This window comes from Gossypium arboreum, chromosome 8, assembly GCF_025698485.1.
Source record: "Gossypium arboreum isolate Shixiya-1 chromosome 8, ASM2569848v2, whole genome shotgun sequence".
In the NCBI taxonomy this organism is placed as follows: Eukaryota; Viridiplantae; Streptophyta; class Magnoliopsida; order Malvales; family Malvaceae; genus Gossypium; species Gossypium arboreum.
Window position 1 is genome coordinate 7,108,336 of NC_069077.1, and position 67,816 is coordinate 7,176,151.

Here is a 67,816-nt window from a genome sequence, read left to right on the forward strand (position 1 = left end):
AGATTTAGCTTTTAATGATCTGAGTAAGAGTATTAGTGATGTTTGTGAATGAGAATATTAATTAAAATGTTTAATTTTTAAGTATTGTAGTTTTTTTTTTATAATTTACATATATTTTATGTTAATTTTTTTATTTTTATGAATTTATTTTAAATTTTTTTAAATTATTTGTTGACGTGACATATAAGACAAATGATGTGTATGTTAACATGATGCATATCAACTCTCGTTCAAGTTGTCATGCCAACAACATTAAAAATTAATGTTTAACTCAAAAGATAAGAGTCAATTTAACAGAAAATATAAATAGAAAGATTAAATTTATTATTATATTGATTTTATTTTGTAGTTATTTGGACATTTGTAATTATATTATAATTGTATTTGTAATAGTAATAACTTGGAAGAAAACTAAAAGTAAAAAGTAAAAATATAGTTTTGGTTCCATCTTATTTTTAGTAAAATTGTGATTCAAAGATAAGCTGTTTTTAGGAGGAGTAAATATTTAATCAATAGATAGCAACTTGGGTTCATAGTTTTGATGAGTAAAAGTAGAGTTTTAATCTTTATATTGTATTTTAATTTGATATAATTTTAATTTTAATTTTATAATATTATTAATTAATTTAAATAATTAATACGTAATTTTTTCTTGTAAGTATAATTTTTATCCTAAAGAGTATTTAAAAAATCATTTCAACAGTTTAATCCAATTAATTAAAGACAATAATTAATGGAGAAAATAGCTTTTAAATTATGCCAAATTTAAAATTTTAGCCTAAAAGAGACTAATACCATAATTTAGCCAAATAAAACATATAATAATTGTTGAACATGAATTACGTGTGACAAATGGTAATGTCGTAATTTATGTGCAAATCCAGTGTCAGTTGTAAACAAACCACTGGCTTATATCCTCGTCAGTTCACCACACGGTTCCCGGTCCGATAAAGTCCAAATAACAAATGGGTAAATTCCACTACAAGTGACTACACTATTAGTAAATTTACGTTTTAGTTACTTAACTTTAAAAAGTTATACAATGGTCACTAAACTATTCAAAACTTATCATTTAAATAACTGAGCTATTAAAATCGTTATTTTTTTGCTTTTATTCTTATCATTTCCACTAATTAAAAGCTATTTTTCCCTTCTCTTTTATAGTTTAATTTTTTTATAAAATAGCTTTGAACATTATGAATTTATGAATCAAAATCTAAACAGTTTTCTTCTCTAATCTCCATCATTGATCGTTAGATCAACTTAAATCTAAGATATATTCTTCTACTTGTCAATAGGTATTGATCCACCATACTTATCGTTTGGAGCTCACTAGCCGAACTTTTTCTAAAAACAACTTAACAGTCCAATAACTTAAATAAAAATTTCAAATAATTTTGTGATCATTTTGTAATTTTTTGAAATTAAGTGATCAAAATATAAACATACTAATAGTTTAGTGACCTTGAGTGAAATTTACCCTAAATAAAATAAAATAAAATAAATCTGAAGCTAAAAGGTCTCTACCGTGTTGCCAAAAAAGCAAAACCGAGAGAGACGGAGAGATGTTGAAGTTTTCTTATTGCAATGCGACGGACCTTAATCAAGCCTTGGTTCAATGTAGATTCGCGGGGTCATTTGGTCCACTCTCTTCTCGCCGGCGTAGCCCACGCGCCGTCGTCTCCTGCTCTCGCTCCAACCTGACGCCCATTCAAGCTGTTCTGTCGTGTCAGCAACAGGTCGGGTCAGATCCGGTGGAATCTGAGTTGGGGAGTTTGGCTGACCGGCTCCGGTTAGGTGGGTTGACTGAAGATGGGTTGTCTTATAAAGAGAAGTTTATTATTAGGTGTTATGAGGTGGGGATTAACAAAACTGCCACTATTGAAACCATTGCTAATCTCTTGCAGGTAATCCTTTCTTTTATTTACAAAGTCTGGTTTTTGGATTATTTTTATATATTTGCATGCAATTAGAGATTCATTTGTAAGTTTCAATTTTGGGGATTAGCGATTTGGGATTTTGAGGCTTTTGGGTATGCTATGTTACCTTTATTTATTTACATGCCATTGCCAATATTTGAACTTTTTATACTTAGGAATGCTTATTGCTTCGAGTCGAGTGGTAAAGAGTTTAATAACGGTTCCAGTTCGAGTCATAGAGAATAGCACCGGAAGAGCTTTATCCCGTTTAGGGGTCTGATTTGATTTTGATTTTAATCGAAGTTCAATATGGCTATCCGATAGACTTCGTTCTTGGAAAATGTTTTTACAATTCATAAAGCAAAAGAAATCCGAATCCAAATTTTTGAATACTTGTTTCTGGCCTTTAATGGTGGGGGTTTCCATATATATAGTGTGTTACCTGCACATTGTCTGTTTAATCTATTTATACCTTGGTGAAAAGTGCAGCTGTGTGTAATGAATGAAACCTTACCAGATTTTCATATATATATATATGCATGCATGCAGGAGGTTGGAGGTAACCATGCTCAAAATGTTGGATTTTCAAGAGATGGGTTTGCTACCAGTCCCACTATGCGAAAATTGCATCTCATATGGGTGACCGCACGCATGCATATTGAAGTATACAAGTACCCTGCTTGGTGGGCATTTTTTACCTTAACTTACACAACATTTATTCAGGTTTTCCATTGGCAGTTAGGTGTTGGTTTTGTGGTGTAGGAGTGACGTGATCGAAATAGAAACGTGGTGCCAAAACGAGGGAAGAATCGGAACCAGAAGGGATTGGATCCTAAAGGATGTCGCTACTGGTGAAGTTATAGGAAGAGCTACAAGGTTCATCTTTAGCCCCTTTTTTGCCTTTTCTCTGCATATTAGAAGATTTATAACATGAAAAGACTAATGCTTTTGCCCATCTATGTAAGTACGGTTCTTGTCTGGCATATTACGTACATCCAATTTAAGGTCTATATCACGAATGCCATTTTGAATTTTGTTCTCATCTGTCTTATATCTGTGCTGATCAGGAATCGATGTGTGCTTCTATATTTCTTAGGATTAGATGTATTTTGAAACTTAATCTCATACGGTATGATTTCAGCAAGTGGGTGATGATGAACGAGGACACGAGACGGTTGCAGAAAGTTAGCGATGATGTCAAAGAAGAATATCTTGTCTTCTGTCCACGAGAACCTCGGTATGTGTTTTCCCTGTCCCATAGGACTAAATTTTGTCACTTTTTATTGTGTATCTTTAGTTTCATAAGAACCTTGGTAAGTGTTTTCCCTGGGCTGGAGCTTGTATGAGTTTCATTAGTGTGACATTACATTTTCCCTGTTCTCATTTATGCTATTTGTTTTGAGCAATATATCGATTCTCCTGTGGTGTTTACAGATTAGCCTTTCCGGAGGAGAACAATAAGAGTTTGAAAAAAATTTCTAAATTAGAAGATCCTGTTCAGTATTCCAGGCTAGGACTTATGGTAAGTTTTCCTGATTTATCTAATAAATGTGTATTCGTTGAAAGTCTAATGTTCATTTAAAATTTCGCAGCCAAGACGAGCGGATCTTGATATGAACCAGCATGTCAATAACGTAACCTACATTGGATGGGTTCTCGAGGTCAGTGAAAACGACATTCTAAAATTCTTCCTTTCCCTAGACTTTCAATGGTTCAAAACTGCGTCGACTTTTATAAGCTAACAATTATGCGTGTCTGTACGGCAGAGCATGCCAGAAGAGATCATTGACACGCATGAATTGCAAACTATAACTTTGGATTACCGACGGGAATGCCAACGAGATGATGTTGTTGATTCGCTTACTGGTCCAGAACTAGCGGAGGGTTCCGAAATTCACGGAACAAATGGATCTGCAACTGCAATTACAAGAGAAGACGATCTCGACTGCCATCAGTTTTTGCATCTCTTGAGATTGTCTAGTGATGGGCAGGAAATAAACCGAGGCCGTACCGAATGGAGAAAAAAACGTACTTGATGAGGCTGCTGAGTCTCCGAGTTCAGTCGATAAATCGCATGGGGCTCATACCATTAATTATAAATTCTGGACTGTGAATTAAATATATTTTTTTAAAAAAAAACAGAATTGTGGTCTGCTATTTTGCCCTATTTGAAAAATCTTTGAACTTTAGATTTTTGGATCGAGTTTGAAAGACAATTAAATTAGGTCAGGTTTTGAATAATATCTTTCACAAATTGAGCTGGGTCGGTTTGAAATTATTGTTTTAATGGTAAAACTAATTTTTTTTATCTAAATTGAATTACAAAAGTATTGTTATAATTGTTTTAAGTAGGGGTTAGCATTCGATCGAATCAAATTAAAAATTTTTGAGTTAATTGAGTTTTCGAATTTTATTTTATCATCCTAACTTTATTTGAAATTTTCTCGAATCGAGTCGAATGAGATGGAATTCGAATCAAATCGAATCGAATATAATTGTTTGAGTTAAGTTTTAAAAAAATGACTAGCGTTATTTATTTTATGTAATTTTAAAAAAATAATTTTCTTTAAAGTTTTTAAATATGATCATACAACAAAAATTAAAGTAAATAAGTAAATAAATACAAGCAACACAATATTAACTCAAATAAACAACATTAGTCTAAAAAATAACAAAAAAATACAACAATATTATTATAAAAAACATAAGTAAAAGTTAAAATAAACAGCATGAGTCAAGTAAACAACAAAATTATAATAAATAAAAAACATAAGCAAAAGTCTAAAATACAATAGAAAACTACACCACTCCAAAAAAAAAAAAAAAAAAAATACAACAAAACTTTAATGGAAATGGGGGTTTGAATAGAGAGTTTAATTTTAGGGTTTCATAAAAAAAACAGAATATGGAGAGAATAAGAAAAATAATTAGAATTGGCTGGCATGGGGGTTTGAATTGATTTAGCGGAGGAATAGGCCAATTGGGTTTTGGGAAAACAATTTCTAGGTAAACGGGCTTGGGGTTGGGGTGGAAAAATGAGGTAAAATAAAATATTTGGGCTTAGGGTAATTGGGTTTGGGTTTATTAATTAGTAAAAGTTTAAAATTTAAAAAAAAATTAAAAATATAGTTTATATTCGGTTTATTCGAATTATTCGAGTTATTCGAATTTGAGAATTTAACTCGATTCGAACTTGAAATTTGAAAAAAAATTCGAGTTGATTCGATTAATTCGATTAACTCGATTAACTCGATTCGAATAATTTGAAATTCCAATTTTTTTTCGATTTTTTCGAATCAAACTGAATTTTGCTCACCCCTAGTTTTAAGTAATGAATATGGGTCATTGGGTCAGCTTTTATTTATTTATTTATTTATGTTTGTTTATTATTTTTGGAGCAAAATTCAATTTGATTCAAAAAAATAAAAAAAAATATTAAATTTTGAGTTAATCGAATCAAGTTATTTAATTTTGAACCAATTTGAATAAGTAATTCGACTTTCGAGCTTGAGTTGAATTTTACAATTTGAATAACTCGATTAATTCAAATAATGATTAGTGTAGATATTTCTTTAGTCCTCGTTAATTTTAAAAATAAGCAAATTAGTTCCTCTTGACAAAAATTATATAAAAAAGGTCAAAATAATTTTTAAAATTTAAAATATTTATAAAAATTTTAAAAATATATTTTTAAAATAATTTTAAAGAATATATAAAGAAACTTTTAAATTTTATATATTTAATTTTTTAATTAACTCAAACAATTTCACTTAATTTGACTCGAATTAAATTTTATTTCACTCTGCTCAATTTGAAAAATTTTCAAATTGAGTTAAGATGACAAAATAGGGCTTGTCAACTTGATTGGCTTGAAATTTTTTCACCCAATTCTGTATGGCACTCACTCCTAATTTATTTCATTTTAGTATAGGTAAAATACAACCAATGTCACTTATGTTTTTGGTTATTTAATTTTAAAAAGTTACAAACGATCATTAGATTTGAGTATTTTTTATTTAAATTATTGAATTGTTAAGGTTTTCTTTAAAGTCCAATTAATGAGTTCTGAGTGATGATTCAACAATCGATACAATGAATTAATATTCATCAATGAAAAAATATATATATATTAAATTCAAGTCGATAGGATAATTAATGTTAAATATTAGAAAAAAATTGTTTAAATTTTAGTTCAAAAGTTCGTGACAATGCCAATAAAAGAAACCATACAATGGTTTTAGCAGATTGGGGATTTAAATGAAAATTTTTGAATTACTATTTTATAATTTTAAAGTTGAATGATTAAAACGTAAATTCACTAATAATATATTATTTAATATATTAAAATGGAGAAATAAATTGGTATTTAATATAATATTAATTTTAAAATTACAAAAATACAAAATCAATCACGTGTAACTTCAGACCACTTTATTCTAACAAACAAAGCACGAAAAAAAACGAATCACGACAAAACTATGACTACGTGAATCAAATCTTATATTTTATTCCTTCACAATATTATTACATAATGATTTGATAATCTTATTTATAGTGTTAGTAGTTAGATTAAATAATTAATTTTTTAATTTTTAATTATATATTAACGTTGATTTAAAAAAATCATTATTCATCTTAAAATATTAATGCCAGTATAATGAGTTAGAATGGGGCATTTTAGTTTGGCTGCTTTTGATCGTTTTAATTAATTATATTATAAAAGTTAATATACTAATTATGATTTTATTTTTTAAAATTTATTATTCAATTCGATCTTAAAAAATTGGACTTGTCCCTAATTAAATACTGAATTTAAATTATATAATATGTTTGATATATTAATTAAAATTAAGTATAAAATATAATTAAATTATTTGATAAATATAAATTTTATTATTTTAAAAAGTGTATTTTAAAATTAATTGAATATATTCTTTATTAATTGATAAGCAACTCACTATTTACTTATATATTTTTATATTTTTCATAAAAAATTCTATCATGTGATTTCTTATTTTAGATTATTTAATAATTATTAAAATTAAATCGTTAAAATATTAATTTTAATTAATTTAATTTTGTCAATAACCCATCAAATATGGCTTAAATTTTAAATTTTAGCATATGGGAGAGACTAACATCATAATTTTGCCAAAACTAATAATAATTGTTTCATGAACATGGATTATGTGTGACAAATGGTAATGCCGTAATTTATATGCAATCCCAATGTCAATTATAAACCACTGACTAGATCCCCTAGTCCCATAAGTATCAAATAAATAAGGTTAAAATATGCCATAGGTTTTGTACTCTTCATAAATTAATAATTTAATCTTTATACTTTTATTTTTCTGAATTTAGTCCATCTAGTATCAAAAAAAACTCGATAGCAATATAACTAAGAAAATGTTGTAATAAACATGAATTTAACAAATTAATTTTATCTCTTTTGTTAATAATTGAACCTAACTTTTGAAATTTGAAAAATAAATTAACTAAATTTCTAAAAATAAAAGTATATAGACTAAATTTTAAATTTATAAAGAGTACAAGAGCTTGCTAATAATATAAAATGAAACTAAAAGGTCTCTACTTTGTTGGGAAAAAGCAAAGCGAGAGAGATGTTGAAGTTTCCTTATTGTAATGTGACGGACCTAAATCAGGCCTTGGCTCAATGTAGGTTTGTGGGTTTACTTGGCCCACTTGCTTCTCGTCGGCAGAGCCCACGCGCAGTAGTCTCCTGCTCTCCCTCCTCCTCGGAATTCAGCCTGACGCCGGTTCAAGCCGTTATGTCGTGCCAGCAACAGGTCGGGTCGAGTTTGGTTAACCGGCTCCGGTTGGGTGGATTGACGGAAGATGGGCTCTCTTATAAAGAAAAGTTTATTATTAGAGGTTTTGAGGTTGGGATTAACAAAATTGCCACTATTGAAACCATTGCTAATTTATTGCAGGTATCCATTTATTTTCCTTTTTCCTTTTACAAAGTCCGGTTTCGATAAGGTTTTTAGAATTAAATCAGTAGTTGAACCAATTAGATCATTAATTAAATAAATTTTTAGTCCAATTTAATCGATTTGTACTGGTTTACGGGTCAATCGGCCCAACATGTTGTTCCCAATCAATACCAAGTTGAGAAGAAAAAAAAAACTCATATACCAAATTAAATAGTAAAATAAAATACAGGTATCATATGATATGATATGTTAACCCTAAATGAAACCCTACCACATTTTCATATATATATATTTTCCTTTTGGTTAATATTGGCCATAATTACCTACACTCTTCAAACAATTTGAAAGTTAATCATTGTACTTTTATTTTTAAGAATCTAGTCTCTCTACTTTTCAGGTTTTAAAATTTAGGTCTAATTATTAATATTGTTAAAATTATTTTATTAAATTCAAGTTTATTGCAACATTATTTTTTTAGTTACATGGTTATCAAGTGAAATATTGAAATATTAACAATTGAACTTGAATTTTGAAATCTTAAAAGTAAAGGGTCTAAATTCGTGAAAATAAAAGTATAAAGACTAAATTCTGAATTTGTGAAGAGTACTAGAACCTATGACATTTTATTTTATTTTTTCTTTTTATGAATTGCAGGAGGTTGGAAGTAACCATGCTCAAAGTGTTGGATTTTCAACAGATGGGTTCGGTACCACTCCTACCATGAGAAAATTGCATCTCATATGGGTGACTGCTCGCATGCACATTGAAGTATACAAGTACCCTGCTTGGTACCCATCTTTATATAAACTTAACCGTCATTTCTTCATGTTCTCGGTTCACGGTTTGACGTCGGTTTTGTGCTGTAGGAGGGATGTGATCGAAATTGAAACATGGTCTCAAAATGAGGGAAGAATCGGAACCCGAAGGGATTGGATCCTAAACGAAGTCGCTACTGGTGAAGTTATCGGCAGAGCTACGAGGTTCATCTCCAGCCCCTCTTTTCCCTTTTCTTTGCACATTAGAAGATTTATAACATGAAATCAATCTCACATGGCAGCAAATGGGTGATGATGAACCAGGACACGAGACGGATGCAAAAAGTTAGTGATGATGTCAAGGAAGAATATCTTGTCTTCTGTCCACGAGAACCTCGGTACGCGTTTTCCTTTGACTTGGAAATTGTATCGTATCATTTGTGTGACGCTCATGTTTACAGATTAGCGTTTTCGGAGAAGAACAATAAGAGTTTGAAAAGGATTGCTAAATTAGAAGATCCTGTTCGGTATTCCAAGCTAGGACTTAAGGTAAGATCTCAACATGACGAGCCGAACAATAATAACTGTGTATTCGTTGTCGGAAGTCTTAATGTTCCTTTAAAATTTCGCAGCCGAGACGAGCTGATCTTGACATGAACCAGCATGTCAATAATGTAACCTATATCGGATGGGTTCTCGAGGTCAGTGAAGACAAAATTTTCAATGTCCAAAACTGATTTGGTTTTTGTAAGCTAACGATGATGCATGTCTGTACGGCCAGAGCATACCGAAAGAGATTATCGACACGCATGAACTGCAAGCTATCACATTGTTTTACCGACGGGAATGCCAACAGTACGATGTGGTTGATTCACTTACCGGTCTGGAACTAACAGAGGGTTCCAAAACGGTATCAGTGGGAACAAATGGGTCTGCAACTGCGACTGCAACTACAAGAGCAGATGATCACGATTGTCATCGGTTTTTGCATCTCTTGAGATTGTCCAGTGATGGGCGGGAAATAAGCCGAGGTCGTACCGAATGGAGAAAGAAACCCACTAGATGAGGTTGCCGAGCCTTTGAGTTGCTGAAATGGAGAATACTTTTTATCCTAATCTACATGTAATAAATAAAAACTCAGGCTAGCAGATCGATTGAACCGAAAAACAGTTAAAATCAGTTCCAACTAATAAAAAACTGAATTAAACTAGCAAAACACAAGTTACATACACATTTCTTCAAAATATTTGTTAATTATTTAACTACATTCAATGCTTATTTTACATTAAATTGAACATGGAGAACCACCAGACACTAAACTTAGATTTTAAGACCTAAACACTAGTTGCACTCTATGTTTACCCAAGTGCCGGATAATAACATAACGAACGAAAAAAGGAAGTTTGATACCGATAATATAACCGAGAAAGAAAAAGGTTCACCAAATAGAATACAGTGTTTATCATCAAAGAGAAAAGGCACACAAGTAGATATAATAAACCTCGCTTTGACAGAGATTACTCTGTTTCGAAGGAGCCTTCGATGTATTTACAGTATTCGACTGGACTCATTTTCGGCACCATGGAAGGCAGCAACTCTGTAGGAAAAAAGTGTATGCAAGAAATGAATATATAATAAGATTCGTAGAAACGCGGTATTTGGACAGGTTCCTGAACAATGTACCTTAGCGTTGCTGTTAGCTTGTTTCCGGTTCCGAGTGGTACGGTATGGAGATTGCTCACCTGGCATGCCTGGTGTCTTGCCCCCATTGTTCCTCTCTTCTCGCACCTTATTGAAAATGTGAGTATAACCATCGGCTGATGCCGGGTTATTCTCGTCCCAATCGCCGAATTTCGGAACAGCAGCACTTTCATCAGGCTAATGTATTGGAAATCAGTCCATTAGCAACAAGTTTTAAGACAACAACAAGGTTTAAATGAAATGACATGGAGAAGAGAAATTACACTTTCATCGCCTCGAGTATTCGGCCTCATCTTGGATCTCCCGGGAGTGCCGTGGCTATTATCATACGAAGTCTTTGCTTCATATGCAGGTGATGCCATGGTACCTCTCCCTGTGACCCGAGCCTGGTGATGGAGTGGTGATTTCTCTATGCTGTTTTCAGATCCAACCTTTGGTCTCGTACCTTGTCTAGGAGCCTCACGACCATAACGTGTAGGTGTACTGTCCCCCAAAGCTCTACGGTTGACATTGTCATGGCGTACCGGAGAGTCGGAGTACTGTTTGAAGTCAACTTCATCCCTGCTCCTTCCACGCTCATGTCCCCTTCTAACAGGTCCATCTCCTACCAGTTCATTTGCTTCCGGATTCGTTCTCGAAGCCGGAGGAGCTTTATTTGGAGCCACATAATCACGATGCAAGTCCGGATTCTCTTGGGGATCATTCGGATTCACAATCTTCCCTCCGGTTCGACCCTTACGAGCCTTGTCAAAATAAGCTGTGTAAGGAACATCTTCTTCACCCTCCCAATTGCCAAACTTGGGTACATGAGATCGTTGCTAAAACCGAAACCGAAATCAAAACCGAAATGACAACTCAATGATTGTTCATAAATTAGGTGAAAAAAGAGGATTAAATAAAGAGAAAAGAGATAACATATAATGTGTTACAAATACCCAAAACCCTATATTCAAATTAGTTTTGGATGAACACTCTTAAGAAGATGGAACTTAAATAACTCACTGTCTCCAACTTTTTTTCTTTCAATCAATTTATTCCACATTATTTTATGGTTTGAGTTTTATTTGCATTATTAAACTAAAAAAACCCATAAAATTGTGTAAGGCAATTTGATCCATAAGAGAAGAATACAATATATACCCAGATCAGAATATTCACATACAAGTGATGCGCAAGTTCATTCAACCAATTAAAAAGCAAGACGATAAAAGACAAGAAACTCAAACAATCTTAAGTTCGTATCTCCAAATCAATAGATCATATAATAAAGAACTAAAACAAGAGTTTTTGATAAAATGAATTCCATAATTCTCAGCTTATTTAAAATTTTCTCGGGAAACAAACAGAAAAGTACTGTAAACTAAACCAAAACACAATAAAGATTAAAAATAAAAAAATAACTTACTGCCATTTCTTTCTCTCTCAGCAAACTTGAGAAAGACTATCCAGAATTCCCAATAAAAAGAAGCTACTTTTTTATCAAATAATTTTTTTAAGAACCCTTCAAATGAAATTCAAAGATAGCTAAAGAAAGAGAGAGAATTTAGAGATTTAAAAAAAAAAGGAGAGAAAGAGGGTTATCAACCGTTGACCCACGCCATTGATAAAGTTTGACCTTTCATTCTCTTCTCTTTTTTCTTTTTTCTTTTTTCTTTTTTCTTTTTTCTTTTTTTTTTTTTATCTCTCTGTAATAAAAATCTCTGTTCCTTCTCAGTTTCAGATGTCTCTCAAAAACCCAAACCGTAGGCAAAGTTTTCTATCCTTCCACACCAATGCATTAACGTCTTCATCTAAATTTATGCTGTCGTTGGGGAGTGGAAGGAGTCATTTTTGGTGCTGGAAGTAGCAAGAGTTTAAAAAGGCTCGGCTTTGCTGGCTAAACTGTTAAAAAGGAGTCCAAAATTTAACGCCGTTTAATTCTATTGGCGGCTGACTTGTCAACTTGTCTTAAAAACTTGACAGTTTGTCTGTCTTTCTCCATGTTTATTAATATCAATTATGTTGCCAACTAGGTTGTTCTTTGGATTTTAAGCAATCTTTTATGATCTTTATACATTAGTTGATTAATTAAAAATTAATAAATTATTTAAAAAATAAAAAACCAGCTTAATTGGTTTAATCTTTTTTTTTTTTTTGGTTTTTATCGAATCCAAGTTGGTTGTTTAAAGGTTTGTTCGATTCCTTTATCCGGATTTACGAACTATCTAATTTTCCATTCAATTGATTGGTTTAATTTTAATAACATTACTTTAAAAGTTTATAATATTATACTTTTAGTAAATTTAAAATTTAGTTTTATATTTTTAATTTTAAGAATTTAATTTTCTACTTTTTAGATGTTAAAATTCAAGTTTAACTTTTAATAATGTTAAAATTATTTTCTTAAATTCATATTCATTACAACGTCATTTTTGTGGTTACATTGCTACTAAATAAGTATTATTTTTTTATTTCATAATGTTATACCAATAAATTTAACAAATTTTTTAATATTTTAATAATTAAATTTGAATTTATAAATCTAAAATGTTGAGAGATTAAATTCTTCAAAATAAAAGTATAAAAACTAAATTTTAAATTTTTGAAGTGTATAAGGATCTATGACATATTTCAAACCTCAAAGTAATTTATATTTAAGTTAAATCATGTGTGTCCTTTCCAATTTGATATGCTTTTCATTAAATTGATTTTAACTATAATTGATGGAACATGTATTATTTATAATTTGTAATTATAATGTACAAATTCTTTTGTAAAATTGAATGCCGATGATAATAATATAAAACGATCACGTAGAAACTATTTTGGGAAAAAAAAGCACAGGTAAAAGAGAAAAAAATTCACTAATATTGAAATTCTAATCATACAATAGGAGTTCCGGCTACTTGTGCAATCAATGCTAAATAGAAGAAGAGTAGTTTTATACGGATTTTACTTCTACGGCCCTAGACCTTCCCCCCCACAGATTCCCTATTTTGCCACTCTATTTTATTTCTTTAACAGGAATTTGGGTCACACACCTCTTACATATTTAAAAACAATCTATATTATTATTTAAGCTCTTGACTAAGAGAATGTCACCCTCAATCGGATTACCAACTCAGTTAGAAAGTTATAGGAATGTTATTCCGTAATTAAAATAAGTAATACTATCCGATGGTGTTTTAATATTTTCACTTAAAAAAACTAATAAAAATATGCATATAGTAGGATTTGAATTCAGTCAATTGCATTAATAAAACCTTTTAACTTACCAATTAGTTAACACCTTTTTAATATATTTATACATTTTAATTTTATTATGCATATTTTATTACCTTTATCAGTTCGAGTTGGTGTAATAAGTTAATTCGACATTAACTCAAAATTGATGACAACATTATATAAACAATTTTTTATTATTTTAATAATGTATATATTTAGAGAATTATTATTAATTAATTTTAAATGACATATTTTATTATTTATTGGATGTGATTTTTAGCGTATATTTATAATTTAAATTTCTTATTTTCACTAGAATAGGGTGTAATAAAATTTTTAATATTAATAAATATTTTAATATAATATTATAATTTTTATCTGTTTGTCGGCTGCTGTTCTTTAGACAGCCCTTCAATTATTGACTCTTTTCAAAATATCTATTTTAATAAAAAATTAATTAATCCGTTAATAAAAATCACATTAATTTAATGGTGAAATTGTTTTGGAAATTCCACATTCGAGTTTCAACCTATATAATTTATAATTTTATTTTGGTATAATTTTGAACATATTTCAATTATCAATAAGATTGTATTTTGTGGTAGTTAATTTTAGTGATTATAGTTATAATTTTAAAAATTTCAAGATTTTTAATTATTTTTTATTTTAACGTATTTTTTCTGTTGATAAAAATAATATATATATTTTAAATATTAGTTTACTTAAAAAAAGGAGATATTCTAAAGGGAAAAAAGCACATGTTCTCCACTTCTAGATTATTTTATGGATAATGTTCTTTCTTCTGGAAATAAATATGATTGTTTGATTTACAGAGTATATTTGTATACCATAATTTTGTGGCTTTTTCAAGAGATTCCAAATTATCATTATTATTTTGAATGCTTTGCTGATTAAATTATTATCAACTTTAAACGCAAATAAATAAATGCCACTATACATTTTCTAATCATAGAATATCAAATCTATTGGTGGATAAATAATAAAATTTTGAGTTTGGGGCTGCGGTGTGGTACGGCGCGTTTAGTTTACTTTTTGTCTCACGCTACAGTATTGTTACAGTATCTAATCTCACCGTCACCGTTGTTTTTACATTAACCATAAGTGAACGCACCGCCCATCCAAACTCACCCTACATCTATTAATTTTTTTTTAGTATTTACCTTTAAAATTAATTTGAAAATTAATTTGGGTTTCTGGTTGAAAGATGCAATCAGTTGGCCCCTCAATCCAAAAATAATAATCAATTAAATATTTTAAATTGTCATTTCTATTAAAGCTCCTGATGTGTACCGTTAAGTGTTAACATGGCAAGTGACGTGGTGGGTGACATGATAAGTGAAGTAACAATTGAGATGAAAATTTTGATAATGTGGCAGCTGACGTGTAAAAATATTAACATAGATGACTTAATTATTTTTTAACTTTTACGGAGTTTAATTGATTTGTAGGGATTATAAAAAATTCTCAAAATTTATAAAAAATATTGAAATCTGTTAGAAATTCTAGTAAATTATATAAAATAATTAAAATGAAAATTTTAAATTTATTATAAAAATTATCTAAAATTTTATTAAAATATTATAAAAATTGGAAATTTATAGAAAATCTATAAAAAGAATTAAATATCATAAAGTTTTAAAAATATATATATAAACTATCAAATGTTATAAAAATTATTAACATGTTATGAAAAAAAGAAAATATTAAATAAATATTATAAAATTTATAAATTATAGAAAATTATATAAAATAATTTAAATGATAAAAATCTACAAAATTAATAAAAAAGTTATAAAACTTACTAAAAGTATATCAAGTTATAAAATTTTAAAAATTATATATAAGAAAATTATAAAAATTTGTGTTGTTTTGAAAGTTTGGATTAGATTTTAAGTGGGTCTAATTTTTAGTCCAAATTCATTTCTAATTATTTAAGAAATTATATATTTTTTAAATTTATTGATCTACGTTTTTTTTTTAGAGGGAAAAGCTTTCAGCCACGTTAATTGAAAACACGTTTTCACTAAAAATTGATAACTTAGCTATTTTAGATAGGTTGTTAAGTGTTAATGCTTTTATCATCGAGTATCAAATTTGATTTCTTTTCTAATCATATTTGTAATTTTGTTTTCAAGTTGCTTTATGCTTTTTTTAAATATTTTTAATTAATATTTTTGAAACATTAGCTTTTCTGGTTAGATAGCTAGATAATTATGATTTCATAATTGAGTCTTAAGTTTAATTCATTTTATAAGCATTTTAACATGTATTTTTATTTCATGTTGTTTCTTATATATGTAATATTTATTTTTCAATCCATATCATGAGTAGTAAATTTACATATTATATATTTTTGTATGTGTATTTGAAACAATTATTTGAAATATTTTACATGTAAAAATATTTGAAATACCATACCCACAATGTATATAAAAAATAATGATATTTGAAATAATTATTTGATTTTATAATATTAAAAATAACCATTCCCTGTAATATAGGTAAAAAATAAATATTTGACATATAAAGAAAAATATATCTAAAAGATTAGTTGACATTTTAAAAAATAATTACATATTTATTATTTAATTTTATAAATAAAAGACTTATTAATTAAAAATAAAAAATTTGAAAACAATATATTCATTAATTATAAATATTAATTAATTTTTTAAAACAATCTGATATACAAAAAACATATTAAAATATTTATAAAAGGAATTGAACTTAAAGTTTAAGGACGAAGTCATAATTATGTAGTCATCTAACAAAAGAGTTAATGTATTAAAATATTAATTAAAAAGAGAGCTTAAAACAACATGAAATAAAATAAAAAGTACAAATTTGAGTAGAAGAGAAATCAAACTTGACAAATACTAACATTTAACCACTTGAATAAAAAAATTAAACTGTCTTTAGTGAAAATATGTATTGTAAGATGCGATTTCAACTGACGTAACTAAAAACATATATTATAAAACTCATTTTTCTTTCTCTCTTCAAAAACGAGATAAATCGATAAATTTTTAAAAAATCAATCTATTTTCTAAAAAACATTTCCGACATATTTCTAAACGTTAACAGAATAATTAGACCCAATATATGATAATTATCTAGACTTTTAGGCTTCCAATGTCCTGTCTCTCATTAAAAGAAAAAGTGCCAACACTGCCTTACCATAATTTATGCTTAAACCAAAGAAAAAATTGGCTCCTTTTCATGTTTCTTTTTTGCCCTTTTTCACCTTAAAAATAGCAAAGTCCATTATATTAATTAATAATTCAGCTTGTCAAAACAATCAAGTCCTCTTTTTTTTCGTGGAGATGATTCAGTTATTGTTTTTGGTTCTTTTTGCTGAAGGTGTAATGGCATTCCTTTTATTGGTAAAGATTGGTCCTTTAAGAGAGCTTGTTATAAAGAGCTTAGATCAGTTAAAAATGGGGAAAGGTCCTGCAACTGTGAAAACCATTGCTGGCACCATGTCTGCAATCCTTTTATCAAGTTTTATGAGCATTTTAAAGATCCAAAACAAAGGTGCTAAGCTTGGTACTATGTCACCTATGGATCAAGTTCTTTGGAGAACTCACTTGCTTGAAGCTTCACTCATTGGTATGCCTTTTTTGCTCCCCTTTATATTAGTATTTCAGCTGAATTCTAGGTTTTTCTTTTCGCGCCGGGGGGGGGGGACATTACCCATATTCAATTTACTTGTGTGTTGTATGAATTTCTTGGAATTTAGATTGGTTTAGCAAAAGATTATTTAGTGTTTTTCATTTTCCCGCTAAAATGTAGTTTGTTAGTTACAAATAGGCAAAAACACTCCAAGAATAGGATTCAGATTGCATTTTGCCCCATTTACTTAAAAAATAGGTAAATTAGTACTTGTAAGCTTTGATTAAAGAGCAAATTAGTCATTTCTAGTAAAAAATTCATCAAGTTCTACCATTAAAAACTGGTTTTGCTGATAGAATAACCAAACAATTATACATGACATGCTATGTATTCCTCATTTTGATGTATAGGGACCAATTTTTAATAGTAGAAATGGATGGAATTTTTAACAAAAGGACCAATTTGCTCTTTGATCTATGTATGGGGACTAATTTGCCCATTTTTGGAGAGGAGGCGGCAAAATGCAATCTGACTTCTAGTACAAGTGTCTTGATGGTACTTTTATCCAGTCCATTGATATTCATAATGAAAGGAAAAGTAGCTTGGTCAAAAGGGCTAGAAATGATTGCATATCAGTCGATTAAAGGTAGTAAATGATGGTTACTGGTGGTGCATTACTGCATTCTTTTAACAAGTGTTAAATTCGGGTGTGAGTGTCAAATAGGGCTGTATGTCTAGCTAGGGTATGTTTAATTTTAAAGGCTTTTTATGTTTAATTTTAAAAGCTTTTTCCTATATTTGGAGGATATGGATATGTGTCAAACATAGATACTAAAGGATAAATGAAGAATTGGAACAACAATATATGTTCCTTCCGTTTTTCCTGTGTGACTCGCATCGACATACATGTATTTCCATACCAAGAATATCTTGGTGGATCTTTTCATTCATTCGCTGTTTCTGGTGGACGGTTAGATGTCATAGATCTAACACAATCATCTATTAGCACATTCTAGAATAACACAAGAGACACGTCTAACATTGCTGCTTTTGTGTTTTTGTTCTCCGTGTAGTGTTCGGAAATAGTCAACTTAAATAAGCTTATGTATATGTAACCAAACTGACTGGACTATTCTCGCTATGAACTGTAACATCGTCTTGTGACTTACTCTTATATGTCTTGTAATGAACTCCTTTGGTTAAAATTAAACAGTACAAAGCTATATTACCATGCAATGCATTTGGTTCAAGGTGTTTGCTGTCAAGGATTTGAAAACATTTCTTTCAAATTTAACGCTTTTTTGCTTGAATGGATGCAACTTTTCGCTGAAAAAGTGCGTATAATGTGAATTATACGAGGAATATTGTATTGATTAGCGAGTGGTCAACTGTTAGCATATCAAGGTGTTATGCGCCTTGGCGTAGGATCTAGTCACAGGTCTAGACGAGAAAGAATTCTTGCTTCGACCTATGGTTACTCAAAAGGCAGATTCGTCCTTGACTGAACCCCCTCTCAAAATAACGTTTCTTTTGATAGAATAATTGCTTACCTCTTTATTTCATATTGACAGCCTTTTATAGACTGTTAATGACAAAGGAAAGAGTCCTAATTGACATAAAATAGAATTCCTAACTTAGAGTTTATGAAGGAAATAAAAACCTAATATAATAGATAAGTAAAACTAAAACTCTTAGTAAAACCTGATATATAATAAATAAATAAAACTAAAAACTCCTATTGCAATTAAAGTGTCCATATCACAAGGTTTTGTGGTACATATGGTAAACCAAACCTACTCATCTTTATATTTCACAAGATGGGTGCTTTGTTTGCTTGAATAGGAAGTAATAAAGATCGAACGATGCTTGTTTTCAGTTCATTTCTTTGCAATAGTCATATGCTACGTATGGTAAACAAACAAGTTCATGTGTATCTTTCGCTTGTGTATAGAACTGATAAGTTTTTCAGGGTGCAGCTAGTGATAAGATGATTAGTATTTTTTATTAAATTGTGAGTTTGTGGTCAAATTTCCTTCCCAGTTGTCACTCTTTTACTTTGGAAGCGATATCCTCTTTAATTTATATCAGGGGGAAATGTGATCAACTGCTGAAGGTGTCTGGTTGTTCCGATTATTTTCATTGTTTTAAGGTCTTTGATGATGCCTTGGTTTCTCGTTTCTTTTACCATTCTTTAGCTCCAGTCTGAGCAGTCAAATGATGCCGGTGCATCACCTTTCATGACTTCGTGGTATTACTTATCAATTTACGGCATTGCTATATATTTCTCTGTTATTGCTTGACCTGAAAGTAACGAGAATTACTTAGCCATTGGTATTAGCTTCATATGTAATATTGAGTAGATCCTCCGTATTTGACTGTTTGAACTTGTTCTTGTAGGTTTCACCCTATTCCTTGGGTTCATAATTGATCGTATTCACCATTACATTAAAAAACTTATCAGGTTGAGGAGTAGAGTCGGATCTTCAACAGAGGAAGTCCAACGTCTTCATGAAGAGAGAAAGCAGCTTAAAGAGAAGGATGATAAAGCGTCCTTGGAGATTAAGAAACTGAAAGAAGAAATTTCAACTCTATCAAAAAATTTGAAAAACCTAAAGTCTGAATCCGAAGAGAAAGACAGAAAGATCGAAACTGCCGAAGCACATGTTGCCTCCCTCCAAAAACAATCGGCTGATTTACTACTCGAGTACGACCGGTTATTAGAAGATAACCAAAATCTTCAGAATCAAGGAAACAAGAGTTGAGGGAAATTCCGAAGTGACTCGAAAAGAACCATGTACTGACCTTGTCTGAACACATGTCAACAGAGATTAGAGTGTTGCAATTATCAAAAAGCAAAATTCTGTAAAATACGATGACTAATCTGTTTTTCGAGAAAAGTAAATGGATTATAGATGTTGAGATTCAAATCCAGGCACATTACAAATGTGATTTAATTTGATTTGGTGTTGTTTAAATGATCAATCGGGTTTTACCTATCGCATGCACAAAGTGACACCATTATACCTGATGGATTGATCGGGTTTGAAGACTCCCTTGTTTCGGCTAATGGAAGATTCAGGTTAGATTTTGTATGTTTTGTTGATTCCGATAACAATGATATTAAGGTACAACCAAGCTGGCACGGTGTGGGTGGCTAACTGAGCCAGTCCAGTTTATGGTCGCAGTGGGAATTTCACAATGGATGGAGATGGTTTGTTGATGATTATGCACGACTGTGGAATCCAATCGTCGTGAATCCCGGTTGAGCTTTGAGAAGCTCATCGGCTACCTTAGAAGATGATGGGAATGTTGTTGTGACGGAGTTGAATCCTGACTGTTCCAGCAGGGAATCCTTTAGGAAAGCTTTGGTTTCCCTACGGACTCATTGCTGCGTGGAATGAAGCTAGAGGAGAACTTCCAAAATGGTTGAAAATGGACACTTCTTCCCTAAGTAGCCTAACACGTAACTTAGTCGCTGCTCTTGCAGCTTTTTCTCTTGCATGGGGTAAAAATGGCAGTGGCATTGATCAACTAATCGCAAGACGCTGCAGAGAGGTGTTTTGGACTAGCGGCGCCTTGAACATGAATGATCAATGCTTCAAAAACATTGTATGGTTGACGTCTCCTTTCACAGCTTCTCAAAAGCTACGTTTCGAATGAGAATGAGAGCTATTTCAGCTATTCGGTTTTAAATGGGGCTATGTCAAGTTGGCATTTGAAACCGGAAGGGAGATTGTCCGATACCAATAAACCAGCCTTTTTGCCTGGTGCTACATGCAACATGGTTCCCGGTTGTCGACTTACAAAAACGGTTTTATTAGGGGAAATTGCCCGATGACGAAGAAATAGCAGTGAACAGGCTGTTGAGGAGTTCAGGACAAGGACTTGTCGAGTTCAAGAACAAGCTCGTTCTTATTGCTAAACTTCAGCATATGAATCTTGTTAGACTTTTGGGTTGTTGCGTTAAAGCTGGTGAAGAGATGCTGATCTACAAATACATGCCGAACAAAAGCTTGGACTTCTTTCTATTCAGTTCGTTAGTACTTTCTTAGATTTATAGTTGATGCACGGACACTGTATTACTGTAATACATTTCCAAAAAATTAAGATTTAAGTGTAACGTGCATCTGTCATAGATCCAACTAAGAGAGAGCAATTGAATTGGAAGTCACGGTTTAACATCATTGAAAGGATTGTTCGAGGACTTCTTTATTTTTATTGACACTCGAGATTACGTGTCATTCATATAAATTTAAAAGTCATGGCGAGAATTTTTGGGTGAAATTAATCCGAAGCTAATACGAATAGAGTTGTTGGAACATAATAAGTAAATACTAATTACATATGTCACTTTTGATTTGTATTTTTTAAAAAGAAAAAAGTGCTAAAAACAGTTTTTAATTCCATCAATTATAATGGTTATATGTCACCAGAGTATGTCACCAAAAGATCAATTGGGTTATTTTTCAACCTGATTGTCTCATAAATTTAGTTGGGATGTGTTAGTTTTGTTTTATCTCCAAAATTTAAAATTAAATCATATAATTTGTAGGGTTACTTTCATTTAAATTGATATTAAAATTTTAAAACATTTTAATTGAGTGTTTAAACTATTAATATTGTATCGCTTATATCATTTCGTCAACCTAATTGTTAGTTTATATGCTAAATGCTATTTCGAGTTTCATATAGAATATATTTAATATACATAGATCAAATTATAAATACGTGTATACTTATTATATGAACAACTTGATTTGGATTAGACATATATAAAAGTGTCAATAAATTTTTTCTTTAAAAGGCTATTTTTTAACCCTAGGTCACATCTAAACTGTCCATACAATAATTACATGTCTCTACAATTTGATCCATTTATTTAAATATGCTTCATGTTAAATTTAAATTACTATTTAATGCCCAAATTAATGGTTAAGCTAACCTAAATAATTCGATACTAATATTTTAAAGATTAAATTAGAATGTTATTGAAGTTCAAGGACTAGTTTAAAACTTGAGCATAGTTTTAGGACTTTTGAGATGATTAACCCTTTTCACAAAGTTTTATGATTTTCAAGCTTAAGTCCCATTACTTTTGATTTGCAGGCTTGGGAGTTTTGGAAAAGTGGAAGAAGCTTCGAGCTACTTGATGACTCTGCCGTAGGCGACGGAGATTCGAGACCTCAAGCATTGAAATGCATCCATGTGGGTCTTTTATGGGTGCAAGCGTCCGTAACAGAGAGACCAACCATGTCGGATGTGGTTACTATGATTGGAAACGAAATCATGTCACTCCCGACTTCGAAACAAAGTTCATATTCATGTCATCACAATTCAAAGATCATTTGTTTAAAGATGAACAAGGAAGTAGTTCAATCCGTACATGAATAACAATTTCAGACATGCAACCTCGGTGAATATAAAAGCTTGTTCTTGTTACCCATAGAGATTTCAAGTTATGCCCTTTTTTAGGGATAAATATTAAAACTATACATGAATTTTGATTTAATGTACAACGTCATACATGAACTTTAATTTTGTGCTATTTTATACATAAAATTTTGATTTGATTCAATTTTACAAAATAACCGACAACATAATTAAATTAGCACCATTATATATTGATATATTGCATATGTAAATAATTATATTAACCGAATATGAAAATAAATGTATGTATTCATTTTTTTCAAATGTGCACAATAGAATCAAAATCAAAGTTTAATATATACATATGAACCACAATTCAAATTTCATGTCTATAATTACACCAACATTAAAGCTCATATCTCAAATTACATATTAAACTAAAATTCATATATATAAATTTAATATTTATCTCGTTCTTTTAGAATATAATTGTCGATGCTACTAGTTATTAATTTTAAAATTATATATATAAAAATATAAAATAATAAAATAATAAAGGAACAAAAAAAAAGAAGAAGAAGAGAAAAGTTCACTTAGAGATGCAGTGCAAGAAAGAACTTCTACCTCCACACATTTTTTATGTGTTCTAACAATTTTTATATATCGATTGAGTTTTAATTCGATTGGTATGGGTATTATTGTTAATGCAAGAGAAAATGAGTTCGAGTACACTGAAGCACATTTTTCTCTTATTTATAGGTTGGGGAGGGTGTGATATCCCGAATTAGGGCCTAATCGGAATAGTGGTTTCAGGACCAAAAATCTGAGATAAAAATAATTATTTTATGATTATTTTGAGGTCTATGATATGAGTTCATGATTGTGTGAAAATTTCGTGAATAAATTCTATGCATAAAGTGCTTAATTTGAAGTTAGGGACTAAATTGAATAAGTTACAAAACTTGCATTCTAGAAGTTTCTAGTATGAAATTGCTTTGAAATATTAATTAGGAGGTTTTAAATAGAAATTTGACCAATTTCTAAGTTTATGGACAAAAATTGGACATGGATGAAATTTTTGAAAGTTTAATAAGGAAGGGCATTTTGGTCATTTTGATATTAAATGAAATAAAATGGGAAAAATAACACAAAAATGATCATCTTCTCCATAAGTTGCTGCCAAATTTTTCTCTCCACATAGCTAGGGTTTCAACACTTTTAAGCCTTGATTGTAAGTGATTTCTATGCCCGGTTTTAATGTTCTTTACATTTTTTAAATCCTCGTAGCTCAGTTTACCTGTTTCTACCAATATTTTGAGCTAGGGTTTATATTTAAAAATTTATCCATGAATGATATGCATGAATTTTGATGTTTTATGGTAGAATATGAAGCTTGAGATTGTGTTAAACAACTTTTGCTAAGTGATTTTACGTAAAAACGACTAAAATGACATAATCGGTAAAAATACCTAATGTTCATAAGTACATGTTAGAGTGAGAATTGGATGTTTCTGTAGAAGGGAAAAATGATCAGCATATCATAAAACATAAGAAAATAGGATGAAGTTTAATTTACGAGATTTGGGGCAAAAGTGTAAATATGTGAAAGTTTAGGGGCAAAATTGTAATTTTTCCAAAATATGATTTTGGGTTGATTTGAATAATATGAGTCCTAATTAGGCTATATTTGAAATGATAGAGCAAGGAAAATTGAAATTCGGGCAAAAATGGCAAAATACCAAGTTGTGGACAAAATGGTAAAAATGACCATTTTCGCATACGAGGTAAGTTCATATGTAAATATTGTAATATAACCGTTATTTTAAATCATTTAATGCTATTTATACGACATTATGGTTGTTATCATGCACTTCTATGCTTTGTGGTCATTGTTGGACAACATGCAAAAATTTTATGAATTATGTGAAAAATGTGAAAGACTACCGAAGTATCGTCATTGGTATTCCAAGGAGAATGGTAAAGGAGTATGAACGAGGAAAGTTCCGTTGAACCTTAGGAATAGATTAGGATATTTGGGCATCCGAACTCGTTGAGTTGAGTCCGAGTTCACTTATGGATGTGAACGTCCGAACTCGTTGAGTTGAGTCCGAGTTCGCTTATGGGCGGGTTACATGGTATAGCTTGGCTACATATGTGGCACTTATGTGCAAACTTTCCATGTATCCGAGTTATATTCCGATGTGTTCAACGGGTAAACTTCTAGTGAAATGGAAGAATACTCAAGATGCAAGTGACGTATTGGTAAGTGTTGTGGAATGGGCACTTTGGACAGGTATGTACTTAACCCTCGGGTTGAGACTTGATACGACAACAATAATGTAGTAAGACGATGAATGATGAATAGAAATGTGATATATGTTTTGGTGATATTATGTTAATGTTGGTTAGTATAATTGCTTTGCTAAGTTATTTGTTATTTGCATGTGAACTTACTAAGCATTTATGCTTACTTCTTCCCTTCCATTCCTTGTAGTTTTGACAAGCCGGTTTGGAGATCAGAACGGTCGGAGGCACGCTCACACTAGCAACGGACCATCTCAGTATGGTGGCTTGCATATTTTGGGAATATGGCATGTATAGCATTATAATCCTTTTGTGTATATAATCTTATGATATAGCTCATGGATGGCATGGAAATGTTTGAGAATGATTAGCTATTGGAGTGGCTAATCGAGATTATATTTGATAACACGTATGCTTTCTGTGCTAACCAATCTATGGAAATCCATAAAATGGTGAAATTGGCTATAAAACAGAATCACACAGCAGCAGTGATGTGAGTTTGAAAAATCACTAAAAATAGTAGAGATAGAATTAGATGATTAATAAAATATATAATTGAAGCTTAATGAATCTATTTTCATTTGGAAGAAACAAAATAGGTAAAAGAGTTGTATTTTATGAGATATTTACGTTTTGGTGAAACAGGGTCAGAGCAAGTTTTGGATTCCCTGTTCTGACTTTAGAAATTCACCATAATTTGTGTAAAAATATTTAGGACTCACAATTTATATGTATGGATTCGTTATTGAGTTTATTTTTAAGTGAAACAAACGGAATAGTCATTGGATTTCTGTACAGAAATAAATTTGATTCGTAGTGCACAGGAGTCAGAGTAGCCGAACCCTGAAACAGGGGAGACTTTAACTAATAAACTGTACTAATTGGCCAGACCAAAAATTCTAGAAAAAAAATTAGTAGATAGATATATGAGTCTAGTTTCAGGAAAAATTTACAGATCTTAATTTCTAGTTTCGGAACTCGAGATATGAATTTTTAAGCGACTGTGACGTAGTTAGCCAGCTTGTCTGGAAATTTTAAAAATAAATTGTTTGAGCTATTTAATTAATGAATTAAGTACGTTAACACCTCGTGCTCAACTCCGGCAATGGTCTCGGGTACGGGGTCGTTATAGAGGGATTATGGATAATTTTAAGTATTGTATCAAAAAGAACATATATAATCAGAATTTAGAATGAAATTATTTAAAAAAAATTAGAAGTATCCTGAATTTATTTATTTAAATTAAATGTTAAATTTATTCAGATATTAACTTAAATTCGGGCCTACTCTTAATGTACCAAAGTAACCAAACCTAAAAATTATACAATAAATAGTATAACAATTTAATGAATACACATTTTTCTCTTACTAACAATTTACTGTGTTTTCATTATTGCCCTCAATTCTCATCCCATCACATCTATTTTCACTTATTCAACAACTATTTAAGTTCACCCCATCAAGCTCCGGCCATAAACCGATCATCTCTAACCTCAAACCTCATCGTAATCTAGCTATTAATAAGGCATTCCGGAGGAGACACTGGATATCGATTCCTGTCTGAACAATAATCATAATTCATATATTTTTTTCTTACATTTTTTAAGTCTGTCTTTTGTTTCGAGTCTAACGCCCAATATTTCTCCGAATTCCACCAATGTTCGGGTAAAAAACAGTCTTCGTTATTATTATTGTTGTTGTTGGGGTCAGTTTTCGGGCAACCGCTGATATCGAAACCTTGGAAATGAGCTTTGAAAGGAGCCATGCTCCAATTAATCTTGGTTTGGCCACCATCGGTTGCCCAGCTATCTCCATCCCATAAGCTAGCTTCTATTTTCATTGCTTGTGATGGGTACCCAACGCCAATGTTTGTGTTGTTTTTGAATACCCTAATTGGGATGTCATCCACATAGAATCTGTACATTTAGGTACAATTTTTATTATTGCCAGACCATGATACATACACATATATATATATATATATGTGTGTGTGTTAGAAAGGGTCAATTTGTGGTTTTGGTCCTTCTAATATGCTCAACTTTAGGATTTAGTTTATATACTTTAATTTAACATAATTTAATTTCTCAACTATTATAATATCATTAGTTAGTCTAACTTGTTAATAATGTTAATTAAATTAGTTAAAATGTTTATGTGAGTTTTTCTTAAAAAACTAATTCCCACTTATCACTACTAACATTGACATTTTGTGTAGGAGACTTTGTTTAATATTTTAATCAGAATATTTAATTGTGTTAACTATTTAGATTAATAAATGATATTATAACAATAAAAGATCAAATTACGTCAAATTGAAGTATAAGAAATAAATCACAAATTTAAACATAGTTGAGGACTTAAAACAAAAATTTGACCACTATATAGATACAACTCAGTTCTCAGATGATGTTAATAATTGAATTGGTGTCACAAATTAACACAGATAGAAAATGACTAAAACTCCCTCTTTCATAAAATAATATGAGTTGATATGATATTATAAGTTAACTGGATACCAACTCAATTAAAAATGATTAAAAACATCACCTTTCACAAATTAATATATATTATTTTAAAATATTTTTAATATATTTTATATAAAATATAAAAAACAATTGTAAATCAACACATATAAAATGAGTATATTACAAGCACTTTTATGAGAATTCACCTTTATCCATGTAACATATATGGCTCTAATAACTATTTTTAAATTATAAATTAATTTATTAATTTAAAATATTTTAATTAAATTCTCAAAGAATAAATACTGTATTAATATATATAAAAATTGGATTAAATATGTTAAAAGGTAAACAATATCTATTTTTTTAACACCTCAGTTTCAATTAGGGGTATATTAGGAGTTCGCAGGAGGTCGGTCCTTTTAAAATAGAAAACTTTTCATTTAAGCTTTCTAAAATTTTTAAAATTTAAATTAGTAAATATTTTAACCCCTTTTAAAATGATAAAATTTTAATTTAAATTTTTAAAATTATAAAAATATAGAATATTAAAATGATGATTAAGTAACGTAAAGTAAAAAATTAAAGAGAGAAGGGGAAGAGATGATGAATTCATACACAATTTGGTGTTGATTCCAAAGGATTCGATAATTGTGAAAATCAGCACTAGGATCAAACCAGAGAATAACCCTTTGTTCCCTATTCCCCACACCACCTGCAAACACATTGGTTTGCAAGCTAATAGGCTTCCCTTCTCTATTCCCTAAGAACTCAAAATCCAGCTCGCCATGCTTCTTTCCTTTCGAAGTTAACTGTGCCACCATTACCATCAACCCATTAGTAAAATAATTAAGAGGAAAAAAAAAGAAGGAAAACTAAACAATCATATATATATGGTTTTTACGTAATAAGCAGTGACAACTCCAGCTGAATCTTTATCAGGTAGCTTCATCCTCATATTAAAAAACCCAGTACCATAACTCAGCTTCGAACCAAACCCAGCTCCTGTAATTTTCAACACGTTAAAAAGCATGCAAAATGGGTATATTGGAAAATAAAAAAAATGATAATATTATTTAGTGAGAGAAGAAGGTAAATAACCCGAAGACTTATCCATTGAGAGTTGAATTTCAGTGTCTTGATTTAAAGACAAAACATGATCATTTCCCCATGTAATTACATAGTTTTCATCGAATTTAACAGTGTTGTCGTCTGCAAATCCTACCCTAATGAAGAAGAAAAATATTGAGAGCAAAGCTAATATGGAAAAATGGTACTGCATTTTGCCTGTGTTTGTTGTGTTCATTGATGATTGGTGAGTGTTTATATAGAGATCTTTTTTTTGGTGACATTTTATTTTGATTATTTCGCCAGCTTTTCTATATCCTAACTAATGGCAAAATGAAAATAAATTAAAAAAAGAAGGGAAAAAAGGATAATTAGCTTTTTGGTCTAACTTTCCTACACGTAATTGACTTGTTCTTGGTTATATATTAATATTAATATTATTATTTGTCTGCCATAACAAATCCTGTTATTGTGATATAGCTATTGCTTAGCTGCTTGGTGTAGCCTACCATTGCTGTATGAGAACTTGGAAGCAAGTTCAGACGATGTAACTTTTTATGATTGGTGACGCAGTACATACATACACGGCCATTTAGAAAATAATAGACATGGAATTCGCGGTGTTGGCAAAGGGTAAGGTGTTAAAATTTTAAGCGTTTAAGATAGAGTTTCATTATTTGTATTTATCCATACGTGAGCTTTGATTAAATTCAAGTCCCATCACCTGTAGTTAAAGGTGATTATGAGTCGGGTCAAGGTTAAGTATGATATTAATATATTTTATGTTTTTTTAAATTTAGCTCGGTCCAAAATATAGATTTAAAATTTTACTTAAATTTGTCCATATTTGTAAAAGATTAACTTAAGCCCATTTTAGGGCTGTCTATATTATTTTTAATTTTTTAAAACATATTTATTTTATTTTGTATTAATATTTAATAATTTTATTCATTTTTATTTATTGAATTTTTTATATAGTTATCTTAATGTTTTTTAATGTTCACATTATAGTAGTATTATATATTTAGTATAAGTTTATTTTTTCATGTGTTCTAAATTATATAATATAAAATATTATAAACTTAAAATGGTAGGGTCAAGCTCGGGCTTGAGCTCATATTTTAAATGGACTTACTTTTTTTGTCCAAATATTCTCAAATTTCGGACGAACTTTCAAGACTAAGCAGATAACTTGACCCATGAACAGGTTTACATGTATTCTTATCACATTTATATCGGTTCAGATTAGGATATATTTCGATAGTTGAGTTGATATGTTTGTGCCTTGTAACAGTTGATTATGGTCATGGGCAAGCAAATGCATGGGGCAGGCTCCCAAATGATAAAATTGCTTTTAAGGTCCCATCAAAATTATAATATTATAAATTAGTATAATAATAAATTTAATTTTTAGCCTCGAGAATTTATAATTTAATTTCGGCCCCTAAAATGTTTTCCAGCATCCACCTCTGATTATATAGATATATTAATTGTAATTGTACTTTCATTTATACATCATATGCAATAGTTCCGACTGTTGTTTCACGAATGTATTATTTGTAATAGCTAATTACAATTATATTTTTTTTGCAAAATAAGCCATGAAAAACTAATAAACACCTTTGAATTTCACGTAACCCGCGGTTTTGTTTTCCAGTAATATTAATTAAATTGTAAGAAAAGATAAATTTATGGTCAAATTTTTGTTGTTATAGCTGAAGTTTGATTTAAAAGTTTGGCTCAATAATTTGGATCGAAGTAAACAAAGAATAATATGCCTAAATATGAAACAAAAAGGAAAATGTATGCCTAAATCAAATAAATGATTTACATGCCCCATGCCTAATCCAATGCCATTGCATTTTAGCTAATCTAATCCTATTTATGGTGAGCATACTTTTTAATTAATAATAATTCCAGTCGAATTAATATTTTTAAATTACAAAAATATTTTATTTAAATCAATAATCATATAAAATAATCTTTAGGTTTTACTAGTAATTATCAAATTTGTCCTAATCAGTGAATAAACATATATTTTAAGTAAAATAAGACAAAATTAATAATTTATAAAAATTAAAAAGCAATACAAAAGTTAGAATATAATTTAGGAGATAATTTACTAATAAAACCTAATCTTGATTAGAGTGAGATTGTTTGGCATATGTAGGATGTGGTGCCATAACAGCTAAGGCAGGCATAAAATAATAACCAACATGATCCGTATGTCTGAAGCAATACAAAAAGGGGAGACGATATTGGATATGCCAAATGATTATAACGACATACCAAAAATATTAATATAAAAAATCAACATAATAGACAAATATTTCAAATTTTATATTAATACAAATTATTAATTTTAAAATTATATATATAGCAATATAAAATAATAAAGGAACAAAATTTAAAAATAAAAATAAAAAGTTCACTTAGGGATGCAGTGCAAGAAAGAACATCTATCTCCACACATTTTTTATGTGCACTTTTAATTTTAGTGGCCTAACAATTATTATATATCGGTTAAATCTCAATTGGTATAAATATTATTGTCATTGTAGAAGTATATTCTCTTCTAATAAAAATTTATTATATATTTTTTACGAAAAATTTAAAAATAATAATTAATATATATATATTTAAGAATTTTCTTAACGAAACTAACTTCATTAGACCCTGCAATTTTTGCATGGGGAAGATGTTCCCTGCATTGCATTGGTGTGTCAACACACTTGTTAAATGATATGTTATTAATTTCATTATATATATATATATATATATTTAATTTTTTTATTAATCAATTTTAAGTTAGATATTTAATCCATAGTATGTGAGTTTAGGTTTGTTTCATTTTTCGTACCTTACCATTGTTTTTTAATTTATTACGCTATAGGCCATGACTTCATTGTTCATTCGTGAAAGGAATATAGTTTCAAAAAGAAAGAAAGATTTTAAATTTATTTATAAATATGATTTTACATAATTCTTTATATCACCGTTTAACGGAAAACATCATAAACTCACGGTTAAAAATGATTAACATATCTCGAGATTAAATCCATGCACAATGGACTTGTAAACAATTTTTTACCACTATACCAATAATAATTATTGAGTAAACTTAATTTTAAAAAATAATTTTTAACGTAAATAATTTTCTGTCACTAAATTTGTGTATATATACTTACTATTTATAAAACCCTTTTATTGAGTTTGTGTTACCCATCAATTGTATATATTATTGAGATAGTGTCACAAATTAACTCGACACCAACTTAAGATGTATGATTGTACTCATTTAGTAATCTTAATATGATGTATTCATGTATTTAAATTTCGTTTTATTTACAATTTAATATCGTATATATTTCATATGTTATTATTTAGGGTTTAGGGTTTGTTATTTTAAACACAAATCTATGTTCTAAATACATGCTTTCCACACACATATGCATGTGATAGAGTTCCTAGTATTAATAATACTGTTAATTAAATTGGTGTTACAATTTAACTCGATACTAACTCACAATTGATAACAAAATCATAATAAATAATTGTAGTGCATTTAGTATTATTTAGATGTTGTATTTATGTGTTTAAATTTTATTTTACTCATAATTTTATTTTTTATTTTAATATCGTATATAATTCATGTGCTATTATGATTAATTAGTTTCAAACCATACGTTGCATTGTTTATTGTATGTTACTTTTAAACGCATATTTTTGCTCTAAATTCGTGATTTCCATGCCCATACATGTGTAATAGAATTTCTAGTATTATATGAAATTTGATGCATTTATACTTTTTGTGATTTTGGCCTTAATTTTTTTAAATATTTTGATTTTAAGCTTTTAAATTTTAGTTGAATTATTATTTTAGTGGTAAAAAATTGATTGAACTGTTAAAATTTAAATGATGTTAATGTGACAGATCGCATGGCAACCCACATATATTTTATAAAAGAATAAGAAATACATAAATGTTATTAAAAGTTATAGAGGTTTTAAAAAATATCTACTTCAATAATGAAATGCATATGAACTACCACATAGCACATAGGTTGCTACATCGACGTTGTTAAAATCCTCCGATCAATTTTTTCATTTAAAAAAATTTAAAATCAAAATGACGAAAAAGTAAATTTTAGGAGTTAAATTTATTATGATACCATTTAAAAAAAAAAAGAAATGCATATATTAGATTATGGAACACTTATATTATAGATTTAAAAATTAAATTTATATTAAAATATTAAAATATACTCTAAATTCATGTATTTTTCAGAATTTAGAATCTAATCTTTTACTTTTCTTATCTAGAAAATACAAGTCAATTAACTTGTGACAAGAGAGTAGATAAGAATAGGCAGTAATCTTGACCTAAAAAAATAATTTTGTCTCGTAATCATTTCAAATTTTTAAAAAATTATAAAATAATATATAGGTAAAATTATATTTTAATATCAAAATTCACGATTCATCTCTCCTCTTAAATGAATTTTCTAACTGCCTCCTTGCAACTATCTCAATCAATTATGTATATATATTTGTTTGAAAGGATTGAAATTTATATTTTAATTTGTAAATTGTGACACGTAAGATATAATTAGAGGAAAAGTCAAAGATAACCTCATAGCCAACCTATGTGCCCTTATTGAACCGCATTGTGGGTCCAGAATATGGGCTTGACGTATTTAGAGGGCAAGGGGTTGACTTTCAAAATGAAAGAAAACCTTAATTTATTTATTTGTATGCTTTTATTTTCTTTTTAAAAAAAAGTAAAATTGAGTTCGACTTAATTAAAAATAATAATATTTCTATTAATATTTTTAAAATTATTTGATAAAAATTTTAATTTACACATTGATAAGTGTAAGAGCATAGTAAAATATTTTAAAATATATTTTTAAAAATAGACAAGTTAATTTTTAAAATTATTCGTGAAATAAAAATGACATTTTCACACCTTTAATATATATAATTAACAATTATATTATAAAATTCAATAATCAAATATGATAAGTCAATTTAAAAAATTCAAATATAAACAGGAAGTGTATTTGACTTTGACATTGGTCGTTCTAAAAATAGGTACTACAAGATCGGGTGACTTCAATAATAGACGTTGGATGGAGTTCCAACTTTTCTTCTCCTTTCAGAACCTATCCAAAAGAGAATCGAATACTTCTCGATTGTAAAAAATTGAATAGGGTGAACTGCCATGTGAATATCTTTACTTCAGAATAAAACAATTAGAATTAGGCTCGACCAACTTTAATCTGTATTATCCATATGTTATCCTTATAGGGGATAGTCTAGTTGACAAGATCCATTGATATCCTATAGGGATCTTCCATTTGAAAGGGTCCATTAACCTTAGACAAAGAGAAAGGTCTAGATATTTTTCTTTTTAATTGTTCAATTTTGATACAACTCACACATCATTGTAAAACTTGATTACCGTCCTATACATCACTAGTAAATAATTCTTACGATCCGATATCACAATGTGCGCATAAAAATAAACACCTTTAACCAATGAGCTAAATATCGAGGGTTGTAAATGGTATACCTAAAGAAGATTATTCAGGTATAATAGAAACAAGTTTTTCTTTTTTTATATTGGAGGGCTAAGACGAAATTGATATAAATTGAATAAATAATTTTTAAATGGGCCAAAACTGTATTTTTTTTATTTAATCAAAGCTATAAAAGATTAAATTTAATTTTAATTTTTAAAAGAGACTAAAAATAATTTTATAGTTAAATTTAAATATAAAATATTTGTATGATCTTTTAAATAGATAAATGGGCCATTTGGGTGAGGTAAGTCCAAACTTGAGTTTAGAAATTATTTTAGAACTAGATTTAGGTTTGATTCGACGCGTAAACATTTTTAATTGTAATTATGAAACTGTAAACTACAAATTCTTGAGATTAAACCCCGAATTATTAATAAAAAGAGATGATACTTTTATTTTATTTTATCTAGAATTATTCTAATTTAAATTATCTACTGTTAGTCCAAATCAAAGAACAAATGCACCTAATTTACAAGGAACCAAAAAAGTATAAGATTTAAGGTATTTATTTTAATAATATAGTTTTAAGGTTTAAATTTATCTTTATGTAATTTATCACTATATCAAATACCTGTTAGTAAATTGTTGATGAGATTTTAATTTATTGGGATGGGATAAATATCAAATTTATATATGAATTTTAGTCTAATGTGTAATTTGATACATGAGATTTAATTTAATGCAATTACGTAAATGAAACTTAAATTGTGGTGCATATGTATATGTAAAACTTTTATTTTAATTCAATTATACACATTTTAAGAAATAAATACATACATTTATCTTCATATTGGATTAATATATAGTTATTTGTCTATGCAATGTATCAACGCATAAGGGTGGTAATTCAATAATGTTGTTAATGATTTGTAAAAATTGAATCAAGTTAAAATTATATATATATAATCACACAAAATCAAAATTCATGTATGACATTTCACATTAGATCAAAATTCATGTATAATTTGTATATTTATCTCTAATGGAAATGAGTAAATTCATGAGATCTCGTGATAATTTTTTATTTTTTTAAAGAATGTGATTATTTTTTTGTTAATCTTCTGTATTTGTTGGGGATTGACCCATTTAAACAACGAGTAAGAAAAGTAGAGAAAATCGAACGCACAAATTTTACTATGGAAAACTCCCTCAAAGAGGATAAAAACCACGGGTAAAGAAAGCTTCACTAAAAATTGTCAAAAGTCGAAAAGGAGTACAAGATGGAGAAAATAATCCAAAGATCAAAACTCAAAACCCGAATAAAAAGTTATCTAAAAAACTCTCTCCAAAACTCTTCATAAAATCTCACCTAAGAGTTATTTTGTTTAACTCTCTAAACAGGGTTACAACCTTTAAATAGGTTAATATTAAAGTCTTAATATGACTAAAATATTCCTAGACTAATCAAAGTTTAACTAGAAAAAGACAGTAGAGTTTAACTAGGAGAAGAAATCCGGTTTAAGTTGAGTACATGTAGCCACGTCCTGACGTCATCTGTCGCATTGTTGGGACGTCGTGCTCCTCATCATCGTGATGTTGATTCTGTTTCTTCTCTGATTTGTCCTAAAATTATTTGTCCGAAAACGCAAGATACATCCCATAGTATTAATGAAAAGAATTATAAATTAAATAAAAAAATTTAAAATTATAATTCTAGAAAAAAAAAACTCATAGGACGAGATTGAAAATTGATAACTTCTTTAAACTCACACATATTGAAAGTTTGAAATTTCAAATAATTAATACAAAATCAATTCAATTAGTAAAAATAAATTGGTTGGTGAGATAAATTGAATAAAAGAAATGGGTGATTTTTCAATTCGCAGATATTAAAAATTAAAAATTCAGCTTTAATTTAATGATAAATTATGTATAAGCCCTGCTGAAATTTATTTTGTCTTTCAAGTCTGAATAAATTATTATTATTACTTTGATTGTGTGATTCATTCTTATTATAAAATTATTATTATAGCTTTAAATTTTAAATTTTTAAATCATATTAAATTATGATATATTCACAAATCATGATTTGAGTGAAAAATAAACTAATGCATGAGTTTAAATTTGATCATGTATGTATATATTTTTATTTTTATATAAAAGATATAAAATAATAAAAATATCCTTAAAATAATATAATTTTATTTTAAAATAAAAATATTTTCATTTTTTTCCTACTAAATTACCACTCAATCAAATATAATAAATATAAATTTTATGAGTCACAAATTATAAAACAAATACATGTTTTCATTAACTACTTACCATATTGAATAGTGATACTTATTTAATAAAAATACATATTGAAAATCTCGATTCCAAATCCAACTAATGATAAATGAAAAATTACACTGATTTTATCTGTTATTCATCGATCAAAACACCCAAATTTAGTATAGAATTCGTCCACATGCATGCATAAAAGAAAGGGTGAATTACACCCAAAATTACTAAACTGTTAGTAAATTTATATTTTAATCATTTAATTTTAAAAATTATAAAATTATCACTAAATTATTCAAATTTTTTATTTTAAGTTATTGAATAATTCAAAAAATTATTTCAGTGACTAAACTATTATTACTTTTTGGGGTTAAAAACTTAAATTTGGTCTAACCTTTTAAGGGTTGTTGATATAATGACTTAATATTTACAAAAGTTCTCAAATAAGGGTCAAATATCCAACAACCGTTCAATTGACTTGGGTCTAAATTATATTATTCTATTTGTCAATAGATACTGATCATTGAATAGTCGCTTGGAGCTCGTCAGTTGGACTTTTTAAAAGGAATTAACAGCTCAATGACTTAAACGAAAACTTCTAAATAGTTTGGTGACCATTTTTTAACATTTTAAAGTTAAATGACTAAAACATAAATTTATTAATAATTTAGTGACCTTGGTGTAAATTTACCCTAAAATAAATATTTATACTATATACATATAAAAAACTCAATAAATTTCATTGATTTTAATGGCAGGATAAAGGGTCCCATTTTATCTTTACCCGATGATAGTCACCTCATTCTCCCCGCAACTAAAAGCACGATCCCATCTTTTCCTTACAGAGCAGCACCCCTTGTTTCTCTCTCACGTTGTTCTTAGTGTTTGTGTGTTTGTGCGTCTGTGTGTATATATACCATTGCTGCTTTTGTCGATTCCCGAACACCACGCGCCTGATTCAACCGCAGCCCAATATCCCGTGTATCACGCCCCCCTCGTCAAAAGCAAAAAAGGAAAAAAGAAATTCGTGTTGTTGGGTTCGTTCCCTTTGCCTTTGATAAATAGTGAAAGTCTGAGAGAAAAAAGGAAAATGTCGATCTCTGTGTAACGGCTACTTTTGGCGGTGTTGTTGAAGAAGTAAAGACCGAGAAAAAAAGGGGGAAATAAAAGGGTTGGTTTGGTTCAGTTTTGAAAGGGAAGCTGAAGAAATGGATTACAACAATGATCAGTAAATTTCTTTTTTCTATTTCGTGTTCTTATGGTTTTAAAATGCATGTGTTTCTGATGTTTGTTTTTGAGTTTTGTATTTTCTTTTTTAGCATTTCATTTGGGGATGAACTTGTGTTTTTCTTTGATTTTAAGTATTTTTTTTATGGATTAAATGCTTCGTTTAGAAATGGGTTTGCTTTGATTTTTACTGTAACTGAAATGGGTAATTGAGAGAGTGAAATGAAGGTGTGGGCTCTGATGAAAATGGTGGGGGTCACTGTGTTTTTTTTTTGTTTTTTTTTTCCCTTTTTGTGGTTTTTTATTAGCTTAAACATCACTGCTGAATAACATTGTATCCTTTCTGTGATTCTACATGGGATGCTTGTTTGAGTCACTGTTATTGGATCCAATGCTTCAATTTTTACTTTTGAGGTGGAAATGTTAACTGTTTGCTGTTGTTTCATAATTGACTTGTAATATGATGGATGGATTATCTTGGTGAATTGGTGACTTAGTTACGAACTTATATTGTTGTAAACACTATGTAAGATTTTGCTTAATGCTTGTGAGATTTAAACATGGATTCCACTTTTAGGTACTGCATTGGATGATTCGTTGTGAAGTCCATTTGCATTGCCTCTCTGCTTTGGCCTGAATATTATTCAGCTATGTGTGTGGGTGTGCGTGCATGCATGTGCGTATGTGTGTGTGTGTGTGTGTATATTTATGTTTATTATTTGATTGGTAGCAGTACCAGAAGTCCTTGGGATTGGCATGGGGAGAATTATGGTGTGCAAAAGAACTCTGATTCTGGTAAATTATTGCCTCTGTTGATGATGATTTCAAGCTAATAGTTTTGAAGTAGCCAAAATGATGTATGGATAATATCTATACAGATGCATCCCAAGGTGTATGGACTCCGGTGACCTTGAATGAGGAAGACCTTTCCTACATGTTCAATGAAACGACCCCTGTTAAGGAATGTGGTGATCTCTCATACCATTATACTTGTAATGGTAGTTTTCTTCCTTCGTTTTATTTGAAACTTTTGTTTTTATAACATCTGTTCTTCTCTTTCTTTTAAAGTAATAGTAAGATTGTGAACTTCAGATGATACTAGCAAGGAAACAGAGGTTACGAGGGAGACCTCTTCTCGACTTAAAAGACGTAGAGTGCTTCAATTTGACACTTCCGAAGTAGATTCTTCCCTTTTCTGTGATGAAATGCCATCGACGTTTCTAAAATCAAGAGTGAGTTCTGTTGGATTGGTATCAAGTTACTTTCCTGTTGTGTTATTTACATGCTTTTGTTTATTTGTTTCTTCTTTCAATGTTTAGGAGAGGGATGAGTTGCTGGCAGAGGTTTTACCTGATGCATCTCAGCAGGTTGCCGGATTTTCAGGTTTTCCGTTTTCGTACAAATAATAATCAACTTGAATCGAATGCATACTCGGGTTTTTAATTGTAACAACATTTTACAGAGGATGCATCGGCTTTCAGTTATGAGGGCTTAGATCAGTTGTGTGAAGGGTGGCTTGCTGAGTATTTCAACGATGCGGAGATGCTTCATAGATCTAATGATATGTATGCTTCTATGGATTTTCAACATTTTCGTTTCATCGTCATATTAATATATTCTGATTACCTTATAATATACGATTCAGGAGCCTTAACACCTCATCTGACATTCAAATCGATATTTCGGGTAAATGATTCCTGTTCCGTGCCTTCATGATTGTCGTCTTTCTCTACGAGTTGTTATATTCACTTTTTAACAACATTGTTTCTATGTTCATAGAGTATTTCAATGCCCAACCTGAGTCTGGCCCCGATGCTGTTCAAAAACAGGCAACTCAAACCCCTCAAAATGTTGTTTTCAAAGGTAACCTTTGTGTTCGTTATGCTTTTGAGACGTCTTATTTGTGGAATCAACACGTAAGAACATTGTGTTTTTGCTTATTTAGGTAGGAAGTCATTCATATGTCCTCCCACTAAACTGCCATCTTCAATTGCCTACCCATTTGCTTTCATTAAACCCTGCGGTTTCCACGGAGACGTGACCCTCAAGGATATAAACCAGCGAATCCAAACACCCCCACCGTCAAAACCGAAACAAAGCAACGAAGATCTGCCGACTTCAGCCTTTTCCGGGAAGCTTGTTGTTGGCAAAACTAAAATACGTACCGAAGGTGGTAAAGGCAGCATCACGATTATGAGAACCAAAGGATAAGTGTTCGCGGCCCTTTCGAGCCCCCTCTCGATTATGGTGGTTGATCATCTCTCTCGTTATTGCTGACTCTGACTAGCATAGAATCTGATACAGGGTACATGTTGATGATTTATATATAGTTTACTTGTAGTGGAAGCATAAGGTTTTACATTAGTATACGAATGAATGTGTAAATGTTAGCATTACAGTTTATGCTGTCTTACCTCTTTTGTCGGTCCTATATTTCAACATTGCTCATTCCATTTTTTATAATTTTTCTCATGTAGCTAAAAGGATTTTTCAAAATCTTACTTCTCATTTATAATTTTTTATAACATTTATGGGTTTAGATTCATAATATTATTTTGAATCGAACTTATTCAAAGGCTAATTTTTTAGTTGAATGGTCAGCTGGAATTTCTGTAGTTTAGAATTGGAAAGTATCAATTAGATAATGATGTTCAAAGAGGAAATCAAATTCCATTGCAAATCACTTTAAAACAAATCCACACCAAGCGTTTGTTAAAATGAAAAACAAAAGACACGATTTTCCCAATCCAATTAATATAATCACACTCTCTTTTATCCTGCAATCTATAATCACTTCCCACTGTTATTTCTTGTTTTTAATCCCACTTTGCCGCTCGGATCCAACCGTCGCTTGAGCCGCTTTCTTGGCCAACTTATCTTGCAATGCCTTTGCATCTCTGTCCATCGACTCAAAGCCACAAGTAAAAAAACGAAGACGCAAAATTCACACAATTAAAAATATTCAAGGAAAGGTAAAAATGAAAGAGGGAACCTTTCACGCCGTTGCTCAGGGGTTAACCCATCGTCTTTGGAACCTTTGGCTTTGTGGGCTGCTCTGGCTTGTGCCCTTTCTCGATCTCGTTCTCTCTGGTTACCCCGTTAGCTTGAGTTAAGGAATTAACAACAAAAATAAAAAACAGAAACCAAGAAATACCAAAGCTTAAAAGCTATAAATTATGTATTAATCAGACAAATTAGAAAGGAAAAAAGAGAGGATATGAGACATGGTTGAATCTCGGAAAACAAGCAACCAACTATGTTAGATTGAAGCTATATGAAAAATTCAAGAGATAAATTAGTTAAACAAGAAAAATCAAAGGGACAATGTAAAAAAAAATTATTTGAGAGAACGAGGAAGAAAATGGCCCTTAATTATTGAGGAAGACGAGAAGGAAAAAGCTTAGACTTTTGGGAAGAAAGGAGAAGGACTTTATAAAACTGAAAAAGGAAAAGTTTTTGGTTGGTATCAACAATTGAGCTCTGTGGAAGAATCGAGAAGCGCACTATACGAGGGTTCTTACCATTTTCATTATTTTTTTTTTGTAGAATTTTAATTAATCATTAATTAAGGTGTGAATCCATTTCCCAACCCTCCAATTTTCAACAATTTTTGCGTTCATAGAAAATTCTCCTTTCCTTTCTTCCTTTACAATTCAATTTTCTTTTATGAAATAACTTTAAGTACTAAAATTTACAAATTAAAATATGAATAATTTTCTTTCTTAATTTTTAATATTGATAATTAAATTGATGGAATCTAATGTATATATTTTTAATTGTCGATAGATATTAATTTATTGTAACGCCATTGAATTGTCACTTTAAGTTTCATGGCTGAACGTTAAAAATAATTTAAATTAAAATTTTGAATAATTTAATAATTATTTTATAACTTTTAAAATTACGTAAAAAATTTATGACAATTTGATTAAATCTAAAGTATATTCTTCTAGAAAAATAGCAACTAAATCCGAATAAATCTCCTAACTCAATTACAATCCTTAGAAACTCATTGTAATTAGCATGTTAAGAATTATAGTGAGTTGCTTTATATTTAATCACGAACATGTTAGCAAACCTACACACTTATATATATTTCTAGATTTGTATAGGTTATGTAAGAGAGCATATTGATAGCTCTCTATTTGTTCATGGCGGAACTGATTGTATGGGTGCAATTGAACAGTAAACCTTTACAGCATGTTTGGTTCGACGGAATGGCCATTCCATTTCGCCCCTATTCCACGCGCTACAGTGACCCGTTTGTTTGGTTGAAATTTGACCGCTGAATAGCTATTCCGTGCGGGCTCTATTACGCGTAAACGCTGCATAACCATTCAGAGGGTCGGGCGCTGAATGCCTATTCAATGGCTCTCGTAATAGCTTTTTTTTTTTTTTATTTCGGACGAAAATCTCCTCCCACTTCCACTCATCATTTAGACGAAAATCTTATTGGGTTTTCATAAAATACATAGAATACTCTCTGTTTTTGGATTTTGGGTGTGGCTGATTTACGTGTGCTAGAAAATATGGAGAAATCGATGTTGAAGGCGGAGCTTTCCAAAGAAATGCGCACGTCTCCCACAGTGGAGCCCAGCGATTGTGGGAACGGTGAGGCTCCGATCAATTATCAACGATTGTTGTTAGTCTTCTTCCCTTCGCTGTCTATTTTCTTATTCTTTCCCCTCTTTGAAATTCTCTATCAAAATTGTCATCTGTATTTTACCCGTTCCAATGAACATGCAAATATCATGTGGAGAAAGGATTAGGTTATGCTTTTTCTGATGTATATGGGTTTGGAGTTTGATTTCCATCTTTTTCTATTTTCTTCTTCCCAGACAATCTTGGAGAAGACAGCCCTGTGTTTGAAAACTTGTTTGAATTTTGTCAAATTTATACTGGTGGGACAATAGGTAAATTTTGATATGGTGGGCTGTTTCTCTTAATTTGATTTGTGCATTTTCAGTTGTAATTGATTGTCATGGCTGGCAGATGCTGCAAGAAGATTAAACAATCAGTTATGTGATATTGCTATAAATTGGGCTGGTGGTTTACATCATGCCAATAAGTGTGAGGCATCTAGCTTTTGTTACATCAATGACTTGGTTTTGGGAATCTTGAAGCTTCTGAAGTATCATGCATGTGTATTATTTATTGATATAGATGTACATCATGCCCGTGTATTCTAGTTATAGACGAACTTAGATTCATGCTTACATTGCTAATGAAAATTGATTTTAGAGTTTTAGTAACCCACATCTAATTTTTTCGACAATCTGATAAACTGGCTAAAAGTGTATCCAAAATCATCGATTCTCAATTTGTAGACCAGGTGGATATGTCTGAAGTGCAGGTATTGCTTACTTCATAACAAATTCATTTTGCAACATTGCTTCTATTGATTCTACAAGGTCTTGCTATTTTACAAGATGAGTTTTCAGCGGTTATAACCAAATCTTTAGTAACCTTTGTGCATGGCCAGGAAACTAAATTTGATGCCGAAATGGCTGCAATGACCTGTGTTCCATGGGGTACCCTTGAAAGCGTTGGAGACCAATCAGGGTAAGATGCATTCATTTTTAAGATTTTAATTTCACCCAGGCTAGGGTCAACTTTTAAAAGCCATCTTATTGTCTTTGTGGCAGATATGTCAATGGCATAAATATGATCCTTAGTAGTAGCATTCCTGTACTTGAGAGCATTCTTTCACCTATTTACTTCCAGTTCTTCTTGGACAAGGTAAATACCAGTAAATAGGGGTGTTGCACTATGTCTCTTAACATGGTTTACTCTTACTATTTCTTTTTCTTCTCTCTTTCCTTTTGTAGATAGATATTTTGTGCACTTGCTTATTGCTAATTCTTGCAGCTTGCATCATCGGTTGGCCCCCAATTCTACATGAATATTTTCAAATGCAAGCAGTATCAAAAACTGGAGCCCTACATGTACTTTTCACATATTGTTTCTTTCAGTTTCCTTCTTACTTTATTAATCATTCTAACCACTAATTAGTTTGATTAATGTTGTAGTCTCTGACTCTGTGTACATTGTGAATTTTGCCCTTCGGTCAACTTTTTGAATTTTACCCCATTTAAAGGCTTTTATTAATAATTCTAACCACTAATTAGTTGGCTGTTTGATTGGTGCAATATTTCCTAGCTAAATTGTTACCGCTAATTAAATGTAGCTTATAATATTTTTTTAGTACATACTAACTATTTAAACATATCAGGTGAGGTCAAAACTTTCGACATTTGGATTTGGTGGGCCAACTGAAGTTACCTACGGTGGTAATGCCTTGAAGTTTTATGCTTCAGTGCGTCTAAATATAAGGAGAACATGGCTTGTCAAGAAAGGAGAAGAGGTATCAAACTCGCACCCTTTCTTTCCTATTCAGTTTGTTGGTTGGATTTATGTATAGTGGGTAAACGCATATAAATGGTTTGTTTATTTAATCTTAGCTTGGTTGAAACTCTCTTGATCAACCTGGTAAAATGTCCTTTGAACTGTCTCTTACACTCCCAAGCAAGTTAAACATGTAGCTTTATCTGCAATCTAGCAAATCTCACTCTTGTATATGTTCTATGTCTCATTGTGTTTTTGAAATGTCCAATCTGTAGACTATTGGAAGTCAAGTTCTTGTGAAGATTGTGAAGAACAAGCTTGCCCCTCCATTTAAGAATGTTGAATTTGAGCTTGAGTTTGGCAAGGGAATATCCCGGGAAAGGGATATCATAGATTTGGCAACGAAACACAAACTTGTTACAAAGTCTGGCGCATTCTACAGTTTCAACGACAGGAAACTCCATGGCAAGGAAGCCTTCAGAAGGTTTTTAGCTGAAAATAGAAGTGCTCTTGAAGAACTTGTGATGAAACTTAGAGAAAAGCTACTTGATGCTGAGAGCAAGAAGGAACGACAAACAGATATCTCGGATGATTGTGGGGGTAATTGTGGCGTTGAAAAGTTTTGTGTATTCAATGGATGAGATAATACAGGATCTTGTTTCAAATTTTCAAGGGCATCCGACTGTCTTTCTCTCACATTGTCCTATTTCCAGCCATATTTACCATGTTAACAAGGGAGCAATTTATATTTGAAAAATTACATTGTATAACTTAGATTCTTATTTAAATTCTGAGAAAATTTTCTGCTATCTAGCGAATCTGTTCTCTGCAATTATGAAATCATAAAATCACATATTAGTAGTAGTCCATTGAGGATTTGAGCATCACCATCATTATCATTTTGTTGCACATAAAATTCCCAAAGAAAACTTTTTACCATCTTTCCTTTTGTATGAATTTGTAAGTGTGATTTTTATATTAAAAATCGAATATACCGATAATCACCTAAAAGACCTGACAATTAATTGACTATATAAGTCAAAATTTAAAATAACCAAACTGAAATTTTGGATTTCATCGGTTTCGTTGGTTTTGAATTTTTCCCTCAACCTGAAAATCTTTTGTCAATTCATAGTTATTTTTTTCCTAAGTTAACTTTGATAATTAATGTATTAAAAAGAGGGATTTTTTTAATGGAAATGTTGGTTAAAATATTAATTTGATATCCCGTATGATAATTTATATATACTTTATTTTGACATAATTTATTTGTCTTATACACATCAAAAATAATTTAAAATTCATAAAATATTCAAATAAAATCAAATTTATAAAAAGCTCATAAATTTAAAAAAATGCATGAAGTACTTGTGAATTGTTATTTGTCATAAAAGTTGTCATGCTTAAAATTTTAATGTTTTAGTCAATATAAATAATTCAACTCTTTTAGAAGATTGATGGTCAAATTCAATTGTTTTGAAAAGGTTCAAGGTCAAATTTAGTTAAAAAAGAATAAATGTTAAATTAACAAAATAGGTAAACATTAAGAGTTAAATTTATCATTATACATATATTAAAAAATGATATTTTGCACATTAAATATGTATTGCAGTTTAAAAATAATAAAGTAGATTATATATTATTTTTATAGTATTATATATTATGATTTTTAATTCATATAATAATAATTATATTAAGAATTTTATTAAATTATATATTATTTTATTAAATTATATTTAATAATAATTATGTTAAAATATGGTTAAATTATTTATTATTTTATTAAATTATTTTAATAATAATCTTATTAAAATTTAATAACAATAACAATAATCATCTACCTAACAAAAACTCGCTAAGGGTATTCGGTCATTTTAGTTTTTTTCTTTATGCTATTACAACATCATTCCATTCAACCAAACATAAGAATACTATTACAGTTCTATTCCATTCCATTCAACCAAACAGTTGAATTACTTATTACAGCTCTATTCCATTACAGCCCTATTCCATTACAGTGAACCAAACGTACTGTTAGTGTTTACAGTCTAAATACTTAAGGTATAAAAGTGAGTGTTCCAGACTTTAGGTACAAATGTAAAATTTCTATATTTAGGGAATGATAGAATGTTATTAACTTGTTATATTGGTGATTAAAGACAGTAGAATTACTCACTAAGCTAGCATTTACAGATGTAGGGAAATCAATTTGCTTAAACAAACATTGATGTTATTTGTTATTTTATTTACACGATTGTTGTAATTCCAAGATGGAGTGGTCATTATAGTCGGACACTTCCTTTCATATTAGTTTGTTCGAGCAATTAACAACTTTAAACTTCAATAACATTTGTCAAACAACAAAAAATCACATAAAATTAACTAAATTTTAAAAAATATAAACTTTTATTCATTAATATTTTTCAAAAATTATTTTCAATGAAACAAAGTATCGAAAATTTTTGCCATAAAGTGTAAACTAGTGCATTCCATGCAAGTTTAAAGTCTACCCCTAACATGTCTAATATTGCCAGCCAAGCAATCAAAGAGTGTGGGAATTCTCCTTTAGGTTTTGTGTGGAATGCTAACTTCCAATTAACTCGAGTCATATTTTAAAAGCAATGTATCTTATTTACAACCCATGATAATTAATATTTACGAAATTTATATTTATCTTTTTCAAAAACGTTTTTTTAATATTCAAATTTTGATTTACTTTCGAGAAAACGTAATATATTTTACCATTACATTCAATATTTGTTGGTATTCAAACACCTTTAACCGAACCTTGAACAAATTAAAAAAAAATCAATTGCACGTACATTTTTTTTCTTCTAGACTTTAGAGGCCAGTAAGTGATTTTTGAAAGTTTTAATTACATCTAACAATTTTTTTGAAAATTTTTATTAAAATTCTTAAAGTTTTTAAAAAGTTTAGCTAAATACCCAATAATTTAAATGCTAAAAATTTAGTTGATGTTGGGCTTGTTTAATAGTGTTTAAAAAAGGCCGTGCTAAACAAGTTACTTTTGGTTGAAATTTTTGAATTTTAAAAAGTACTTTTAAAAAAGATAAGCTAATTTTTTTGCTTTTCCTCTCCCAAAATACATTTGGTACTTAATTACTTTTTCACCTCTCTAATAACATAGTAGTTTTCCTTATTTTGTTTTTTGGTGTTTAATTTATAAATATATTAAAATCATTAATTAAAAATAAAAAATATTTTTTAAAATAATACAAATGTGCTATTATCTAATTACAAATATTTAAAGGTTACATTTAAATATTTAAAATATAGTTTATATATTATAAATAAATTTTATAAATAATTAATATTTATTGCTTAAAATATTTAAAATTTATATTTCATATATTAAAATATTAACAAGTTATAATGAATTATTTTTATATTCTTATTAAAATATAATAATATTAACTAATTTGAATATTTTTAAATGTATATTTGTAACTTGATAATACCATATTTAAAATGGACATTTTATTTCTAAAAGCATTTATTGACAGTAATATTAAACACTCAAATCTTAAACAAAACTTTTCAAAAGTACTTCTCAAAAACACTTTTCCACATCACTTTTTAAAAGCACTTTTCGAAACATTGCTAAACTAGCCATTTGTCAACTCAAGTAAGAGAATTTCTTCCCTTGTACGCCTAGTTGATTTAAAGGTTAGAACTTGAATTCTCTTCTTAAAAGTATAATATTAGTTACCACTACATACAACTATAATATTAGTTACCACTACATACAGTACTTATTGATAATCCAAATCTTATTACAAAGCTGAAGTTTAATATATATAATGGATTACCTATAACATTGACAATGTAACTCAACCCAAGCCTATAACTAAATTAGAGAAAAATAAGATTTGAGGATCACTAGTTCGTCAATTCAACCGATCTAGTCAATTCAATTAAATAAATTATAAAAAAATTAAAAATATTTGAATAAAATGAATTCACCAGTTTTGTAACGGCCCCAAATTCTCGCATCAACATTCGAGTGTTGACCAAGGTTAGCGATGGATAAATGTATATTGGGATTGAGTTTTTGTTGGAATTAATTTGGGTGAATTTTGGACCTTTTCTATAAAAAAAATTAAGGATGTTGGGAAGCTTGTGTGAAGTAGGAGAAGATGGATGGCTAATATGGTGATTTTACCATTTTTGAAAAAAAATCTTCTCTCAATTAATGAGAAAATATGGTTTGGTAGATTGAGGTATGGGATAAATTAGATTCGTCCCTATTTTTCCCTATATTATAATTACCCTATTATTTTTTTCCTTTTAAATTGCTTTATTTTTATTTTTATTTTTCTTATTTTCTTCATCTATTTTTTTTTCTTAGTAAGTCTTTTAGAGGGAGAGAGGTTTGAGTGAGTTCTCACCATTTTTTTTTTCATCCTCCAAATCTCAAAGAAGTTAAAGAGGGTGGTGAATCTTCTAAAGCTAAGGGTAAAGGCAAAGTGGTGGAGAGCTAGGCAAGAAACTTTGTTGGTGTTCTTCCATCAAGGAGGTACCCTTTAACTCTCCTATACTTCTTAATAAGTTATAAATATGATGCTTGTGTGATAATGCATGCATGTTATATGTCTTTGGGTGGAAATCTTGTTTGGATGTTTTAAAATGAAGCTAAAAACTTAGTTGTGAAATTTGCTAGAAACAGATTATTACATAAATAGTAAGTTCAAAAATTCACCATAAATTCTATAAAAATAATTAAGAAGTGATCTATACATCATTGTAACCGTGAGTCAGTCTAGTTTCGTTTAGAATAAACGGAGATCAATTTTGATTTTTATTTTAAAATATATGAATTTTTGAGTGTTGAAAGGTCATAAAAATCTGGCAACAGAATTCTTATAAAACAGATTTAGCAGTGATTTTGAAAGACCACCAAAAATTTTATAAGAAAAAATAGGAAATGAGCCTTATACCTCTATAACCGTACAAAAGTCTAGTTTCGTTTAAAACAAATGGTTCTCAATTTAGAGTTATATATTAAGAGTTATTAATTTTTGAATGAGGAAATGTCAAAATGTCAAGGTAGCAGACTGTTATGTCTCTTTAGTTAATATTTTAGCTGGAATGATAAGCAAATTGAAAAGAGTATGAGACTCAAATGTCATGGTTGTATTTTTGTGATTATATGTTTGATGTTTTGTTTGCGTTCAGCCTTCAGGCTCTAACCTAACTAGCGGCCATAAGTGGCGCTCAGGATAACCCTACGGACACCCAGGATTATTTGACTAGCGGCCATGAGTGGCGTGGGACTATTCAGATACCCGATTATTTGAGCAGTATGTGCAATCTAACAAGTTTGAGAAGTTTGATATGCAAGTGATTGGGTTATGTAGATTTAATGACTCATGTTTTAATTATTCGATACTCATGTCATGTTTCTATGTATACATTTGATTTGCATGCTTATATTTATGAATTGCTTGAAGTATGGTAGATTTTTTGTGTATCACAGAGCTTGTAAAGCTCAGCCTTCAAATTTTCTTAATGTTCAGATTTGTAGACTTTTGTTCGTGTCCTAGGAACATCATCAATGAGAGACTCCTAGCATCACGTATTCAGAGTACAGTACCTTATCTATTAGTGGGCATTGTATTCCTAAGGCCTTACTTGTATTTTTTTTTTTTGTATGTCTGTAACTCATTTATCATTTTTTGTAATTTTGACTATTTTGATATATGACGATATTGGAGCTCCACATATTTTGTATAACTACTTTTATTACTATTTTCAGTATAACTATGTATAGTATTTTCTCTTATATAAAATGTATTTCAATGTTTTAAAATTATTTGAAAATTTTGCTGGGTTACTTCGGTGACCTGATGTAGCACCTTAGTATTCGAGTACTCCGTACTCGAGATTAGGGTGTTACAGGTAACAGGTTTAACTATTAGGTTTAATTGATTTTTTTCTTGATTCAAACGATCCATATTGATTTCCAAGTCAATTGGTCTAATGATTTTTTTGATACTGAGATCCCGACCAGTTCTAAATCCAACCGACTGAATCGATCTAATCTTATTCAAACCTAATTGAAGAAAAGTCAAATTATAAAAACTTAATTAATATAATAATTTGATTTTTTATATTTTAAAGTAGATGTGAGTATTGAAACTAATATATACAATTTTGCTAAATTAAAAATCAAAATAAATATTCTCACAACGAGATAATTTCTCAAAAGAGAAACGAGTAGTAGGCCACTCCACATATTCCCCATAATACTCGCTCGTTCCCTTTATCACAAATCCCTCTCTCCTCTCTCTTTTCCCTTACCATCCCCTCTTTTCAAACTCTTCTTCCTTTGGGGGGAAAAGACAGAACCAGTAATCTGTAAAATGATGAGAGATTTTTATTCCAATTTACATGGATTACCCTTTCGGATGCGTGCGTGCTCCCATTTCATCTTTTCTTTTTTTAGTTTTATTAGAGGCTCGTCGTGTAACGGTTGATATCTTAATAGCATAGAATTTAATATGCTCATTCTTATCCTTGATGAATGTTTTATTTTCCAACTCGATCAACAGTCGTGTATGGTTCACTGAATAAGAATGCTTTGTTTGATTCTTGATAAGACAAGTTGTATGTGTGCATTAATACAAACGTTGAGATTTTCTTTGTCGACGGTATGCACACACATATAATTTGTCGTATTAAACTCTTAAAGCACTTGCTATTCTTAACGGAGTTAAAAAACAATACCGAAAATATTGAAAAATTCTTTAAAATTTTATTTTAAAGGATAACAACTGATATGCGACGAGTCTCGTCAAGATGAATAAAGAACAAAATAAATATATTTACCAGTGCTTGTTTTTGTTTGAACAGGTGAACAATAATTGAGAGCTGTGGGAAAAAAAATTCATTATAGTTGTTTCTTTTTTTTTTTGCCACGTAAAATTTAAGGTATTTGATATTTGTTTTATTTATTAATTTATTATGTTTTAACTGCAATACGGTGGAAAGTGATAATCAAAGGTTATGAATATGATTTTTTTAGCAGATGTCGGCGGTTGACAGCAGTCTAGCCGGTTTAACTCTCGACGATGTTTTGGGACATGCTAAACGGTCTGAACCGCCGTCGAGTCATAACCATACGCCTCTGGAGACTGTACGAGATGATCCAGCTAACAAAGACAAGAAGAGTTGGAAATTGTTTCGTGAAAAGCTTAAGCTCAGGAAAACTGGTTCGGGTTGGACCTCATCGATTTCGATCCCGGCATCTGATGTTAACATTCAAGCTAAGAAACCCCAAAACCCACGGCGTGTTTCCTTTGCTGAAACCAACCGCATTGCCGAAATAGGTGATCGTGCTCCGGTAAGGAACCCCAAGGCGGCGCAATTGGGTCGGAGGAGTTCCGTACGGTACGCACAAGATCACCAAGATCCCGTCGATGCCGTTATGCCCAACGACGGTCCACCATCAAGAAGCTTCAAGCCACAAAATATCCATAACGACGATGATGGTTCTCCTGGATCATCGCCAAAGGGAGCCCAGAGGATATTGTCAGCAAGAGAAGCAGTGGCTTCACAAGAAGCAGCAGAAGCAGCCGCAGCTGCAGCTGCTGCAGAAGCTGCAGAAAAATATGATTCATCCGTGACTGAGGAACCTGTTACGATGTCGTTGATGGATTTGTTGGGTGAGTCAGGGTCGAGTTACATAGGCGAAGATGATGAGGACGAGTATGACGAAGATGAGGAAGATGAGGAAGAAGAGATTGTGCAAGCGAAGGGAATTGAGTTCACGTGTTGCATTTGTAAGGTGAACCTTACGAGCTCAGTGTTTATGCCGTGTGGGCATACTTATTGTCGGCTTTGTTCGAAGGAGCTTTTGGTTCAGCGAGGGAATTGCCCGCATTGCAATGGCTTTGTGTTGGAAGTTCTTGAGATCTTTTAATGTTTAATTTTTGTTCTCAGTTCTTTTTGTTTCTTCTTCCTGTTTTGCATTTTGCTCATTAATTTTTTTAATATGAGTAGATTAAAAATCATCTCTCAATCTTAAACAATTTGTTCTTTGATTTCTAGTTTTTCGCTTGGTTTTATTTTTTGAGCTTTGAGATGGTACAACCTAAGTTTTAATGATTTGTTTTATGGTCGCCGTCTGTGGGATTTCAACAAAGGATTATCAGTGTTAATCCTGCTTCGGTTGGCGTGAATTTCTGCTTTTATATGTATATAAAATCTAGGTTTTTAGAAGTGGATAGGTGGTTGAATTGGATCAATTTGTCGATTTTAATTGAATAAATTGTTAAAAAGGTTATTAAAAAAATAGAGAAATTTAATTTAATCAGGTTGGCTACCAGTTTAATTGATCTGATTGGTTCATGAGTAAATCATTTTGATCTATTATTCCAAACCGATACCCCAATCGATCTTCGTCTAATTGGCCAGTCCAGTTTGATTCTGAAAATATTGAAACCTTTTAAAAAATTAGTTGGCAACTCGTAGGTAGTGGCTTGGTTAAGAGAACCCATCGGAGTTATAGCAAAAAATGAGTCTTCATAGGGTAATTGTCATTGCTTATGAACCCGAACCTGGGTGATTTATCCACGACTAGGATAAAACTTGGGTGAAACTAATGCCTAGTTTAAGAATGCTTCTCAAAAGTGCTTTTGGGGAGGGGGAAACACTTTTAGGGAGAAGTTAAACAAAAAGTAATTTTGGGCCAATTTTTGGCTTGGAAAAGCATTTTTTCTCTAAAAAATCAACTTGATTAGGAATGCTTTTGTTACAAAAGTGTTTTTTTTTCCTAAAAGTGTTTTTTTTATAAGCATTCCTAAACTAGGTCTAAGTGGAAGCCAAAACTAACTGTTGTTGAAGAATCAACAGATGAGTTGTGGTTAGAGCCGAAATGCCACTCGAACCCAGAGTTAGCTAGTTCTCTTCGAAATCCATTGAAGTGCAACAGTTGACTCGACATCTAGAGGTAAAGCATTGTTCTGATGCTAGCCACGATAGTGGTACCAAATTGAGGTTGATGGGTGTTGAATCCACCAAAAATGAATCCCCATACCGAAATAATATATAAATAGTAGTATAGGGAATAAGGTCGATCACATAAAGATTGTGGTATCTAAAATTATCACTTTGATTTAATCAGGTTGCACATTAGGCAGCTATCGTGTGACGGTCTATGCAAAAATAAAAAAGGGAGAATTTAAATATGAAAAAAAGTAAAAATAATAAAGATAATTAAAATCAAATTAACAGTAAAAATAAACAGAAACAAATTTAAATTGAATAAACAGATGTGATGAAATTCTAGCTTCAGGCATGATTTTTATTTTGGTTTTGGATTGATCCTTAATAAATAGTCTTCTCTTTCAAGCACGACAAGTTTTCCCTACCAAAGAAGAGTAAAATTAGTAAAATACCGAACAACAATATTTACCTTATCATCATCAGTCTTGATGCCTACGGAATGGAAGTATTGCTCCATCTCCCACAAGAAATTGTCTACTTCAATCGCAAACCTTGCCGCCTTAAACTTCTCCAGTTTGGGGACATCAATCTTTTGGTTTAGTGTTGCACTCAACACCCCTTTAACCATAACAGTTCTGCACATAGCAAGATCTCCCTCGAGCTCCTTGATTTTTGCATTCAAAGCATCACTATGGCTTTATTTTCTTCCTTCATAGTCGTCATCCCAGCTTCAAGAACATCATTTTTTTTGTCAGATTACCCATAGCAATATTGATGAGTGTTTCCACTGTGTCCATATTGGAACGAAGGGCCTCTACCACATATTTCTTAACTTGTTCTTTCATTGGGTCTAACTCATCAGTGTGTGTCTCCAATACCTTGAGTGTTTCCTTCACTACCCATGGATTCTTCGAAATGGACCACACGACATTCCAAAGCCACATATCCCTTGATCTGCTTTATTTTTTACCTCTCTCAAAACAAGTTTCCATCGGGGCATTATACTTATCTGTTCCTTTCGAAATCTTAATGGCGCATTTGCAACCTTAGCTATGATACCAATTGTCACGGGCTAAAACTTTAGTCCCACAAATCGTGCGATCTTAAGCGATTTCTTTACTCTGAATTTGCCTAAGTCAGCGTAATTCTCGCAAAAGTGAGAATTCTCGCAAAAATTCTTTAAGGCACCAAAAATATAGCGGAAACACATTCAAAATGAAAAAACAACGAAAAATAAAAAAGCCAAAGGAAAAATAACATATGAAGTGTTTGAGTAAATGCTCTCAAATATATTCACAACTATGAATGGAATGAATGAAGTGATTACAAATGAAGGGGGGACCTTTATTTATAGTTGAACTCCCTAGATCCAACAGTACAAATTGAGTTACATTAATGGTCAAGATTAGAGCCCATCTACAATTAAGAGTTCTAAATGATTTAAAGTCTATGCAATTTTATCCCTTTAGGATTTACAATGTTTACCCTGGTAACTCTAGCTTTATTTAAGTGTTTCAGTAGGCCACCAAGGCTACAAGTAGATGGGTTTCTCCACGGGTTCCATGAATCGGGCTAGTTCACGTATGTAACACCCCCTACCCGTATCCATTGCCAGAATAGGGTACAAGGCATTACCGGAGTTTACTGAACATTTTCAGATAATTCTGAGTCATTTATTATTCAGATTTTGAAAATAATCATAACGTCTCTCTATTGGGCCCTCGAAGCCCCAAACATACACTAGAAACCAAATGGAATTAAATCGAGATTATAAAAAAAATTCGCAAAATCTTAAATTTTATTTTCATCTAAGTACTTACCATTTCAATGCTTCTTGTAATTAAACATATTACCATTCAATCAATAGCTTGTCCTTTGTCTAAGTGTCAAGCCACATCATTGTTAGTATACTTGCATATATTTCATATAAATTCAACATTGATATACTTATTTTCTCGACATGTCACATTTGAGTTTAATAATTGTCTTTACTTACATAATTTCCTTGTATCAACGTATCAAAGATAATCATATATGTACATGTCATGAAACATATTAATTCTATTACCGTTTCTTTATAAGTATATATCAATCGTTTCATTATATCAATATTTCATGTTTCATTATTTCTATATATTTTAAGTATATTTATTCCGGTAAAGTTTATATCAAACTTAACATAAATTATATTCCATGTACTTATTCTTATTTTGTTTATCTATCTTCATAATTATTTCATACAACTATTTTGTATATATATTTCCATATGACCAGTTCTTGTAAACATTTCACACAACCATTTCATGTAACCATTCGTCATCTAATACGTATTACCTGAATATCAATTGTTCAATAGATATCATAGCGTCTCCCATCCACGGTCTTATTTATCTTTGACATGATGCCATAGTGTCTTTCAACTATGGTCTTACTCATTTTCTGTCATGTTGCCATGGTATCTTTCAACCATGGTCTTATTCATTTCCCGTCATGTTGCCATGGTATCTTTCAACCATGGTCTTATTCGTTTCATATCACGTTGCCATGGTATCTTTCAACCATGGTCTTACACATTTCATATCAGGTTGCCATGGTATCTTTCAACCATGGTCTTACACATTTCATATCAGAGAGCACACTCCCGCGAACCTCATCCTTATAGTGGGATTACCACCCAGGCTAAATCCTCAGTAATATAAACTCATAGAGTATTGTCGGGATTACCGGTCAAAGCTAAATCCTACAACGACAATTACTCTAATGAGCTTGATCCAATTACCAGTCCAAAGCTAAATTGAGACCCTAATTCGGATTACCGTCCGGGCTAAATCCATTTTCCACATATTCTTCGGGAGGGCTATATCAGGATAGGATCACTCGTCCGGGCTAGATCCTTTTTACCGTCAATGCCTTTTCAAAGATCTATCGAATTTTCCTTTCATTCAACCGGGATTTCTTCCCATCAAATATGTCAATGTTTCATAAATTTCATATAATGAACATTCAAATCATATTCATATCAAAAACATGCATTTCAAGCATTTAAGAATATAATTCAAGTTACACGAACTTACCGCATTGCTTGTTTGTGTTTATAATTTCATTAATCCGATATCTTTTCTTTTCCACGATCAAGTCTCATATTTGAGTCGTCTGGATCTTTATAAATAAATTTGATCATCATTTTCATTCATTTCATATTCTAATGTATTTAATTAATGCTCTAGGAAAAGTTACCATTTTGCCCCTAAACTTTTAATTAATGACGATTTTATCCTTAGGGACAGGAAAATAAAATTTTTGCAATTTAATCCTTATTTCCAGCTATTATTCTCATACTAAGGACCAATACAATTGGGAAGTTGATGTCACCATGTAGACATATTAGCACTACCTCAAGTAACAAAGCTTAATTAAGTAGTATTGACCTCATAACATGTTTAAAAACAACCGCCATAAAAATCAATACCAAAGGGTTTAATTTTGTTTATTAGTGCTCAAGCTTAATACCAAAAGATAGTCTCCAAGATTAATTTCATCATTCATAACATATAGCTCAATAAGACATTTAATCTCTAAAAACATTGTTGAAGCTTTCGTGTTAAACATGTGGGATAATGGTTAAGGGGGAAAGTTTTAGTGAAAAAGTGACGTTAATTGTGTACAAGAGTGACTAATGAGGTTGTGATTTAGTGAGTGAGTTTAACTTAAACCATATATTGTATAAATGATATTTATATTGGATTACTCTTTAGGCAAGGCTCTGTAGATGTAAGAAGTTTTCAAGTTACAAATTAAACTTTGTGTCTATCTCTTATTTTTATAGTGTTAGTAAGTTTAGTTGCGATTGAATGTGCAATTAGAAGACGAAATCAATGAATTCTCAAGCTTGATGTTACACTCCTGGTTGTTATTGGTAATATTTGTATTGCTTGTAACCATGTTAACTGTAATCTCCCTGACTGTATTAACAACCTCCATACTCATACTGGCAATGATACTGGTTTTGATAATAATGGTCACGCTGCTTGTAGTCAACCTTGTCGACTTGTACTTTCAAGGCGTTCTAGGCTAATTGAGTTGTAACTTTTTTGTCCAATTCTCACAAGTGGTGCTAACTGTTATAACAATTAAAGTTATATACAAGGTATAAAGTGACATAATAATGGTAGTTCACACTATATAAGGGGTGATAAAAGCATGTAACATGTTGGTTTTTCTAATAACTAGTTTTTAGTTATATGAGAACAATGGTTTCGGGACCACAATTTTGACGAGTAATTTTTTATTTTATTATTATTTTAATGTCTATGAGATTAAAATAAGGTTGAATTAAAATGTTTTTAAGAAATTTTGATGTTTAAGTGATTAATTAAGTAAAAATGACTAAATCGTAAAAGGTGAAAAAGTGAGTTCTATTAGTTAAAAGGGTCAAATGGCTACGAAAATTTAAAGTAAATGGACTTAAATGGTAATCGTACCATTCTTAAGGGTAGTGAACACATATGGACATAGTTTAAGTGATTTTTAAAGTTAAAGACTAAGGTTAAAATAGTAATTTGATAAATTACCTTAAAATAAAAATAGGTAAAAATTGGTATCATCTTTTACATTTAGTTTTCTCCATCGAAATTAAGAGAAAGTATCCATTTTAGGGCTTGAAGTTTTGGCTAGCTTAAACACTTGCAGGGTATGTGATTTCAACCCTGTTTTTAATAATTTTTATATTTTTGAATTCATTTTAGCTTAATCTGTAACACCTCTTAGCCCTAAACCGTTACCGAAATAGGGTTACGAGACATTACTGAACATATTGGTTAATTTACAAACAATTCACGAACAAACAACAAACATATTAAAATTAAATCATTAAGTCTCTTTTATGAACCCTCGAGGCCTAAATCGCGTATTATAAATGAATAAGGACTTATTCAAGTACTCCAAAATTCTTTTCGTAATATAATTACTTTTATTATTATTATTATTTTAAAAAAACTCAATATAACCCCTTTAGAAACATCTAACCTTCCCTGTAATTTCAAATTTGCAACCAATTCAACACAAACAACAACTCAATAAATACAATCTTCATCCAAATCACATTCATTTCATGACAATATCACTAGTCCTTATTTTATCTAACATTATATCCATTCATACTTTCAAGTGGTATTTAAACATCATAGTTAATTTCCATTCATATCATATATCAACTTATGTTAACTTAACTAATATATTTATGAGTTAATACAAAACATAGTCATATAAGCTCCTATACATGCCATATAAACCATTTAAAGTATTTATAACAAAATCTACCGAAAAATTGAGATAGTGTGACTTAAGCGTGATGATCCGATCCTCTGACCCTCTCGTTAATCTACAAAGAGCAATAAACATTACAAGTAAGTTGACTATAGCTTAGTAAGTTCGTCGGCTTTAACTATAAATCTTACCAAATATTAGTTTTCCAAAATTCAAATCATATGGACATTTCAAGTAAGTTACTTTTATCCTGTAAGTCATAATCTCATTTTTTTAAAAAAAAATTACTTAATGAAGCTCAATAATAATAATGATAACATTACTTACATTTCTTTTTCCACACGTTACATTTACGACTTACCAATATATCCCTTCAAGGAATGGCTTACGGATTTGAGTACATCGTGATCTGAAGCCCGAAGTCTAGCTGAAGCACATAAGTGCTAAACGGAAGCCCGAAGGCTAACTGAAGCACACAAGTGCTAAACGGAAACCCGAAGGCTAACTGAAGCACACAAGTGCTAAACGGAAGCTCGAAGGCTAACTGAAGCTCATCAGAGCTGAACTGAAACCCCAAAAGGGTTAACTGTGACTCATTTGAGTTAACGGAAGCTTGCAAGAGCTAAACGAAAAGCAAACACGAGAATTCGCAACAAATGTTGAATCTCGGTTTACTTGGGTAATTTACCGTCAATTCATCTTTTTTACTGAACGATCGTACTCATTTCTTGCGTTTCGTTCCTCCGAAATACTCAGTTCAATTTCGTAACTTTTGTACATAATTTACTTATTTTCAACAATTAACATACATAAATATCATTCACCATTCATAAAATAATATTTAACTTTAATAATTTAACTGTACGAACTTACCCGGAACAATTTACAGTAGTTGTAGAGATTTTTAGAACTATTCCAGAATTTTCTCTTTTCCTCGTTTATCCTCAATTTCTTGATCTATAATATAAAATTTTTCCATTTATTCATTAGCATTTATTCAAATTCTACTCTAATTTACAGCTTATGCACTTTAATTTTCACAATTGCACTTTTACCCCAAATTTTACAATTTTTACAATTTAGTCCCTACTCAATTAACCCTCCAATTGAACTAATTTTTCTCAATTACCATTTTATTCTATTACTTTAAACTTCTTCATAGCCTTTGTAAATCATAATTTCAGCATTAGAACTTAATTCCATACTTTTTTACAATTAGGTCTTAAAAATCAATTTCCACTAAAATTGCTTAATAAAATCATCATATAATAAGATTAAAACTTCAAATCCATACTAAATCATCATAAAATTACATAACTTATTCATGTAAACTTTAAATTTCACTCATATAATCAAAAACAAATGAATTTAATAGTAGGACCTAATTGTAAAAGTCTTAAAAACACAAAAATTATAAAGAAAAAGTAAGAATTAAACTCACATGATGCAAAAATATGAAAAAAAAAAAAAGCTTATTCCAGGCCTCCTATGGTGTTTTTAGCTGATGAAAAAGAAGAAAAATGAAGAAAAACCTAGATAATTCCAATTTAGTCCTAACTTTATTTAGTTAATCTTGGCAATATTCCACATTTTCCCTTATTTCATTAATTTCCTGAGTTTTTCTCAGCTATTGCCGTCCAAAATATCTCACTTGGGAAAATTTTCTCTTTAGGTCCTTCCTCATTAGACACTTAAGCTATTTAATCACTTTCACAAGTTTTACACCTTTACAATTTAGTCGTTTTTATTTAATTAACCACCCAAACGATAAAATTTTTAACAAAATTTTACCGTCATATTACTAACACTCCATAAATATTTATAAAAATATTTTCAGCTCGGTTTTACGAAATCGAGGTCTCGATACCTCGTTTTCAACTTAATTTATTTAATAATTTCTCTTTAAATTTTTATTTCACCTATTTAAAATATTTCTAACATCTCTTTCACTTTTAAATATTATTTTATTTTAATTTCCTAGTCCCAGTCGTCGGATTTAGTGATTTCGAATCACTATTCTGACACCATTGAAATTTTTGGCTGTTACAACTCTCCCCCTTTTAGGAAATTTCGTCCTCGAAATTTCTTACCTGAGAATAGATTTGGATATTGTGTTCTCATTGACTCTTCTGTTTCCCAGGTTGCTTCCTCCGAACCATGTCGATGCCATAATACTTTAACTAATGGTACCTTTTTATTCCGTAGTTCTTTAATTTCCTAAGCCAAAATATTCACTGGTTCTTCTGAATAAGTCATATCTGACTGGAGTTCAATTTCTGTATGCGGAATCACATGTGAAGGGTCTGATCTGTAACGTCTCAGCATAGACACGTAGAACACATTATGAATCTTCTCAAGTTCTGGAGGTAAAGCTAACCGATATGCTACAGGGCCGACACTTTCAATAATCTCGTACGGTCCAATAAATCTTGGACTTAGTTTTCCTTTTCTGCCAAATCGTAATACTTTTTTCCACAGCGACACCTTTAAGAACACTTGATCACCCACATTAAACTCTATTTCTCTTCTATTCAAGTCAGCATATGATTTCTGACAATCCGAAGCAGCTTTCAGACAATCTCGAATAATCCGAACCTTTTCTTCAGTTTCCCGAATTAAATCGACCCCCATTAGCTTGGATTCACTCAATTCTAATCAAAGCAATGGAGTCTTACATTTTCTTCCATATAAAGCTTCAAATGGCGCCATCTTTATGCTGGATTGATAGCTGTTGTTGTAACCAAATTCGGCCAGTGGTAAATACTTTTCCCAACTACCATCAAACTCAAGTATACAACATCTCATCATGTCTTCCAAAATCTGAAATACCCGCTCTGATTGCCCATCAGTCTGAGAATGAAAAGCGGTACTAAAATTTACTTTGTGCCTAAAGCTTCCTGTAGTTTGCTCCAAAACCTCGATGTAGACCTTGGATCTCGATCCGAAATTATGGATGTTGGAACCCCATGTAATCTCATAATCTCAGATATATACAGTTCTGCTAACTTCTCCAATGGAAAATCTTTTCTGATTGGAATAAAATGTACTGATTTTGTTAATCTATTGACAATTACCCAGATTGAATCTTTCTTTTTTGGGGTCACAGGTAACCTAGATACAAAATCCATTGTAATATGTTCCCACTTCCACTTTGGAATCATAATAGGTTGTAACAAACCTATTGGTACCTGATGTTCTGCTTTCACCTGTTGACATATTAGACACTTTGCTACAAACTCGTAAATTTCCCTTTTTATACCAGGCCACCAATACATCTGTTTCAAATCACAATACATTTTTGTACTTCCAGGGTGAATAGAATACCTGCTACTGTGAGCTTCAGAAAGAATATAATTTTTCAAGTCTGAATTATTTGGAACGCAAATTCTTTTACGATAGTACAACATACCATTTTCATCAATGCTATATTCTGAATCCTACTTGTCTCGAGCTATTTGTTTCTTTAATACCAACTTCGAATCTTCATCTTGCGACTCCCAAATTCATTGGAGAAATACAGGTTTGGCTATCAATTCCGCTATTACAGATCCATATCCACTAACAGACAAATAGGCATTCATTGATCGGAGTGCAAACAAAGATGATTTCTAACTGAGTGCGTCAGTAACTATATTAGCCTTCCCCGGATGGTAATCGATAACAAGGTCATAATCTTTTAATAACTCAAGCCATCTTCTCTGTCTCAAATTCAACTCTTTCTGCGTCATCAAATACTTCAAACTTTTATAATCTGTATACACATAACATTTTTCACCATATAAATAGTGTCTCCAAATTTTCAAAGCAAAAACAATTGCTGCCAACTACAAATCATGCGTAGGATAATTCTTCTCGTGTGATTTTAACTGTCGAGAAGCATAGGCCACCACTTTTCCTGACTACATCAACACACAACCTAAACCATTCAAAGATGCATCACTGTATACAACATATGGCACACCTAATTCTGGTTGAGTCAATACTAGAACTTTTGTCAACATCTTCTTCAACTGATCAAAACTTTGCTGGCATTCGTCAGACCACATAAACTCAACATTCTTCTGTAGCAATCGTGTCATAGGCGAAGCAATCATTGAGAAATTTTTAACAAAATGGCGATAATATCCAGCTAAACCCAGGAAACTTCGCACTTCCGTTACATTCCTTGGAGTTTCCCAATTTACCACTACAGATACTTTACTCGGATCTACTCGAATCCCTTCAGCTGAAACAATGTGACCCAAAATCCAACTTCATGAAGCCAAAATTCACATTTGCTGAAATTTGCATATAATTGTTTTTCTCGCAAATTTTGTAGCACTATCCTTAAATGTTGAGCATGCTCGGGTTCTGTCTTTGAATAGATCAGTATATCATCAATAAACACAACTAAAATTCTATCCAAATAAGGCTGAAAAATTTGATTCATTAAGTCTATAAATGCAGCAGGGGCATTAATTAGACCAAAAGGCATTACCAGAAACTCGTAATGACTATATTGAGTTCTAAAGGTAGTTTTCGGCACATCACATTCTTTAACTTTCAGTTGATAATATCCAGATCAAAGATTTATCTTTGAAAACACAGCAGCACCTTTCAACTGATCAAACAAATCATCAATGCGAGACAAAGGATATTTATTTTTAATTGTAACTCTGTTTAGCTATCTGTAGTCTATGCACAGCTTTATAGATCCGTCTTTCTTTTTCACGAACAGACTGGTGCACCCCAAGGTGACATACTCGATCTAATAAACCCTTTGTCTAGTAATTCCTGCAACTGTGTCTTCAGCTCTTTTAACTCAGCTGGTGCCATACGATATGGTGTCATTGATATAGGAGCCGTCCCCGATGCTACATCCATCACAAATTCAACTTCTCGATCTGGTGGTAAACCCAGTAATTCTTCAGGAAATACATCAGGAAATTTATTGACAATCGGCAACTGTTCAAGCTTTGGTTCAGATCCTCGAGTATCAAGGATGTAAGCTAAAAATACCTCATTACCCTTCCGCATTGACTTCTGAGCTAAAAAAGCTGAAATAATTTTGACAACATCATTTGAATTCTCAGGCTCAACAGAAAGTATATCACCTGTCTGACATTTCAAATTGATCCGCTTCTCGCAACAATTTATCACAGCATCATGTTCTGTCAACCAATCCATTCCCAATATAACATCGAATTCCCGAAAGGGTAACAACATTAAATCAGCAAGGAACCCACAGCCTTTTATTTTTAGTGGACAATTTCGACACACTAAATTTACTATCTCACTTTGTCCTAACGGATTAGTAACTTGAACATCATATTCAGTTGGTTCAACAGACAATTTCTTTTCAGATGCTAATACTATGCAAATATAAGAATGTGTAGACCCTGGGTCAATTAATGCATATACAATAACATCAGAGAAATAAAAAGTACCAGCAATAACGTCTGGAGCCGTGACTTCTTCTCTAGCTCGGATGACGTATGTACGTGCTGGTGCTCTAACCTCTGACCGATTAACAAAATCTTTTGCACTCGAACGAGTAGCTCCTGCAGCACTGCTTTGACTCGCACGTTTACTTCTCTGAGAAGTAGCCATCTATTTCTCCTTCTGTTCTTCTTCATCTTTTTGTAACAGAGAACAATTTTGGATAAAATGATCAGTGGCTCCACATTTGTAGCAAGCTCCTGTTTTACCTCTGCATTCTCTCAAATGGTATTTTCCACAGTGTTGATATTTAAACTTGGGAATATTTTGTACACTAGCTTCACTAGCAACTGATCTGATTGATATTCCACGGTCAGGTTGAGTTACTCTAGTCTTTGATCGTTCAGGTACCGATGTAACTCGAATGGAATCCTCCTTAAACTTTTTAATCAGAAATGCTGCAAATAATTTGGAGGAGTTTCTCTTATAAGATTTTTTGTTTCTTCTTTCCTGTTGCATCTTTCTATTGTACACTTCTTCTATCTTTTGAGCTCGATCTGATAAAACTACAAATTTTCGAATTTCCATACCACCTATCATCATTTTGATTTCATCATTCAGCCCTTCTTCAAATCAAACACACATGTCTTCTTCTGTAGGAACATTCTCTCGAGCATATCTGCTAAGGTATACAAACTCCCTCTCATACTCAGCTACTGTCCGATTTCCTTGTCGAAGATCAAGAAACTCTCTCTTTTTTTTGTCTAAATATCTTTTACCAACATATTTCTTTTTAAACTTAGACTGGAAAAATTCCTAAGAAAGTTTCTCGGCTGGTACCATTGCTTCTATTATCTTCCACCAGTGATATGCTTCTTCTTTTAACAAGGAAACAACACACGTTAAATAGTCATCTGAAGAACAAGCCATTTCTTTAAAAACTCTTATCGTGCTCTGCAACCAATACTCAGCTTTTACTAGATCATCATCTGACCTGCCCCAAAATTCTTCAACTCCAAAGTTTTTGAGTTTTTCTACCGGAGTTCTCTTACTTGATTCAGTTACCGGAGGAGGAGGTAGAGGAGCAACCGGTGGTACTACTGGTGGTATTGTAGGGGGAGAAAGTTGTTGGGTCTGATTCTTTTCCTGCATCCTCTCATTATACCACTGATTCATTACTCCAATAATCATGTTTCTAAGTTCTTGTTCTCGCATCAAGAAAATTGGAACATCACTACTTGTCCCTTGTTCAGATGTCTGTACTCTACTATTTACTTCTTTCTGTTCAACATGTTTAGGTCTATCTGATATCTTTACAATCTATTAAAATCTTACCAAATATTAGTTTTCCAAAATTCAAATCATATGGACATTTTAAGTAAGTTACTTTTATCCCGTAAGTCATAATCTCATTTTTTAAAAAAATTTACTTAATTAAGCTCAATAATAATAATGATAACATCACTTACATTTCTTTTTCCACACTTTACATTTACGACTAACCAACTTGTCCCTTTAAGGAATGGCTTACCGATTTGAGTACATTGTGATCTGAAACCCGAAGTCTAGCTGAAGCACATAAGTGCTAAACAGAAGCCCGAAAGCTAACTGAAGCACACAAGTGCTAAACGGAAACCCGAAGGCTAACTGAAGCACACAAGTGCTAAACGGAAGCCCGAAGGCTAACTGAAGCTCATCAAGCTGAACTGAAACCCCAAAAGGGTTAACTGTGACTCATATGAGTTAACGGAAGCTCGTAAGAGCTAAACGGAAAGAAAACATGAGAATTCACAACAAATGCTGAATCTCGGTTTACTTGGGCAATTTACCGTCAATTCATCTTTTTTACTGAACGATCGTACTCATTTCCTGCGTTCCGTTCCTCCGAAATACTCAGTTCAATTTCGTAACTTTTGTATATAATTTACTTATTTTCAACAATTAACATACATAAATATTAATCACCATTCATAAAATAATATTTAACTTTAATAATTTAACTGTACGAACTTACCCAGAACAATTTGCTGTAGTTGTAGAGATTTCTGGAACTATTCCGAAATTCTCTTTTCTTCGTTTATCCTCGATTTCTTGATCTAGAATATAAAATTTTTCCATTTATTCATTAACATTTATTCAAATTCTACTCTAATTTACAGCTTATGCACTTTAATTTTTGAAATTACACTTTTACCCCAAATTTTACAATTTTACAATTTAGTCCCTACTCAATTAACCCTCAAATTGAACTAATTTTCTCAATTAACACTTTATTCTATTACTTTAAACTACTTCATAACCTTTTAAATCATAATTTCAGCATTATACCTTAATTCTAAACTTTTTCATAATTTAGTCCTAAAATTAATTTCCACTAAAATTGCTTAATAAAATCATCATATAATAAGATTTAAACTTCAAATCCATGATAAATCATCATAAAATTACAGAAAATTTTCATTTAAACTTTAAATTTCACTCATAGAATCAAAAACAAATGAATTTAATAGTAGGACCTAATTGTAAAAGTCTTAAAAACACAAAAATTATAAATAAAAAGCAAGAATTAAACTCATATGATGCAAAAATATGAAAATAAAAGCTTATTCCAGGCCTCCTATGGCATTTTCAGCTAATGAGAAAGAAGAAAAATGAAGAAAAACCTAGATAATTTCAATTTAGTCCTAACTTTATTTAGTTAATCTTGGAAATATTCCAAATTTGCCCTTATTTCATTAATTTCCTGACTTTTTCTCAGCTATTCCCGTCCAAAATATCTCACTTGGGAAAATTTTCTCTTTAGGTCCTTCCTCATTAGACATTTAAGCTATTTAATCACTTTCACAAGTTTTACACCTTTACAATTTAGTCGTTTTATTTAATTAACCACCCAAACGATAAAATTTTTAACAAAATTTTACCGTCATATTACTAACACTCCATAAATATTTATAAAATATTTTCATTTCGGTTTACTTAAATCGAGGTCTCGATACCTCGTTTTCAACTTAATTTATTTAATAATTTCTCTTTAAATTTTTATTTCACCTATTTAAAATATTTATAACATCTCTCTCACTTCTAAATATTATTTTATTTTAATTTCCTAGTCCCAGTCGTCGGATTTAGTGATTTCGAATCACTATTCCGACACCACTAAAATTTTTTGCTGTTACATAATCTAGCTAGCTCGGGGGTTAATTTGAAAAATTGTTAAAGGTTGAGGAACTTACCATGAATGCTTTTGGTTGGGTTTTAATTATAGTAGATAGATTATGATTCTTGGTTGAAAAATGAACATGTTTTGTAAAGTGATTTTTGATGAAATTGCATTTAGGGATTGATTTGTGAAAATAGTAAAATTTCATGTTAAAATTGTGAAATGTTGGTTTAAATGATTTTTTATAGGTCCCTATGAAATTTGTCTAGCTTGAATGGAGGATGAAAATGGTTAGTTTTCAAATTACGAGCTTAATGACTATATTGTGAAAAGTTAAAATGTTAAGGGCAAATTAGTAATTTTATAAAAATGTGAATTATGAATTGAATTGAATGTTTTAGGTTGATTGAAGAACTTAATTGAATAAATTATCTATTTAGATCAAGATAAACCTCAACCGAACCTAAATCAAGAAAATGCTAAAGCTTCAGATTAGTTCAACCTAATCATCGAGCTAAGTTCGTATGAACGGTTATAGTATTAATGTTAGTTAAATTGAATGTTATTATGTTATTCATAATGTGAATGAATCGATGTATAAATATATCAATGCTATGACGGATATCGAGTCCCGGTTGAACCTTAGGAATTTTTAGTATACGAATGACATGTCATTAGGGATTTCATATTTCAGGCTCTTCCGATCTATGAATAGCTCTTTAAAGCATATCTTTCGAGATGAGAACAAATGCACAAATGAACTTACTAGATTAGGGAGTAATTTTCAACTTTCCTCTCAAATGTTTTAAGTTTCCAATGTTTGTTTTGTGTTTGTAATTCTCCTTGTAGTTATATGAACTCGTTGTTATTAGCTGACGAAGGTGTGTACTTTGTCTCGAACAATATTTTAATTTCACTATTAATATATATTTGTTATAGAAAAATTAATAAAACAATAAATAAAAGTTGATGAAAATACAAGAGAATTTTTCTCGTCTTATTTTATTTCACTCAGGTAAGGATTTTATTTATAATTCATAATTAACATTCAATGCATCAAATGAAGCTTACTTAAGTGCTTCATTAACTCATATTAAACATTGTATAATGAATGAGAGGTTTTACCTCATAAATGGAGGGGGTTAGAAAATGGACATTCACATTTAGGATGTCCACTAGAGAAAACAGTGCCTCATTAAAACCTTTATTAGGAAAAACCCTGTGGGATAAAAACCTAATGAAGGAAAAAT

The 67,816-nt window shown here is 30.7% G+C and overlaps 9 protein-coding genes and 1 long non-coding RNA gene across 19 annotated transcripts; 7 read left to right on the forward strand and 3 right to left on the reverse strand.

The window, feature by feature from the left end:
- Positions 1 to 1,489: 1,489 nt before the first annotated feature.
- Positions 1,490 to 4,233, forward strand: LOC108467501 (oleoyl-acyl carrier protein thioesterase 1, chloroplastic-like). The gene is made up of 7 exons (XM_017768131.2): positions 1,490 to 1,907; positions 2,469 to 2,602; positions 2,682 to 2,795; positions 3,061 to 3,156; positions 3,354 to 3,441; positions 3,512 to 3,580; positions 3,686 to 4,233. The coding sequence occupies exons 1-7, from the start codon at positions 1,566 to 1,568 to the stop codon at positions 3,953 to 3,955; spliced, it is 1,113 nt and encodes a 370-aa protein (XP_017623620.1). The 5' UTR covers positions 1,490 to 1,565; the 3' UTR covers positions 3,956 to 4,233.
- A 3,291-nt stretch (positions 4,234 to 7,524) lies between these two features.
- On the forward strand, positions 7,525 to 10,153 carry LOC108467530 (oleoyl-acyl carrier protein thioesterase 1, chloroplastic-like). Of its 2 annotated transcripts, XM_053031577.1 has the most exons (7): positions 7,525 to 7,873; positions 8,531 to 8,664; positions 8,743 to 8,856; positions 8,934 to 9,029; positions 9,093 to 9,180; positions 9,264 to 9,332; positions 9,413 to 10,153. In XM_053031577.1, the coding sequence occupies exons 1-7, from the start codon at positions 7,544 to 7,546 to the stop codon at positions 9,695 to 9,697; spliced, it is 1,116 nt and encodes a 371-aa protein (XP_052887537.1). In that variant the 5' UTR covers positions 7,525 to 7,543; the 3' UTR covers positions 9,698 to 10,153. The 2 variants fall into 2 exon arrangements, with proteins under 2 accessions (XP_052887537.1, XP_052887536.1); XM_053031576.1 differs by having other exon boundaries at positions 8,934 to 9,180.
- LOC108467531 (RPM1-interacting protein 4-like) lies at positions 9,865 to 12,192 on the reverse strand. The gene is made up of 4 exons (XM_017768178.2): positions 11,738 to 12,192; positions 10,596 to 11,150; positions 10,315 to 10,509; positions 9,865 to 10,228 (listed from the first exon to the last, which is right to left on the reverse strand). Exons 1-4 carry the CDS (start codon positions 11,741 to 11,743, stop codon positions 10,199 to 10,201), a joined length of 786 nt encoding a protein of 261 aa, XP_017623667.1. The 5' UTR covers positions 11,744 to 12,192; the 3' UTR covers positions 9,865 to 10,198.
- Positions 12,193 to 16,714: 4,522 nt separating this feature from the next.
- LOC108469037 (uncharacterized) lies at positions 16,715 to 20,151 on the forward strand. The gene is made up of 2 exons (XM_017769925.2): positions 16,715 to 17,166; positions 19,567 to 20,151. The coding sequence occupies exons 1-2, from the start codon at positions 16,743 to 16,745 to the stop codon at positions 19,929 to 19,931; spliced, it is 789 nt and encodes a 262-aa protein (XP_017625414.2). The 5' UTR covers positions 16,715 to 16,742; the 3' UTR covers positions 19,932 to 20,151.
- A 216-nt stretch (positions 20,152 to 20,367) lies between these two features.
- LOC108468747 (G-type lectin S-receptor-like serine/threonine-protein kinase At1g11410) lies at positions 20,368 to 21,221 on the forward strand. Its single transcript, XM_017769604.1, has 3 exons — positions 20,368 to 20,380; positions 20,516 to 20,724; positions 20,991 to 21,221. Exons 1-3 carry the CDS (start codon positions 20,368 to 20,370, stop codon positions 21,219 to 21,221), a joined length of 453 nt encoding a protein of 150 aa, XP_017625093.1.
- A 4,820-nt stretch (positions 21,222 to 26,041) lies between these two features.
- On the reverse strand, positions 26,042 to 28,638 carry LOC108469278 (xyloglucan endotransglucosylase/hydrolase protein 2-like). The gene is made up of 4 exons (XM_017770175.2): positions 28,410 to 28,638; positions 28,213 to 28,313; positions 27,927 to 28,120; positions 26,042 to 26,759 (listed from the first exon to the last, which is right to left on the reverse strand). Exons 1-4 carry the CDS (start codon positions 28,612 to 28,614, stop codon positions 26,354 to 26,356), a joined length of 906 nt encoding a protein of 301 aa, XP_017625664.2. The 5' UTR covers positions 28,615 to 28,638; the 3' UTR covers positions 26,042 to 26,353.
- Positions 28,639 to 36,924: 8,286 nt separating this feature from the next.
- On the forward strand, positions 36,925 to 40,316 carry LOC108470139 (protein XRI1-like). 3 transcript variants are annotated; one of them, XM_017771378.2, is made up of 9 exons: positions 36,925 to 37,412; positions 38,142 to 38,206; positions 38,290 to 38,409; positions 38,504 to 38,643; positions 38,731 to 38,794; positions 38,874 to 38,976; positions 39,057 to 39,097; positions 39,191 to 39,274; positions 39,357 to 40,316. In XM_017771378.2, exons 1-9 carry the CDS (start codon positions 37,393 to 37,395, stop codon positions 39,620 to 39,622), a joined length of 903 nt encoding a protein of 300 aa, XP_017626867.1. In that variant the 5' UTR covers positions 36,925 to 37,392; the 3' UTR covers positions 39,623 to 40,316. The 3 variants fall into 3 exon arrangements, with proteins under 3 accessions (XP_017626867.1, XP_017626866.2, XP_017626868.1); XM_017771377.2 differs by having other exon boundaries at positions 38,290 to 38,403; XM_017771379.2 differs by having other exon boundaries at positions 38,145 to 38,206.
- On the reverse strand, positions 40,062 to 41,078 carry LOC108470140 (uncharacterized). The gene is made up of 2 exons (XR_001869272.2): positions 40,404 to 41,078; positions 40,062 to 40,308 (listed from the first exon to the last, which is right to left on the reverse strand). It is a non-coding gene; the product is annotated as an uncharacterized LOC108470140 (long non-coding RNA).
- A 392-nt stretch (positions 41,079 to 41,470) lies between these two features.
- On the forward strand, positions 41,471 to 44,625 carry LOC108467673 (DNA repair protein recA homolog 3, mitochondrial-like). 6 transcript variants are annotated; one of them, XM_053031578.1, is made up of 6 exons: positions 41,475 to 42,022; positions 42,250 to 42,324; positions 42,874 to 42,973; positions 43,057 to 43,150; positions 43,644 to 43,775; positions 44,032 to 44,625. In XM_053031578.1, the coding sequence occupies exons 1-6, from the start codon at positions 41,941 to 41,943 to the stop codon at positions 44,395 to 44,397; spliced, it is 849 nt and encodes a 282-aa protein (XP_052887538.1). In that variant the 5' UTR covers positions 41,475 to 41,940; the 3' UTR covers positions 44,398 to 44,625. The 6 variants fall into 6 exon arrangements, 5 of the variants coding, with proteins under 5 accessions (XP_052887538.1, XP_052887539.1, XP_052887541.1 ...); XM_053031579.1 differs by having other exon boundaries at positions 41,477 to 42,053; positions 42,894 to 42,973; XM_053031580.1 differs by having other exon boundaries at positions 42,004 to 42,022; positions 42,894 to 42,973.
- A 5,401-nt stretch (positions 44,626 to 50,026) lies between these two features.
- On the forward strand, positions 50,027 to 51,807 carry LOC108469461 (uncharacterized). 2 transcript variants are annotated; one of them, XM_053031583.1, is made up of 3 exons: positions 50,027 to 50,188; positions 50,630 to 50,707; positions 50,802 to 51,807. In XM_053031583.1, the coding sequence occupies exon 3, from the start codon at positions 50,805 to 50,807 to the stop codon at positions 51,696 to 51,698; it is 894 nt and encodes a 297-aa protein (XP_052887543.1). In that variant the 5' UTR covers positions 50,027 to 50,188; positions 50,630 to 50,707; positions 50,802 to 50,804; the 3' UTR covers positions 51,699 to 51,807. The 2 variants fall into 2 exon arrangements, with proteins under 2 accessions (XP_052887543.1, XP_017625831.1); XM_017770342.2 differs by having other exon boundaries at positions 50,028 to 50,188; positions 50,805 to 51,807.
- The last annotated feature ends 16,009 nt before the right edge of the window (positions 51,808 to 67,816 follow it).

Bases quoted from the DNA above. Each gene is read 5' to 3' on its own strand.
- LOC108467501 (XM_017768131.2), top strand. From the start codon at position 1,566: ATGTTGAAGTTTTCTTATTGCAATGCGACGGACCTTAATCAAGCCTTG. The intron at 2,603-2,681 runs GTGGGCATTTTT...TTTGTGGTGTAG, and splicing joins GTATACAAGTACCCTGCTTG to GAGTGACGTGATCGAAATAG. The intron at 2,796-3,060 runs GTTCATCTTTAG...GTATGATTTCAG, and splicing joins GTTATAGGAAGAGCTACAAG to CAAGTGGGTGATGATGAACG.
- LOC108467530 (XM_053031576.1), top strand. From the start codon at position 7,544: ATGTTGAAGTTTCCTTATTGTAATGTGACGGACCTAAATCAGGCCTTG. The intron at 8,665-8,742 runs GTACCCATCTTT...TTTGTGCTGTAG, and splicing joins GTATACAAGTACCCTGCTTG to GAGGGATGTGATCGAAATTG. The intron at 9,181-9,263 runs GTAAGATCTCAA...AAAATTTCGCAG, and splicing joins ATTCCAAGCTAGGACTTAAG to CCGAGACGAGCTGATCTTGA.
- LOC108467531 (XM_017768178.2), bottom strand. The intron at 10,510-10,595 runs GTAATTTCTCTT...CCAATACATTAG, and splicing joins ATACTCGAGGCGATGAAAGT to CCTGATGAAAGTGCTGCTGT. The intron at 10,229-10,314 runs GTACATTGTTCA...TTTTTCCTACAG, and splicing joins AAGCTAACAGCAACGCTAAG to AGTTGCTGCCTTCCATGGTG.
- LOC108469037 (XM_017769925.2), top strand. From the start codon at position 16,743: ATGCTTAAACCAAAGAAAAAATTGGCTCCTTTTCATGTTTCTTTTTTG. The intron at 17,167-19,566 runs GTATGCCTTTTT...TTGTTCTTGTAG, and splicing joins GCTTGAAGCTTCACTCATTG to GTTTCACCCTATTCCTTGGG.
- LOC108468747 (XM_017769604.1), top strand. The intron at 20,725-20,990 runs GTGTTTTGGACT...CGGTTTTATTAG, and splicing joins TCGCAAGACGCTGCAGAGAG to GGGAAATTGCCCGATGACGA.
- LOC108469278 (XM_017770175.2), bottom strand. From the start codon at position 28,614: ATGAACACAACAAACACAGGCAAAATGCAGTACCATTTTTCCATATTA. The intron at 28,121-28,212 runs GTAAAAACCATA...ATGGTGGCACAG, and splicing joins GAGTTGTCACTGCTTATTAC to TTAACTTCGAAAGGAAAGAA. The intron at 26,760-27,926 runs GTATGAATTCAT...CTAAATGTACAG, and splicing joins TGGAATCAACACCAAATTGT to ATTCTATGTGGATGACATCC.
- LOC108470139 (XM_017771378.2), top strand. From the start codon at position 37,393: ATGGATTACAACAATGATCA. The intron at 38,410-38,503 runs GTAGTTTTCTTC...TGTGAACTTCAG, and splicing joins ATACCATTATACTTGTAATG to ATGATACTAGCAAGGAAACA. The intron at 38,977-39,056 runs GTATGCTTCTAT...TATACGATTCAG, and splicing joins CTTCATAGATCTAATGATAT to GAGCCTTAACACCTCATCTG.
- LOC108467673 (XM_053031578.1), top strand. From the start codon at position 41,941: ATGGAGAAATCGATGTTGAAGGCGGAGCTTTCCAAAGAAATGCGCACG. The intron at 42,325-42,873 runs GTAAATTTTGAT...CCAAATCTTTAG, and splicing joins TTATACTGGTGGGACAATAG to TAACCTTTGTGCATGGCCAG. The intron at 43,776-44,031 runs GTATCAAACTCG...TCCAATCTGTAG, and splicing joins TTGTCAAGAAAGGAGAAGAG to ACTATTGGAAGTCAAGTTCT.
- LOC108469461 (XM_053031583.1), top strand. From the start codon at position 50,805: ATGTCGGCGGTTGACAGCAGTCTAGCCGGTTTAACTCTCGACGATGTT.